The 72,089-nt window shown below is 36.8% G+C and overlaps 3 protein-coding genes across 3 annotated transcripts; all 3 read left to right on the forward strand.

Annotated features, from left to right (window-relative positions):
* The first annotated feature begins 945 nt into the window (after window positions 1-945).
* ndufaf4 (NADH:ubiquinone oxidoreductase complex assembly factor 4) lies at window positions 946-6,673 on the forward strand. Its single transcript, XM_030127973.1, has 4 exons — window positions 946-1,113; window positions 1,246-1,358; window positions 4,921-5,676; window positions 6,228-6,673. Exons 1-3 carry the CDS (start codon window positions 975-977, stop codon window positions 5,224-5,226), a joined length of 558 nt encoding a protein of 185 aa, XP_029983833.1. The 5' UTR covers window positions 946-974; the 3' UTR covers window positions 5,227-5,676; window positions 6,228-6,673.
* Window positions 6,674-11,685: 5,012 nt separating this feature from the next.
* gpr63 (G protein-coupled receptor 63) lies at window positions 11,686-26,519 on the forward strand. The gene is made up of 2 exons (XM_030127964.1): window positions 11,686-12,156; window positions 21,116-26,519. The coding sequence occupies exon 2, from the start codon at window positions 21,230-21,232 to the stop codon at window positions 22,463-22,465; it is 1,236 nt and encodes a 411-aa protein (XP_029983824.1). The 5' UTR covers window positions 11,686-12,156; window positions 21,116-21,229; the 3' UTR covers window positions 22,466-26,519.
* A 17,474-nt stretch (window positions 26,520-43,993) lies between these two features.
* On the forward strand, window positions 43,994-65,390 carry ufl1 (UFM1-specific ligase 1). Its single transcript, XM_030127950.1, has 19 exons — window positions 43,994-44,212; window positions 44,888-45,033; window positions 45,155-45,183; window positions 46,115-46,212; window positions 46,297-46,411; window positions 46,493-46,623; window positions 46,708-46,766; window positions 46,859-47,005; window positions 49,215-49,390; window positions 50,006-50,185; window positions 50,275-50,401; window positions 54,831-54,953; window positions 56,681-56,801; window positions 57,188-57,354; window positions 60,146-60,276; window positions 60,369-60,449; window positions 60,548-60,633; window positions 61,582-61,762; window positions 64,954-65,390. The coding sequence occupies exons 1-19, from the start codon at window positions 44,136-44,138 to the stop codon at window positions 65,161-65,163; spliced, it is 2,385 nt and encodes a 794-aa protein (XP_029983810.1). The 5' UTR covers window positions 43,994-44,135; the 3' UTR covers window positions 65,164-65,390.
* The last annotated feature ends 6,699 nt before the right edge of the window (window positions 65,391-72,089 follow it).

The raw sequence follows: 72,089 nt of genomic DNA on the forward strand, positions 1-72,089 counted from the left end.
GACTTTATGACTGCATAAAATGCATTTTATTGGCTGTACAATAAAAATTAAAGTGCTCCAGAAGCGGAATGAAGAGCTATAGATATGTATCAAACAATATCATACAATAATAGATTGATAATGGCAATAACAATAGATAATAAGAGTAACAGACAGAGGCCTACATGCTAGGTAAAAGTTCTACTATGTTCCATCTCCATATAGCTTAGTCTACATTTTCGTAGCAAACCTCTACCATTGAGCTTATGACCCAAAGAAATCAACACCTACAAATATATGACTCCAAATCTATATGTAAGACATGATAAGATATGACTTTATGGATCCAGTCGTGTGGAAATTCCAGTGTTTGTAGCAGCCCCCCCCCCCCAAAACAAAACAAAACAAAAGCAAAAACAAAACCAAAATGTATAAAGACAATCAGAAACATTCAAAGAGTGAAACATGAACTATAAAAATCTACTACAAAGTTTTTTTGTTTTTTTTAAACAATATCTTTATTGAACTTTATATTACACAATGATTAACAATATACTCAACATAAAGCAAACAATAAGCAACATATTCCCCCCAAATAAATAAATGAATGAAAGCAAATAATAATAATAATAATAATAATAATAATAATAATAATAATAAATTAATGAATTAAATATAAAGGAAATAAGCATAAATAAACAGCATACAGCTCCATAAATCTGCTACAACGTTAACTTTTAATAATAATAATAATAATAATAATAATTATTATTATTATTATTATTATTATTATTATTATTATTATTATTATTATTATTACCTGTTAACTTTGTCATTTGGTCTTGCAATTAAATTTGAGTTTTAAGATGTAAAACTCTTTCCCGCCGCACCATGTCGCTGCCTGCACGTTCGCCTTTCGCCTTTTTGAACCTCGTCAGTCGCCGTCCACCGTTTGACTCAACTTTATTGCTACAGGTCACCGGTATCTGTCAGATATGGGGGCTCGCGTTGCGCGTATGTTCAGAAATTTCAACCTGGAAAACCGGGTCCACCGGGAAATCTCAAAGGAGAAGCCGAGGGCAGCACCCCGGTATGCGGCTCACAGTGACCCGGGCTCCGACGGCGGCCTCAGAGGTGAGCGGGTGTCCGTAACCGGTACCTTGTGTAACCGCGGATCCTCCTCTGGGCTCCGGTCAGATCACAGACACTGAACACAAACTCAGGAATGTGTTGGTACGATGTTGACGAGGATTTTGTGCGTTTCAGAGGCGAATACGGGCGTCCTCCACCAGAAGAACGACCCTTTGCTCAAACACCTGAAGTCCGTGTACGTGGATTCCACAGACCCGGCAGAGGTCAGACCGGGACCGGGGTCAGAGGTAAGAGGTCACACCGGGACATGGATCCACATGTCCTAAATCTGTTTATTCAGTTCAGTTCAGAGCCTTCAGAATAATGCACAGTCCACTGGCAAAACATCAGCAAATGTCACATAAATATAAAATAATAATAAATTCAAATACATCATTAAATGTCAAACTCATTTTAGTTCAGGGGCCACATTCAGCTAAATTTGATCTACAGTGTACCGAACCAGTAAAATAATAACATAATAAAATAGAAATAATGTCAACTCCAAACTTTTCTCTATGTTTTACAGCGAAAAAAGTAAAATTACATTATGAAAAAGTTTACATCTACAAACTATCCTTTCAGACAATGTGAATCACATGAACAAACTGAAAAAATATGTGTAATTTGAACAATATTCTGCCTCAGTTTATTATCTACACATGTACATTATAACTTTAAGATCACAGTGGATCTACAAATACACAAAAAACATTTAGTAACAGGCAGAAAATTATTAAAATTGCACTAACTTCTCTTAAGCCATTTCAGGTTGTTCATATTTGTTCATGTTATTCAGATTTTTTTTTGTGAAATTATACTTTATTTTAGTGTAAATACATGAAAATGTTTTCATTTACAAAGAGAACAATTTGGGGTTGTCATTATGTATATGTTATTATGATAGTATTTTACTGGTCCTGCCCACTTGAGACTGAATTGGTCTGAATTTGGAACCTGAACTAAAAGGATTGTTAATATCTTCAGTATAATTTTTGCATTTGACAAATTCATCCCTAGGGCCGGACTGGACCCTTTGGCGGGCTGGATTTGGCCCTCAGGCTGCATGTTTGACACTTGTGGTCTATATTATGGCAGAATATTTGCAAAGTCAGCTTTGTCGCTTTTGCCAAATGTTCAGCACATACAGAAGCCTGAAATTGTAACTCTAAAGCTCACAGTGCATCAAGGAACATAGTAAAAAAAAAAAAAAAAAGAAAAAGAAAGAATAGAACTGTAAACAACAAAGATCTGAAGAAACAAATACATAAAATTTAATTTAAGCCACCTAACAAACTAAAGTTACAGCATAAGGCATACGGCAGATTGAAGGTTAACGTGACAACAGTAAAGTCACAAGTGAATTAAAGTGACAGTGACAGTTGCTTGTTAAGTGTACACTATAATGTCTGAACGTAAGTATTTTTTTTATGTTATGGTAGAATATTTACAGTCAAACAGTAATCTTACACTTATAATGAACTCAAATTAAGAATTTATACAAATACATATTTATAAGAATATGTATCTTAAAGGCAGTATCTTTTAAAAGCATTAAAGAACATTTATCAAACCTATGGATCAAACTTTCATTGGCGTCACAAAGATTTGTACAACATGCTCAATTTTTAATTATGTAACCTGTTTCTCATACAGACAGCACCTTAAATGAACAAATTTTACTTTAAGGAAGTGTTTCCACCCATGGTTTTAAATAGCAAAGTAATGCATAGATTTTTTTATTTTTTTTTAAATTTTAATAAAGGTTCTAATTTAGAATTAAGGGAGGTATTTTTTGATAAAATATTCTTAGATATAAATCCATCAGGTCATGTCATTGTCCCATCTGCTCATAAATACAGTGAAGGTTTGGGAGAAAATCAGTGTAAAAACATTGGTCTTTAAATTCCTTAGAAGCAGCATTCCTACATAATTTACCTGTCTCACTTTGTATTCTTACCTGATAAAGTTTGTACAGAAGTACAAACTGTAGGAACAACAAACTCAGAGTGAATGGCACCACCTGGTGGTGTTGGAGTTTACACCCACTGAAGATCTTTTCATTTCTCTAATACTTTGGCTGAATGGTGGTGTTGTTTCCAAAGGCAGCCTCCGGTCTATACAGGGTGTCCCATAAGTCTCCATACATAGGAGACATAATACATATGGTTCTAACATGTATTTCTTTATATTTCTTCTTTATAGTTCTTCAGCAGTGGAGGACACGCATTGAAATGTGTTCCCGACAAAATGGCAGTCATATAGAGCATATTATATAAATAAAAATGGTTTATGTCAAGAAACGTTTATTTTTCCTATGTATGGAGACTTATGGGACACCCTGTAGAATAGGATAGAATAGTCTGTGTGTGTACTCCCCTCAGATCAGCAGCATCTGGAGTTAAACTGATTTATCTACAACTCTTGGTATCCACACCAGTTCTGTGTTGTAGTTTTTCATCACTTTCTCAACATTTTACTATTTAAGCAGTGACATTTATAAGTACAAACCAAATACAAACTCTTTTTTTTTTTTTTTTTTTTTTCATTGAGTGATGCAAAACAGAGCATGACAAGGGAAGGACGACATACTAGCATTACATACAAAGAATGAAGACAAGATAGAGACGAGCAGGGACTCATAACATTGGGCATGTTTTGATTATGTCTCCCTCAAAACAAATACATGGACTCACATATGTATGTAGATACTCACACACACACACACACACACACACACACACACACACACACACACACACACACACTTTCAACACTTTTAAACTGTTAAAATGCCAAATACAGACTCTTATCAACAGAATATTTTACAGTTCTCAAAAACGTAAGTGCATTTGGTGAAATGTCTGAAGCACAGATTGCTAACATAGGACATATGCTCCTCCTCTTTCACTTAATTGGATTTATTCCGTATATATGAATTCCACTTCTGTAATGTTTGACTAAAGGATCCCAGATGGACGATACATGCTGATGACATTTTATTCTTGCAAACTGATTATTATTGTATCATATAATTCAGTAAGTGTTACAAATATACATCGGCTTGATATTGTTCACATGTTCCCCATATTCATATCTCCATGTTCATTAAACTACATTTTATTTTGAGGTATCGGGTAAACTTGGATTTACAAAACAGAGATTACTTAAATTATGTAACGGAGCTTTCTGTAATTGTAACTTTGTATTCAATCATTTAATCCTACTTTGTTTAAATCTGATTAGTCCCAAACATATTTTTACATAGTCTTTGTTGGTGTAAATCTGTCTTTTTGTGTTAGTTTTTGCTTTTATTCTGTACCTGGTGAATATTTCTAACCAGTTGTGCTGTATGGATGAACTAATATGACATTATCCCCCACTGTGTTTTATATTATTCCATTCATAAATCATTTGTTACATATCCACAAACACAGTAACAGAAGTGTTACTGGTGCTGCTGTGATGGATTTACCATAAGCTTCTAAAAATAAGCAATGCCTGGTTTTCTTGTATACTTGTTAGGGAGCCAGTAAAAAACCTTTTTGCATTAAATTAATTTAATTAGTCAGCCTGAGGATGACGTGTCTGCTGTGAATTTGGGTCACTGGGTTTTTTTCTCAGTCATTTTCACTGCAGTGCTAAATAAATCTTGCTGTGAAAAAGGATCAGTTGGCCATGAAAGTATCTCCTGTAAAGACAGCTGTTGGTGAAGTAAACGCAAGTGGGAGACATTCTTTAAAGTCTTTTCATGGTGCAGTGTGTACACGGTGTAAGAGACTCTGTTTTCTGTCTTTGATCTCCACACAGATATCAAAGAGCGCATCGGAGGGTGAGGAAGCAGAGCGGCGGCCCCTGAGGTTCAGTTTACCAGGGCCCAGTTTAGGCCTTGTGGAGCTGACAGACGTCCCTAAAGGCAAACTGACCATCGCTGAGGCCCTGAAGGCTCTGAACAGCCACCGGCAGCACCCGCAGACGTGGACGCCACAGAAGATCGCTCAGGAATACGCTCTGGACTTAAAAGACACAAAGGCTCTTCTAGAGTTCTTCATCCCCTTCCAGGTTCATATCTTACCACCTACGAGTGGAAAAACCAAGCAGATAAAGGCTTCTTAGCACCGGTTTGATTGTGTAAGGGTGTTTATTTATGCATGTTTAGAAACTGCAAGAGGAGAGAAAACTCAGTAAACTGTTAACTATAAAAACTGTTTTTAGGCTGATATTTATCTTTACTAGATTCCAAAGAAGTACAAACTCTTATGAAAACCAGAATCTAGGAGATATTTCAGGTCTTGAAGTTTCACAGGAATTCCAAAACATTGCAAGAAATAGGTAGTTGCAGATTTTTGGAATTACAAAATTTGTTGCTGAACATGACATGAGAGACTGACCTAAAGTTGGGGAGTAGGTATCCTAGCCTAGCCTAGCCTAGCTTAGCTTAGCATAATGATTCCGAACCAGAGGAAAGCTAGCATCACTCTGACAATAGTTTAAAGTAAAAGAAGTGAATCACATGATTAGTTTAGTATAAAAACTGGAACCAGTGAAAGCCTGACCTGTTCAGAAGTTTAACCCTTTCATGTGTGAATTATGAGAACCTTAATCAAGATTTTTTTTTTTTCCTGAGTGTTTTTATCCCTCTTTAGGCATGAAAAACCCCCCAATGTGATTTTTTTTTTTTTTTTTTTTTTTTTTAAATCAACCTGTTTTTCATGGAGTTACAAAAATGTCCACTCAGCTACACCATGAATTTTATTCTTGAAGCAAAGAAACATGTATTTAAAACCCAATATCATAAAGTGATATGAAAACAGTGAAATGAAACCATGTTTAATGCAGCTAATCTGATGTTTTCTCACATTTTAACATATTCTAATACTAGTTATTACTCACTTCATGGAGATAATATGCAAAAACTAAATATTAACATTTGATTTCCACTCAAGAACCAATCAAGAACAGCAAAGTTACAATAATGGTATGAATTGCAGTTTATGAGATGATGCATAAGTGTCCACTGTGTTGGTTGATATGGAACTAAAACAACAAAACCCATGAATATACAAGAGAACATCTGTAGAATAACTGTCCACTGTAGTGACCACTATGCATGAAAGGGTTAATATACACCTTACTGCCTTTAGTAAATTAGGTCAAAAATATTAAAGTCAGGTAAAAATAGCCCCATTTGTCAAAACTTAAAGTTCACCTACTAGCTGAGTTAATGAGAACTCTTAGCTTAGCATTAAGACAATTGCCTCAATCAGTCAAAAGTTTAAACTGCACCTATTAGACAAATTTCTGGTTTAACATAAAATCTGACAGCAGGAGGAAATGGTTTACGTGGTTCCACCTAAGGGTAAAAAACACAACTAGCTATTGTGATGCTGACCAATTTATTTACAAGTCGTGTCCTGTTAAATGTGTCAGCAGAAAGGTATTTATTGACGACAGCTGGGTGCTGATATTTTCTCTCCCTCTATTTTTACTGGTGCCAGGGTTTTACCTCAGTCAAGTTAGAGACACTGACGTTGAAGGGGTGAATAAGAAAGTGTCAGAACTTCAAAATTTGAATATTATCAGAGGACTGAGGTGAATGAACCAAAGAAGGGGCTTAAATGTGCTGAGTATGTGCTAAATATGCTAATATATGCAAACCACGTCTTAAGTCAACGTTATTCTTAACACATAACTTTTGGTTGAATGTTGCAAAAGGAGACAAAACCAGTAAGTCCTAAAATAAGGACATGTTGAAGGTGGATAGCTGTTATATATTCAGTACAAGCATTAGCATCTTATTTCACACAACCGTTTCCCTTGTATGCTAATATTAGCATGTTATTCAATAATCATCCCCAGACTAGCACCATGTTTGTAACTTGTCTTTGAATTGATGCATTTTCCACAGATCTGTGTACACTGTCCATGAGCTGGAGTTAAAGCATCTGATGTCTTTTCATTTAATGCTACTTTGTAATATAATTTGTCAGTGTTGTTCACAGTTTGTGCAGAAAATGCACAAAAAATGCAAAATTAGCCAGTACAGATGATTACAGATGATGTTATTGTCTGGACAAATGAGTACAACAATTCAGAAATGTTGAGGTAAACAATAACAATGATAAAATAAGTTAAACAACAAAATTTGGAAACATTTGAGGTTTTTTTTACCTGACAATGTAAGAAAATAAAAACACAATGCTCTCAGTGTCAGAATAAACTGAAGAGAAATGAAAAATTATTATCTGGGAGCTAATTATTGTGATAATTATTTCTGATTTATTGCCCTGCCATAGGTTTCAGGTAGCCTTAATAGACTGTATGAAAACCTTTAAATGCAGGTGTATGAGAAGAAAACCTCAGTATCTTCCCTCAGTTCAGTTTTTTACATATTTGCACAAACAACTGGCTTTAAAACTCATAGTTACCTCCGCCAAGGAGGTTATGTTTTTGCCAGGGTTTGTTTGTTTGTTTGTCTGTCTGTTTGTTTGTTTGTCTGTCTGTTAGTGTGCAACATAACTCAAAAAGTTATGGACAGATTTGGATGAAATTTTCAGGGTTTGTTGGAAATGGGATAAGGAAGAAATGATTAAATTTTGGTGGTGATCGGGGGTGGGGGGGCCCACGGGGGGGCCACTGATCGTTAGTGTGCAACATAACTCAAAAAGTTATGGACAGATTTGGATGAAATTTTCAGGGTTTGTTGGAAATGGGATGAGGAAGAAATTATTAAATTTTGGTGGTGATTGGGGGTGGGGGGGCCCACGGGGGGGGCCACTGATCAGCCTTGACAGAGGTCTGCGCTCTCCGAGTGCAAAACCTTCAAAACCTGAAAATTTCATCCAAATCTGTCCATAACTTTTTGAGTTATGTTGCACACTAACGATCAGTGCCCCCCCCCCCGTGGGCCCCCCCACCCCCGATCACCACCAAAATTTAATCATTTCTTCCTTATCCCATTTCCAACAAACCCTGAAAATTTCATCCAAATCTGTCCATAACTTTTTGAGTTATGTTGCACACTAACGGACAGACAAACAAACAAACAAACAAACCCTGGCAAAAACATAACCTCCTTGGCGGAGGTAATTAAGTTCACAAAAATAAATCTGCTCAGACTGAAGACTAGTAAAGAACGGATGACTCTCATACATTATATAAATTATGTGTAATTACTACAGAAAAGCATATTACACGCCTTTAAAGTGAACTGTCTTTTTCTTTGTTATATATAATGTTTTGATTGTACAAATGTTGCTGTTTCTGATCTGTTATCTGAAAAAGGAAGACATGTCTCCTTATCATGTACACCTTTCTGGATGAGAAAATGGATCACGAGGCAACATATCGCTGCATAAACGCACACTTTTGGAAAATAAAAGCTGAGTTTTCTTGTTTTTGATGTTATTCCAGCTGTTGCTCACTTTAATAACGCACTCATCGGTACTTAACCATATAAGAACTTCCTACAGCTAAACCACGCCTCCTTTTTATATATTGTCCTTCCCATTGGACCATGGTGTTCATGGAGCGTGTTCTTTGTGAAGTACGCGCCTGCCCATACAACTGATTTGTGGAGGTGTCAGGTGTCAGTTATCGGTGAATACAGAGCTGCGTAAAGTCGGACACGTTAAGGACGGACGCAGCCGGAAACGCATCTGTTCCTTCAAAATAATGGCACCAAGCGAGACTTGAAACTCGAATTATCATTAACAAGGTTTTAACCGCGATAATATCGTTTAAGAACAAATTCTAATCTGTGTTTTTATTCTATGGAAAAATGTCCCAAAAAATCTTTCCTGCATGGTATTATTCATACTTATATGTGCATTAATGAATCCTATTTAGATGTTTTTGGCCTAGTTGTAGCATGACAACACCAACATTTCTGCATGGGTTTGTCTGATTAATTAATATTTTTTCTACATTATCATCTTATCACATAATTGATATCATCACTAAAGTGTACCATCCACTACAATTATCTTTTAGATTCACTTTTCCTAAATCCCTCATATGTGATCTTTATGGAAAGAAGCTTTTGGACAATATGTTAAAAATATATATTAATGATTATGGATGGGTTTAGCTGTTATAAGTGATTAACTGCAGTACATGTATTCCACTAAGAATCCTACTATAATGGACGTTCTGTGTCCAGCGTATGTTTGTCTGACGTGTGTCCCAATGTTGCAGCACGGGAGGGCAAACGGGTGCAATGTCGCTGTTGCACCATGGGAGGGTGCTATCGTACAACCACAGGTACAATGCTGCTAGTATAATCCAATTAAACATATTTCAATCTTGTTTGGTCATAATAATTCCACTCAGTTTTACAGTAATTAATGCATGAAATGGTTTGGGACCAGTGTTGTGCACGTTACTTCCAAACTCTAATGCATTACAGATTACTTGTTACTGTTATTTAAAAGTAATTCCCTACATTATGAACCAGTCAATCAAATTTTATTTATATAGTGCCAAATCATAACAAAAGTTGTCTCATGACCCCGGGTCGTAATTGGCCCCGAGCCGGACTTGCGATATTAGTGATGGGCGGATCGATCCAAATATCAATAGTATCCATACCAAGTCGGTATCGGTATCAGATCGATACTAGCATGGTAAGATCGATACTTTAGTTTCAGTTTTTCTCTTGACCACATTGCTGCAGTTTCGTCAAAGAGGTGACAGCCAGGTCGCTGGACTCACCACTTCTGTCTTAGCACGGAGCAGGTGCACTTTGCTTCTCCACCCCCCTCTTGTGTTTCGACGTTGTGTTGTCACGTGACTCAGAAGCGCAAAACAAACAAGCACGCCGGCTCAGGTGTGCCCGCCCACCAGCCCACGCACAACACATGCATAAACTTAAACACAAAGCACAAGAATGGCATGGAAGAGGAGTGCCATGTGGTTATATTTTCAGGCTGAAAATGAGACAACGGCAAGCTGGATAATTTGTAAAAAGGCTATAAGGTACAGATTATTTTGATTAAACTTTTGTATTGCAGTTTCTGAGCACTACCGCAATTTTTTTTTTGTTTTAATTTGTTTTTTGGTGATCATTTAGCGCACTTTGTTAATTTAAGAAAAAATTCCAGACATGACGATGTATGGGGAAAAATTATGTTTTTACTGTTCTATTTTTTCTGGAAAAAAAACTTATTTTGATTATAAAGTATTTTATATTTACTTATAAACTTTGCCCTAATTCTGTCCTGGTTTTTAGCTATTTAATAATAAAAGAGGAATCATCACAAAACACTTAAAGATCATGAAAATTAATTGAGATTTAGGAATTTGATGATGCATCCACCTTAATTATTGAAATGTATCGGTATCGATATCAGCGATACTAGCCCTGTATTTACTTGGTATCGGATCATTACCAGAATATGCAGTATTGCAACACCACTACTGGACATGCCTGGAGTGGCATGTTACCGTTGTTATAGATCGTATCTCAGACCTTTGTAACTTTTCTTGTTTTATTCCCATTTCATTTTTGTTGTTAGTTTCGGAAGCTGTGCCCTTGCGAAACATGCGTTTATTTTTAACATAAAACAAGCATTCAGAGAATGCAAACCTCCACTAAGCACCCCAAACAGTGTGCATGTGTGGATCAACTGTTTCTTTTTAAACTATGGATGTGCAAAACAAATTTCACAATGATATCTCACGAACTGCATTTTTACCTCCACCAGGAGGTATTGTGATCACTTTGCTTTGTGTGTTTACGTGCGTGCGTGCGTTTGCTCATTTGTTTGTTGGCAAGATAACTCAAAAAGTTATGGATGGATTTTCATGAAATTTTCAGGAAATGTTGATACTGGCACAAGGAAGAAATTATTAAATTTTGGTCGTGATCAGGGGGGAGGGGATCTGTCTTGGCGGAGGTCTGCACTCTCCCAGTGCTTTTTTTGTTTTTGATTTTTTTTTGAATTGGTGCATTAAAAATAACAAAAGTCAACAGAGTGTAACGGAAGAGAAATGGAGCTGAAAAATATTTCGTACAAAGTTGAAGCTTGGTACCAGTCATGTGTATGTCAAATTATATTAAATTCCAATCAATATTTGCTGAGTTATGATGAAAAATGTGTGGCAAATGGGATTTTCAATGTTAAATTGAAATGTCTACAGAGTCCACATTCCACAGTGGATGTGAGCAATTTTGCCCCAGATACAAGATATTGTTAGAAGCTACGGGTGTATGAAATTGGAGGCTAATCGGAGTTGTTTTGAATTTTTTAATGAATTTTTGAAAATTGCTCAGTGATGAGAGATAGGAAAATTGTAGATTTTGTGACCTTGCTGTGACCTTGAACTTTGGCCTACTTGGCCCAAAATTTAATGGGTTGGTCCCAGGGCCTAGGCCTATCTGTGGGTAAAATTTGGTAAAGATGGTTGTAATAGTTTTCCTGTAAAGTTGCTAACAAACAAACAAACAAACAAACACACAAACACACAAAGTGATCACAATACCTCCTGGCGGAGGTAATAAAAGCGTGCTTTTATTTTGAAATGATCTAGGGGAAGTGCGCGTTGTTCTTCCGGTGTTGACGCCAGAGCCGACGGCAGAGTTTGGAACAGTATTGATAATTGGGGTAGTTACGGTAGAACGACTGGAGGATGGATTGGCCGCATCACACAGCTGTACGAGGAGGAGGAAAAGCATCGTGAACCCTGGAGCCTCTGCCTACTTGTATGCGCACATTCACGCGGAGAAATCACTGCCGTTTGTCTCGCGCTCGACTGAAAACAAAGCGAGCCCACCTAAATGCGGATGGTGCGTTCATTGTCGGCTTCGGATGTGTAGGTGGAGACATCCCCGGCTGCCGCACTGATGTTAAAACACACACATACGGCAGCCCGATGTGAAAACTGCCCTCTGGCGCTCTAGTTTGGGTGGATAACTGTTTATCTTTCGACTGCACCGAGGGGGGAGACGATTTTTTTGGGGAAGGGGGGCGGCGAGATGCAGCATTTGGAGGACTGGGAGTGAACGCTTCACCGCTGCTGAGGCTCAACATGGGAGAGGAAAAGCAGGTAAAATAACCAAATACACCTCCGACAGCAAAATGACTGCTTAGTTCTCATATGTGTTCGCTAAATGACTATAAATGAGCTGCGAGTGGGGGCTGTCGTCGTCCACAGACATGGAAACTCTCCATGGACTTCGAATGAATCAGTTTGTCTTCTCAACCATTTTACAGCCATAACAATAGAAGAGTATAGAGAACAACACCGGTTCCAATGGGCTTTAAAACAAACCCTTCAGGAAATAAACGGCTCCATTGGCCTGAATTTCTCATTTAATCGGTGGTGAAGCAGAGGCCTTAAATGTCTTTTTTTATTCTTTGCTTTTTTATTATTGCCATTTTCAGTGCAGATTTGACCTCCAGTCTCGTCTAGAACTTTGTAAATGCCTGATTATTAATATTATATTAATTTGGAACACCACCCTCCACATGCTAGAGAACAGAAAACAGTACTGGATTAAAGAAACCAGAGCCAGAAAATTACAGTACATTGACATAGATTGTTTTCAAAACATAGACCCAGTGTTACTTCTGTCACCCAAATTAATTGTTCTCTCTATTTAACTTTTCTTAACACTTTATAGGGCACTCATAGAAATACTCTGAAATTCTAAATGTTAACCTTAGTGTGGTATTAGAAGACCTAACAACTTTATTACTTTTGTGATTTTTTTTTTTTTTTTTCCATTTATTAAATTGGTATATAGAAAACCAGGGTCAATCAAGTTACCATATTTGGTTCCTTACAGTAAGCGGTAAAAAATTCAACAAAAAACACACGTAAGGTGAAAGTAACATGTGTTTTAGAACATTAGAGCATCCTGTTAAGAGCATTAAAATAACATAAGTGCTGATAAAGACATCTGTTAACATACACATTATCCCTTTGAACATCATTAGGCCTACTCACATTAGTACCATTACTTCACGGTACCTAACAAAGCAGTTACACTCACTTTTCATGCAGAAGTGGACCTTGCAGAACACATTTTGACCTGAGATTGTTGACTCACTGTAACTAGTGCTGTCACTGTCTTGTAATGTGTTTGGAAATTACCAAAAATAGTCACTTGTCTAATAAAGGGTTAAGTGAGTTATCACGATTTATTGTAATATTAGCATCTGTATTTTGGGTTTTTTCAGTGAAAATCAGGTACTTTCCTATATTTAATTTACTGATCATGTAGATGTTCATGGAAAACTCAGATTGCAGTTGAGGGTTATTATATCAAACAGAGAAAACTGAAGGATAAGTGACTTTTTCAGCATAGATATCAATAACTGAATATAAAAACTAGTATCTCCATCCATTGTCATTCATCAATCTCCATGGGTTTTTACTGGCAAATCCATGTAGAAGATTTCCATTTTCACTACAGAGCCTCCAAATGGGTTATATCTGATGACCCTGAATTGATGACAAACTGCATTTTACACCAATTATTTACATGTATTAATAGGATTAGTGGATCAGCGGGCCTCATCAGACACTAGTACCTTTGTTAGTCTGTGTCTACTAATGTAATAAGAAACAGTATAATATTATATTCATCATATTGCTTATTACTGGTCCAAAATTTGTTGGATGCAGTACACTTTTTTGTTGATCCAACCTGGTTTAAAAACCAATGTTGGTTCAGCAGTTTGAAAAGACCAACCAAGTTTAATCTTCTACTAAGAATGTCCCAATCTGATCTATGAATTTGGAAAGTGTAAATAATGACTCCAAATTGAGATAAAAATTTCATAATAAAAAGTCTTAATCGGATCAGTATCGGCAAAACTAATCATATAAAAAAAAATCGGATCGGAAGCAAAAAAGTCCAGACTGGGATATCACTATCTTCTACACCAGACCAGAATGGTGAAGTGGTAAAAATTAAAACTTTCCCAGTCATCAAACTTGAATTATCTGTTCAAACATTTAATCCAAAACCATTACAATTTTTGGGGGAAATGTCACAATATAATCTAATGGTTAAACTGTGGGATAACTTTTTCTAAAATTTTACAGGAGTTTGGAGAGTGTGGGGGTTCATCTCTTGAAGTAAATCTATGTCATCACAGTATACGGACATTCACAAGACGGCAAGATGTTCTGAACTTGGCAGCAAAATGTATTACATCCTTTCCCATGCTAAACTGCACAACAGTCTAAACAGATACAGACTAAATCTATACAGGGACTTTTGTGTGTAGTGTTTAGTGACATCTAGCAGTGAAATTGCAAATTGCAACCAAATGAATACCCCCCTCTCCCCAACAACGTAAAAGGTTTAATGGTTAAATGTTAACTTTATGGTTAACTCGCTTTGTTATCCCCATAGGGAAATTAAACCTTTGCAGTTTACCGATACTAGCTAATACAGAGTGCCTAGCATTAGTATTAGCATTAGCACATAGCACCACTGAAGATGTTGCCATTGAATTAGAACCAGTGCTTGTTTTGTCTGTTCTTGGCTTTTTTGTAAGGGGGTTATTAACTCACTCAGACATTAATGCAGCTGAATGCTAGGTTCCACTATCTATAAAAAGGGCTCATCACAGTAACATATACTCTGAAAGAAAGAAAGAAGGATCCACCGTACATTCTCTCTTTAGAGTGTTGTTGAAATGTTAACGTTATTAGTTTCATAATAGTTAAAACCCTGACATTGCCTTTCACACCATTTTCTGTTTCCCGACTCATACAAAATACTTCCATACATTACAACACTTAGGTAGCTGGTGTTATATTATTTTCTTTTTAACAACAGTATTTGCTAGCTTTCTGTAGTTTGTGATGTTGAAGACCAACCATATCATGCAGCAGTAATATTTTTTCCATAGTAATTTGCCCGTTATTTATTTCAAAGGCCAAACTGACTTTCAAAGAGTGACCATGTTGTGGAGAATTGTTTCTATATTGGCTCAGAATGGATTAGCCTAATTTTTCTTTTCATCCCCCTTCATTTTTATAGCATGTAGCCTTGTGCATCAAGGTGCATTTCTTCCATCCCTTAATATGTTTAAATATGAAGTTAATATCCCCTTAACTAAAAGCCCAGAATGGACAAAACAAACACTGCGTTTAATTATAGTTTAGTTTGTACCAAAATTAAATGCCTTATTGCTTGTGCTTCAGCTCATAATAATCTTTACTGACCTATCATGAGGTTCCAATTTGTACTGCACTCATGAAACTGTCAATACAGATGAGAAGGAGGCAAGAAAACACACTTTTTCACTGCTTTTCCACTGCTGGCATCAGCCGGACTTAAACAGCTCAGTTTGGTGTGGTTGCCATATTTCAACTGCAGGCATGATACAACCTCAGTACTGATGATCATTATAGCAACACAGTGTAAATTATTGTGATGTCATCTTCCGCAGCTGCTAGCCAGGCAGCAATGGAGGGGGATGAACCTTAAAACTGGAAATGGTCATTTCCAATATAAAATGTTAGTATTAAGAGTTTTTTTCAAGACGGCAATATAGTTGTTTGGACTTAAAATCTGTGGTTAATTCCATGGTTAACCAGCACATGTTTAGTGTCACCCACATGGACCTCAGGAAAGGTGGGACTAGAAGCAGTATCTGATTGTCCCAGGTGGAAACATAAAAACAAAACTGTGCCTGGTTAAGTTGGGTAGAGCTAACACCATTGGTGGAAAAGGGACATTTATTTACTTCCATCATTAAATCATTTATAATTATTACCACTAGACCAATCAGGCAAGTGAGATTCTAGTTTTCTATACATGACAGTGGCAGCTAGCCACTATTTTTGTAACTGATTATTCTGTTGGTTATTTTCTTGGATTCAATTACATGATTATTTGAATAGGTGAAAAAAATGGTATAGATGTGGAAAAAAAAAAAAAAGACGTCTGAAAATCACAGACAACTTGTCCTTCACTCCAGAACCAGCTGGAACAACCACATAAACAAAAATAAAAGGATATTTAAAATATCTGTACAGAAATAACAGTATAACATAAGGTATAAAAGTAAGTATAGATATAAACAGCAAGTCCAATCCTATTTACAAACAATATGCGGACTGCAGTTTTTGTGTCTAACAACGAAAGATTGTACTAACATGGAACTTTGTCTTGATCCTAGTGTTATGTGCATCACAAGTGTCCGTGTGAAAAACAACAGTGGAACCAATGTTTAGTAGCAGCGAAATTAAGGAAACAAAGCTTTGATTCAGGAAAATTGTAATCGAATATTGATTAATCTATTGATTAATCGTTTCAGCTCTACTTAAACATTTTACCCACTACGAGAAGGTGTAAGTTCTTACTCGGGCACAAAAAAATTATTTATTTAGGTTTTGACCTGTATTGTTAGTTGACTGACTGGTTGACAGCGTCATTCTTGTCCACATTTCACAGCCTGTCTTGACTTCCATTTTACTCTCAGATTATACACATGCTACAGCTGTTATGCTGGATTTTATACGTTTCCTAACACATGCTGTAACGTAGATACTAGGGGTGCAACGGTACATGTACTGAATGGTATGCCCCTCACGGTTCGATACGAGCCTGTACGTAGTATGGCTCATTTGTCATTTTCAAATGACATTACCAGACAACTCGCATTTATATTAGCGCTTTGCAAGATGACTGATTTATGGAATTAAGGAATCCGGCTCGAGCAGAGCGCGGAGCACAAATCTTCTACTTCCAACTAGGGATGTGACGATATGAAAGTTTCATATCACGGTTATTGTGACCAAAATTATCACGGTTATCATTATTATCGCGGTATTGTTGAAATTGTGCTCAAAATGTTCAAAAAGTACTTATACACACTGAAATAATTTAACCAAGTAGTATTTTGGAAAAAGAAAAAAAACAAATAATATAATTGGCACAATGCACTTTCTCTTGGCAGAAACATTCAAGTGTTAACCCGTAGGGGTCTGAGCCTATTTTGGCCGTTTTTCAATCCTTTTGATTTTGCCTTTATATACTACATAAAGAAATGTTTACTATACCCATGTTTGGTATCTTTTTTTTTTCCAGCACAACTTCATTTGTATCATCTGCCTATTATTTTTTCACTTTAACCTACTATATCAACATAAAAGGCTAGAAAACACCAAAAAATATATAAAATTTGATTTGAAAAATGTATATAATTTATTGCATAAATAACACACAGATGCTTAACGAACCTTTTCAAAGACTTTAAAAGTGAATATTGGTTCCAAATATTAGGTATATAAAATTAAAATTGTAATAAATTAAAACTATACTCAAATATTTGACATAAAAACATCTCTTGACATAGGTGTTTTTTCTGGAAAAGTGTGGTAATCAAACACGGTTATCATGATAAATAGAATTTAAACGGTAATACTGACTGTTGGCAAATTTTACCGCGGTTTATCGTTATACCAGTAATCACTATATCCCTACTTCCAACTACCCTTCTCAATATTAACACTAGTATCCACATTAGTAAAACCTCCTCTGTCATCGCTATGTTTGTTATTATTATTATTATTATTATGGACTTTCTTCTTCTCAAAAAACTTTACTCTTCTTCATGGTATTCAGCCAGCATGATAAGTAAGAAAAGCGCCCTCTGGTGGATTGATTGAGAAATGTTCATTCCCACGTACATGACACATGGAAGTATTAAGGCAGTGATGCATGACAACATTTGAAACGGACGTACCTATTTACCTACGTAAAGTGAACAAAAATTAGCCTTAAAGATCAGCTCCCAGTTACATTTTGGCACACAGTCAGGCTCCAGCCGGCCTCTGCGTCCGAACTGTACCATACCGTGAACCGTTACTCAAGAACCGCAATACGTACCGAACTGTGGCTAACACCATAAGCTAAGTCCTACACCATTTACTAAGCAAAAAGTCTACCCACTGGCAGATCTGAGCACAGAATCTACCAGATGCATTTTCAGTTTTTTATCACCTTTGGTACATCACATAGTGGTGGTGGTTGTTGTTGTTGTTCTTGCAATGACCTAGTAAATCTTTTAGCCTTCACACAGACGTTGGCTGCTTGCCGTCTGTGAGCATTTCATCTTCTAAGTATGTTTAGTTCTTCAAGGTTAGAAAATGTGTCCGAAAAGCTCTCATCGTCCTCCCCCTGCAGTCCTCCATTGCATAATTGCGTTGCTACATATCTGAACAATTTCAAACCTTGAAGTGCTCGATCGTCCATGTTTTTTTTTGTTTTTTTACTGCAGGTTTACTTGATTGCTCGGAGGCTGAAGTGGCTATTTTAACATTTTAGGTCATTGTGCTCCTGAAGCAAAGCAAAGAGACAGTTGTACTTCTTTCCTCTCTGTCGAGGTTAGACCGCTGCACAGAACATCCAGTATTGTGTGATGCGAATGAGGCAGGAAGTAGGCCAAAATTCAGCCACTTTCCTATTTGCTCTAATTCACCAGGTTTTCATAGTGGCAAAGCAGCAGGTAATTGCGCAGACAATGCATTGGCATTACTGTATGAATAAAGCAGCGTGTTCCCAGGCTGCCGGCCTCTTTATCTCCTTACCACAGCATTTTCTCATTTGGCTGTCTTGGTGACATGTGATAACAATATGTTGAAAGACTGTATATCCACGAGTCAAAGCAGTAGCTGTGTGTGTCTTGGCATGGGCAGATATAAAGGCTGACATACATTTTAACAACCTACATTGTGCATGCTGTTGCCTGTAATTGTATTGTACTGATTCGAACGCCCACACAAGAATACAAATTATTGGAAAAAGCTCAGCTTGCGTTTAATGTATCATTTTTAAGTACTATAATTGTTCTCTTTCAAAGCCACCATCATTTTCTAATCTGGCATTTGTGTCTGAGCCACTGTAAATGATATCATGCAGTCTGAAATAACAGTGTCTGATGTTTATACAAGTGATAAGGGCTTTTATTGCACTATTTGACTTGTCCCCAGATGAACATTGGCTGTTGGTTACTGGCAACAGTTGACAAAAGGGTAAACACTTTAGCTTTGTTATTACATTGCAAGAGAAGAAAACAGAAGAGCAGAGATTTTTTTTTGTATGTTTTTTTTAGCAATACTTCCCATTTTCTAAAGGACAAAATCATAATATACACTACACCTTTACCAATCTTAAATGTAAGAGATCTAACTTAATTTGTGTTTGCTGTTATATTATTTTTAAGCGTCTCATAACAGGATGGGAAGAACAACAGGTGCAGCATCTGAATCTTTATCATTCATCTTAGACTGGTTTTAAAGAAGCAAAACTAAAGGGAAGACTTAAATGGGCAGGGTTCACACTCACACATTTATTGTCAACTAACAATGCTCTAATTGAATCTGTCAGGCAATAACGCATCTGAAATCACGGCACAAAGTTGATCGAATTGTGATTAATGTAGGTGAAGGACAGCTAATGATTTGCGTGTTAATTGGATATGACTGCAGCACAAATTTACACTGACGACTTATGTTCTAAACATTCTTCACGTGTCAAAATACCAATAATTCCTCAGAGACAGTTGTTATGTAATTATTGCTTATTCTAGTTCAACCTTTAGAGATGACAGACTGACATTTAATTTATCATGACAGTGCGGTGTTAATTAGAGGAATGTACAATGTACAGCTGAGTGGATTACAGGATCATCTGTAAGATGATATCTTTAATTAGGTTTAGTGTGTTTTAATGAGGCTTTAACTCGTATGCATGGGTTAGCAACCTTTAGGAAAAAAACTGTCTAGAGCTAAAAGATATCTTGATATGCTTTACCTCAAAGTAACGACTGCTTAAGAAGCTCTTTAGGATTAGTTTGTACAGAATATGTCGTGAATAAATCAGAGTTTCTGTGCATTTACAGAACCACAAAGAAATTACAGAACTGTACTAAAGAAAACGGTGTCATTTGTTATTGTGATGTGCTGCAAAAATTGACTGGTAGGCTATATGAAGGCTTTCTTTACAATGGCAAATACAGATGAAATTGAATACCTTCAGTCTCAAAATAAAAGTAGTCTAATTTTACTACTATTCTATTTTTTTATTTTTTTATTTTGATTCATTTGGTGTTTAGTAGGGGTGTGTATTGACAAGAATCTGGCGATTTGTTTCTTCTTCTAAGAGAATATTTTGTGTAAAAATTTAATTATACCAGAAATATGCACAAATACTAAACACATTTTTATCTGTTCAGAACAGGATTTAATACTATATCAAAAAACTTCCCTCTGTAAAAACTAACAATTTTTACAGATAAATAAAAATAAAATTACAAACACAGAACACACACAAATAAATAAATAAAATTATGTTTTACAGACTTTACAGTTTAAGATCCTGTTCAAATGTTTATATTCTATTAGTTGGGAAAAGAATGCACAGTGGATAGTCCCTGAATCGTCCAACATCAGAACATTATTTTAATGCAAGGCACTAACATGTGCATCTCTCAGACAGTAAAAGGTGCTTTTAGGATGATTGAAAAAACCATTATTTAAAAAAAAAACAGTGTTAAATAATAATAAATAAAATATAAACAATAAAGAAAAACAAAAATGAACCTCCGCCATATCTGCATTTGAATAAATACCTAAAAATATTGATACAGTACTTTTTAATATCGATACAGTATTGTAAAATGAAATATCGCGATATATTGCAGAACCGATATTTTCTAACACCCCTACAGTGTAGTCTACTTTTTTACAACTGCATAACATCAGAATGGCTTTGTGACAATAATAGCAAACATAATAGTGTGATTTGTGTGTGTATGTGTGTATATATGTATATGTGTGTGTATATATATATATATATATATATATATATGTATGTATATGTATATGTATATATGTATATATATGTATATATATGTATATATATATATATATATATATCCTTGCATATCACAGTAATGACTTTGCAGTATTTTTTTCATTAGTGTCTTATATTATGTAATACTTGATAATTCACTCTGTTTTTGTGTCCATTCTGCAGCCATAAAGATGCCTTGGTGTTGTGTTGCGCTGGGAAGCCCCACCCCCTCTGCGGCATCATGTTTGGCGTGAGCTCACCTGTGATGATGATGATGCTTGTTCACCCTGGGGAGGAATGGTTCACTCCACTGTTGTTCCCCATCCAGAGGCAGGGGACGTTAACGCCAGTCTCTGCTGCCTGGTTACAGGGCTGCTGAACCTTTCCACAAGGCCACCGATGGAGAGCGTATCCATGGCGAACGCTTCACTCGCCTTCTCCCCGTCGCCCTCGGAGACAAACACACCAACGACGGAGGCACCGCAGGGCACACAAGGGGTGGGCCTGCCTCTGCAGATCTTCTTCTGTTTGGTCATGGTCACCATCCTGCTGGTGGCCCTTCTGGGGAACGTGGTGGTGTGCCTAATGGTTTACCAGAGATCTGCCATGCGCTCCGCTATCAACATCCTCTTAGCGAGCCTGGCGTTTGCAGACATGATGCTGGCCATCCTTAACATGCCCTTCGCTCTGGTGACCGTTGTGACCACCAAATGGATTTTCGGAGACGCATTCTGCCGAGTTTCGGCAATGCTCTTTTGGTTCTTTGTCATGGAGGGTGTGGCTATACTGCTTATAATAAGCATAGATCGTTTTCTTATTATTGTTCAGAAGCAAGATAAGCTGAGTCCACAGAGGGCCAAAGTGCTCATCGTGGTCACATGGGGACTGTCGTTTATTTTCTCATTTCCTTTGGCCGTTGGATCCCCTCTCCTTCAGATCCCCCCCAGAGCCCCCCAGTGTGTGTTTGGCTATAGCATCGAGCCTGGATACCATGCTTACGTACTGATCCTAATGCTAGTTTTCTTCTTCATACCCTTCATGGTCATGTTGTACACGTTCATGGGAATCCTGAATACCATCCGCCACAACGCCATTCGCATCCACAGCCACACAGACAGCATCTGTCTGAGCCAGGCCAGCAAGCTGGGGCTGCTGAGCCTCCAGAGGCCCTTTCAAATGAATATAGACATGAGCTTCAAGACCCGTGCCTTCGCCACCATCCTCATCCTCTTCTCGGTGTTTACAGTGTGCTGGGCGCCCTTCACCGCCTACAGTTTGGTGTCTACCTTTAGCGAAGGATTCTACCACAAAGACAGCTTTTTTCAGATCAGCACATGGGTCCTGTGGTTGTCCTACCTCAAGTCGGCCCTCAACCCGCTCATTTACTACTGGCGGATCAAGAAGTTCCGTGATGCCTGCCTTGATCTGATGCCCAAGTACTTCAAGTTTCTTCCTCAGCTGCCAGGCAACACGAAGAGGCGCATTCAGCCGAGCGCTGTGTATGTGTGTGGAGAGCATCGCTCTGTGGTTTAACCTTTTAACATCCACCAGGTCACTGGCAACTCCTCTAAGATTTAGGGTTAGATTTGAGGTGTGTTTGAAAGCCTCTGGAAATTTGGCCTGAAATAGCGAAAATACACTCATGCAGGGTTTCTATGGTCATGGAAGAAGGCCTGAAAGTGTCACGAAATTAAGCAAAATCCCAGATAAAATTTATAGAATCTCATTTTTAGGCACACCAAGTCATCGACTGTTAGTGAAATTAGCCATTTTGGGATCAAAACAGGACCTATTACCAATAGTGTATAGCTGAAGCTACAGACCATCTTTAAGAAAACAATGTGAAATTCAGACTCCATACTGTACATTCATGAAGGCAGTATTCAAAGTCAAACATCTCAGTGAAATAAATTGAAGTAGTCTAATTTTACTACTATTACTTGTATTATTTATTTTTTATTTTGATTCATTTGGAGTGTAGTCTACTTTTTTACAACTGCATAACATCAGAATGGCTTTGTGACAATTATCTGCACTGATGAGTTTGCATTTTCTCTTTACAAAAAATTCACAAAACAGAAGAGGCCTGTCTGATTTAGAAAAAACACTAAATACATTTTAAAAATTGAACAAATTAGAGGTTGAAGACTTGCTATTTCATTGGTATAAAATGATTAACTAGAAAAACACTCGGAGAGCGCAGACCTCCGCCAAGGCAGATCAGTGCCGCCCCCCCCAATCACCACCAAAATTTAATCATTTGTTCCTTGTGCCAGTATCAACATTTCCTGAAATTTACATCCAAATCCATCCATAACTTTTTGAGTTATCTTGCACACGGACAGACAGACAAACCAACGACGGCAAAAGCATAACCTCCTTGGCGGCGGTAACTACTGAAATCTACCTCTGTTGGGAAAGGTCATAGGAATTGCTTCAGTCCATTGAAAAGCAACTGAAAAGTGGAAATTCTGCAAAGAAAAAATTTGTTATCCCGGTATATGATATACAAATCAAGTGTTATCAAACATCCACAAAAATGACCATTCATAACTACTACAAAATGTATTCTAAAAATAAGTAATTCTGCTAAGTTGATTTCTCAGACTGTGTACTTGTGGTTGGTAATGTTAGCTACATCACCACAGAGGCGACGTGTTAGAAAAATGCCAAAATTACAGAATCTTCACCCTTGTGTCCTCCTCAAATTTGCTACTCTCTGGACACCTTTTGACAAAAATGTACATGTACAAAAACTGCTATGAAATGATCATAAATCAATATTTCTTTTTTTTCCCTTTTTCCATAAATCAACTTTAGCCCTGCTCAAAACTTCCAAATATTCAATCATTTTCAGGATTTTAAATGCCAGTTGCCAGGGGGGTGAGGCATTGATGGTGAATAGTCTTGGATATGTCGAAGATTAGCAAAAAACTGATTAAATTGCATTAGTATTATTATATATTAAATTAAGTTAAATACTCCCTTTGGACACCCTCATGGACAAAAATGCCCCGTTGACTTCTGTTACTATTTATCATATGGAAAATATTTAATTTTGTAGGGTTTTTTTTTTGTAATAAATAGCCAATTATTTAGATAATTACTGATATTTAAAGGGTTAAAATCATACATCATCAGAGAATAAAAGACACACTGCCAAAATGATCACCAAATGAAAAAAAAGTTGAGAAAAATATACAAAACTGCCAGAGGAGGGAATAAAGGTTAAATATAGTGCAATGACAAAGTCTCTTACATATAAAGTGTAGTTTATTTCATTATAACTAGGCAGATAATCCAATAGCAGCTCTTAGGTAGTTAACATGGTTTTGACAATTGACAGGGATTTTAAAAAAATTAATTCTGTGATACATCTCTAGCCTAACCACACTCAATTCAAACCCAGGAGCAGAAAATTTAATAAAATATAAAATTTCCAATACTTTTTGATGTTTAGTATGCAGTGTACATATAGAAGACTATTATGCGTGATTTCCAGAGGCTTGAACTGATGTTAGCTTGTGTTTTAACCACATACTAAACATGTAAACTTGAAGATGTTTCCTTTCAGATGAAGTCTAATCCATGCCTTTCGGCCTCACACTTACTCTCTTCTAACCCTAACCTTAAGTCACAGTTCTATGTAAATGGTGGATGTTAAAACAAAGAACCTATTCTTTTACTCTCCAATACTGTTAAAACTGCATCTTTACAGGAATTACCCTTTTGTCTGGAATTTGTTTTGATGTTTGGTGGTATACTACTTTTTGTTCGAGCAGGTGTTACAGTACGACCAAAAGCTGCATTGCAATGAAAGAATTAAAGGGACACCTTCTGGCACCTGAGCGTAGAGGTTTATAATGTTATCAGGATTTTATTTGTCTAAATAGCGCTGGATATGGCTTGAAAGTTTCCAATACTGGATCAGAAATTGTACCAGTACAGAAACAGATACTTTACTTTTTTTGATACCTTACTCGGACTCCTATAAATATGTTTTCTACAATCTCTTTTTGTCCTTTACCAAAAAAAAAAAAAAAAAGATATGATTTGCATGTGACAGAGTATTCCTAAAGGTTGACCTCTTAGCTATTTCCAATGCTTTCGACTGTATTCCACAGAACTACTTCAACAAATGGATCTTGCTCAGGTATCAGTCCAAGTAAAGAACTTTGGTCTGGTGTTAAGATGTGGTTATGTATCTGCTAAAGCATTAACCCTGTCGCTTTTAAAGTTGTGGGACGCAATTGGAAGCCCAGAAAAAGCTAATATGTGAGCCGTGAGGACAAAATATTGTGTTCACAAGCTCAACAATGAACTCATTAATCAAGAAAATACTAAAATGAACATACTCTAGTGTCAGCTTTTGGCACTTTAGTTATTGCTGCTTTGGTGAAGTCATCAGAGTAGCAACTTTTTCTCTACACGTTTGCAAGATTAGAAGTATGGTGTGACCAATTTGGCCAATTTAAAGCTGTGAATTTTGGCAAAAGTTGAGCCAGGTTTGACCAGCAACAGCCTTTGCCAGCCAACACAGTTTTGTTTTTTTTTGTTTTTTTAAATCTGCTGTCTTTATCCAAATCCAAATATACCACTGCAGTGATCTTTAAAAAGAAGAAAGTACATCTTCCTAAGGTTCAGTCAGTCCAGGTGTCCCAGGAAGCTCCTCAGTCAGTCATGGGATGTCCATTCAGTCATTACATGGGCTGTTACTGGTCTTAAATCTTTAGTCTGACAGGAAAAAATGTGACTTGAAGAATCAGTCCTGACAGGTTTGCTTGATTGTTTCAATCTCAGAGTTCTCGGTATATTATGTCTCGTGGTTAAGTGCTGTAAGGACCAGTTGTCAAAAAGTTATCCATCAAATGGGTGGAAAATCAATCGGACAGTTCCTGGGACTTGATAATTTGGCTTAATTTTTACACAGTGGTGCAAAGTAGCATTGCATCTTCCACCTCCGTCTACAGTCTATAAAGAAACAGGGTGTTTTAAAGTGTTGCCCCTTTGGTTCAGTTTCTTGTGAGATTGTTCGGTTCACTTCTTGGTCAATTGTGTTTTTGGTGGGAATAAATAAAGTTGGTGAAGTGTTCTGAAATATTGCATATTAGCTCAAACATGCATCACACATCTGGTAGTTGGGTAACACCAAAGTCCAGATCCACATCCCTACTCCAAAAAACCTGAGTTTGTTTATGACTGGACTAAGTTGCTTCGGTGGGATTGTTGCTGTTACTGTGTTAACACCTGAACAAATGAACCACATCACAGAGCAGAACTATGGTTTGATTCACATGGATGGAAGTCCCAACACAAGCTACAAAAGGATCAGGAACTATCAAAACAGCCAAGTACACAAGAGTAAAACTGGTGACAAATCTGACCAGACGTCAGTGCCAGATTTTAGTGCTTATTGTATCAGGCACATTCCAGGTGCAGTACCTGGGCATACAGGGTAAACCCAAATGCAGAGCAGCTGCCAAGAGTTGCATTTTCACCTGTTTATGCACCTCCAGTTAATCTCTTGCTTTTTAACTTTATGTTAGAAATCTCATTCTCCGCCTCCATAGTCATTCTGGGCAATACAGAAAAAATGATGTATGAAGTAGTGGACTGAAGGAATCCATTCAAAGGCAGGTGCAGCTGAGTTTAACTGGAGCAGTCGTCTTTTTCTTGCTGCTGAATTGAAGAGTCATGGGGTATACAGCAGTGTGTTTTAGCTGCATAGAAGCTCTTGTACAAGGCATGTAAATTACAAGCTTAAATGAATTCTGAATGTGGTCAGAAAGTGGCCATAACACATTTGATGAACATGTGTATTTCTATTTAAATGTGTTGGATGTGCCTATTGATTAGTCCATTTGCCAGTCAGAATGCTGCTATATCTGGTGAAAATGTGCAATTTCAGTGTACTGTACTGTTGAATGTAATAAAGAAATAGACATTTCTTACCTTGGTAAAATGTCTAAAGTTTTTTTTTTTTTTTTTCTTTACATTTGAGGTTGAGATTATAATGTCCCTGAACATATATGTATGTATGTACCACTTTTGTCATGTTTGTCTCAATGGAGGCAACATCCAAAATAATTTGATGGTCAAGAATTTACAGTTCACATACATTCACATGAAAGTGCTTTGGTTGGGGTTAGGAAGACAAGTGATGGGGTCATTTCTCACCCAAAAAAAGTACTGCCACTGTGTAGAAAAGTTAAGTTGATGGCTGCTTCTATGAAACTGGGTACATTTTGATGACATTTTGGCGGCTGCTTCCTGGTGCGGATGGCTCCCTGAGACAGCGCCTCCTCTTTTACTTTTACTTTTTCGCTCTGGTCTACCCGTGCTCAGTCTTTTTAAGTATGTGTGAGCTTGCGGGTTTGCATATGTGTTTGTGGGTGGGTGGGTGGGTGGGGGGTGGTACTGATTTTTAAACTGATATGTAAAGCACTTTGTGCTACAGTCTCTATGTATGAAAAGTGCTATATAAATAAAGATTATTATTATTATTATTTATACTTACCACTTTGCCAGCTTTTTAGATCCAATAATAAAAAGAAATTTAAACATATTTCCCCCCAGGATGTACCTAATGTTGACCTCGGATACATGCAAAAAAAAAAAAAAAATTATACTCTTGCTCTGAGCCATCCCATAATTATGAATTTTTTTAATCAAATGTTTGGGCCAAAAACACAACCAAAACTGGGGCATGAAAAACTACCTTGGTGTCAGTGCATTTTATCTTGAAAACATGTATGTATGTATGTATGTATGTATGTATATATATATATATATATATATATATATATATATATATATATATATATATATATATATATATATAGTGTTATTATGTAGCGCTATAAATAAAGACACTGTTAAATTGGATGATACTAGTGGTTTTTCTAATCCAGACATGTGGGTTTTTCATGAACCGGCAGTTTCATTCCAGGTTTTGTATGTAACCCATTGTGTCCACTTAAGTTACACGCAGAACCTGCCCAGTTAAACACATATAAATCGCGAATGATCTTGCAACCGCGGCAATTTTTGTGAGACACTCTGCCTTGCATAATTTGTTCAATTCCCAAAATGAACCTGCGAGAGAATAAAGAGATATTCAAAAAATAGTAGCGCATAATTTTCATGTCCTTTTTACCGTGTTACATGCAGATTTTTGTATTAAATGTCATGTAAAATAATATAAAAATATGTTTTATCTGAAAAATAGTTTCTCTCTTATCTCAGTAAGTATTTATTTTTAAAATAAACCCAAAGTGCTTCCAAACTTGCTTCATAACATTAGTCTACATCTGGTTTGAATTTTGGCCCCTCTGTCCTGTTTTAGGGACCAGTTTCATAGAAGCACCCTGATACAAATGAGCATAATTTCCAAGGCCCACTTGGTAAAGCACTATTTTGTGTTCTGAAACATAAAAATTGTAGCTGTGGAGGCAAAAATACACTCACTTTCTAACAGTTGCTTGTCTATGTGGTGTCCATACAATAGTCAGTTTAGCCAAATTCCAAATGTCTATTCATTGCTTTTCCATTGACCTGTCTACATAGTTGATAGTTCAATTATTTAGATTTTTATTTATTTATTATTGTATTTATTATTATTGATTTATTTTAGCTTTAAAGTAACATTACTTGTATTTACTGTGTGAAGAGGTTATTTCTCTGTTATTAGACGATGGCGAATCCTTTAAGTATTTATTTCATTATGTGAGAAGCAGGTTTTGGATTGAACTCTTTCAAATCCCCATAAAACCACAAGCAGAATGTTCTTTGGGTTTGTTTATTTCCATGTTTACTGTAAAAACTTTAAATGTTTAGGCTGTTCTGATTGGTCAACACCACATCTGGAACAGACAGTGTCAGCTGGAAAGGTCTGCTGTTACATTGTTTGCTCTTAAAGCTATATACGACTCATTTCCTACCACACAACTGACTCATTAATTATCTCATAATTAAACCCTTAAAGAGTTGAACAGCAAGCAGTAGAACAAGCTGAAGTAGGTAAATGCCAATATGTGTTTTTGTGCTGTTTAATTAAGACACAGGTGTATTAAAGAGATATATTAATTGTATTAGCATGCTAGCAGTATTAACACACTTTATTATTTTACCCTGTTACATACAAAATAGGAATAATTGAGTTGTCAGACACATTTCTGTTTTCATTTCTATACATATCAGTCACCACCATTTCATGACAACACAGAAAATTACTTTATTCCAACTTTATGGGGAGCAGTGTATTAACAGTCACTGGATCACAGCAGAGTAAAGAATTTTTCTGACATAGTTGCTCAGTTGTTGTATAGGTCATGTGTCATGTGAGATCATACTGTCTTGGACAAAATGTTTGGCTGTGACAGATTTTATTTTTTGCAACATTGCTGCTTCTGTGTTTTTTTTTTTGTTGTTGTTGTTTTTTTGTTTTTTTTTCCTTTCCAGGTATTTTCGAGTTACACTGAGGAACAAGCATTTTATACAAATTTTTGTCATCAAATAAAACATATTTATACAAAGAATCAAAATTACATTTGGGATTTAAACATCAAATTTGATTTCATGGGATTTTTAAAAAGTATTTAAAAGACAAACGCTGTTGTATCACTTAATGGTGATATTCAACTTCATTTAAAGCAATTTGATGAAGTTGTAAAGTGTAAACAGAGCTGAAAGAGCATACCAAGGAAGGTAAGGATGTAGAGAGCAGGTAATATTGCAGCCATATATCTGTCTTGAAGGTTTGTATTACTGACGTGTTTATGGTCATGTGTGGATCACTGTTTAATTATGTTTCCATTTCAGACTGGATAAATATCTGAATATGAACTCCTTCAGTAAAAACTAGGACACAACAGCATGTAAGCACGTCATCCAGCAGTAGGGTGACAGTTTGTGCTGGATTCACATCTTTGTGTTGTTTTTACTGTTTTATTGTCTTTGATGGTGTAGATTTTTCCTTAGCGACCGCTTTCTTATCCGCACATTTCTGGTTTGCGATAGCATTATGGATGCTGTGGACTTAAATAGATCACGGTATGAGTGAGGCGTCACGTTTGATGCCTTGTGTTTATGCGATGCCTCCATGCAAGCTTTGTGTTAATTATTCCTCTGTGGTGCGTCACCTGTGTCTTCTCTTTCCACTCAGGGACTAAACTTCCTGTCATCGTCTCAGCTGAATGCTTTCTGCAAGGGCGACGCGCCCTATGTGCACTTTTGCATTAAACCTCTGTAAGATGATTTTTCTCCCCAGACTACTTTGATTTGATCAGAGCTGTCAGTCATGTGCTTCACACGTCAGCAGTGAGTTGTGCAATGCAGCTGATAATAGAAATGCCATGGAGCTCTGGTAGCTGCCATGCAACCAGTCTGTTGACAGTCTCACAGTTCAGTTTATTTAAAGCTCTGATTTCAGCTTGTACTGTCTGAATTATGTCTGTCCACACTGTTCAGAATATGGCAAACCAGTAATGGTCAGAACCCATTGTCTGACCCATATTTTAATTCATTGTGTTCATTGAATCAGTTTGCTGTAGTAAAACAAATATATATTTAGATTCATGATTGGGTTTTGATTTGAGCTGCAGCCATCGGTTATTTTTGTAATCGATTAATCTATTGATTATTTTCTTGGATTAGATTTAATTAAATGATTATTTGAATAGGCAAAAAAAAAAAATAGAACAAATATAAAACAGGCATGTCATACCAACTGGTCCTTTATTCCATAACTGGCTGAAACAATAAGCACAAAAAGTATAAAAGTAAAAGGATATATAAAACATATCTATATAGATAAATCAACAATAATAGCAGTATAAAACTATATAAAAATATTTATAGATATAAACAACAACAAACAAGTCAAATGACATCTCCAAATAATATGTGCACTGCAGCCTTCAACACTTTTGGATCCAACAAACTAACAACTTAAGATGGAACTAACATACATCTGAAAAAATAAAGACAAATATTTTTAATGGTTGTGTACAAAAAAAAAAAAAAAAAAAAAACTCTTAAAAGTTTATAGGAGTATGTGTGATGGTTCTAATGTAGAAAAGTGAGTGTAGACCATTTCTGCCTTTTTGTCCTGGTCTCCTCTGAGGTATGCTCCATGTTGATTGTGTTGGTCCTGGCGTCATGTTCACCACACTGAGCGTCCGTGTGAAACACAACAGCGGAACCAATGTTTAGATTCAGGAGAAATTGGAATCAAATTATTTTTTTTAAATTGATTTGAGCTAGTTAATCAATGAATAATTTCAACTCTAGTTTCAAACACTTCCTTGTCCAAAACCTTTGTTTATCTTTTCTGTTAACTGTTTCAACTCTAGTATAGAGTAGAACACCACTTTATTTGAACAAGCAAAATCATTGAATGCCTGTGTGTAGAATACATTTCAGGCCATTGCCTCTAATGTACCTGCTTGTAAAGATACAGTAAAATAATTCCCTAAAAGCAAAGGCAGCACTGTTGACACGGTACTTTAGAAAATGGTGCAAATTTTCTGGAGTTAAGTGTGATACCTACTGGCACAATTTCCTGTTATGACAACTTTGTGAGGAATATGAGATAGAACGCCTTTCAACGCTGCCCACCTTTAATGTCAGCCAAAAAAACATCAAAGCACAGTTAATCTGCGTGGACCGAGACACATGAAAGCCTCGTAAATGAGGCTGCGGGCTCCGAAGCCTCATGTGGAAACCTCCAATGGTCTAGAAAAGGTCAGGAGGTTATTTCTTTTTTTTTTTTTTTTTTTTTCTTCCCTTGAGCAGATATCAGACCAGTGAGATCCCTGGTGAACCTCCATGACCCCTGGTACAGATACTTCCAGTCTGTAACAGTGAGTCCAGTCCAGGTCTGATGCGCCTGAGACTAGTGATTATAAAGGATGGCGTTGTTAATCAGCGTCCTCCCTGGGATTCATTATGCAGCCAGCGGTGAGTAATGAGCGTGCCCAGAGCTTTGAAGCTCACTTTAATCATAGCACCGACGACTATTACTAAGCAACAGGAACTTGCAGATGTCTCAGGAGGATGCGAGGTGACGGTGGATCAAGTGATGTTTCGTTAAGGAGTTTTTTTGTTTTTTTTCTTTTATGAGTGCAAGAAAAGGCACATGATTTCCTGCTGTGTGCACCACTTTGTCAACATTTTTCATTTTGTTTTCTGTCTGACTTAATGGTAGCTGAACTCTAGATCAGAGTGCACATAGAATTTTATTTCTCCCTCTGAATCTTTTTGAGGTTATTTATCATATCTTCATCTACTTACCTGCGCCAGGAGGTATTGTGATCACTTTGCTTTGTGTGTTTGTTTGTTTGTTTGTTTGCTTGTTAGCAACTTGACGACCATTACAACCATCTTTACTAAATTGTACCCACAGATAGGCCTTGGCCCTGAGACCAGCCCATTAAATTTTGGGTCAAGTAGGCCAAAGTTCAAGGTCACAGCAAGGTCACAAAATCTACAATTTTCCTATCTCTCATCATTGACCAATTTTCGAAAATTCATAAAAAAATTCAAAACAACTCCAATTAGCCTCCAATTTGATACACCCATAGCTTATAATAATATCTTGTATCTGGCACAAAATTGTCCACATCTAATGTGGAATATGGACTCTGTGGACATTTCCATTTAACATTCAAAATCCCATTTGCCACACATTTTTGATTATAACTCAACAAATATTGATTGGAATTTAATATAATTTGACATACACATGACTGGTACCAAGCTTCAACTTTTTCTGCTGTACGGAATGACCTTGAAACCGTTTAATTTAAAAAGAAATAGTCGATCCACACATGTATACCGTTGCTACCGGGGTGCTTGGCGGAGGTTTGTGTTCTCTGAACACTTGTTTCATATAATTTCTGTGCAGCAGAAAAATCCACTTGCAGACATTTTAAAGTTGGTTTGAAGCAGATGAAATGCAAATATGAGATCGAAGTATGTCCACAAAGATCTGAGTGAAAACAAATGTCCATAACTACTGCAGATCTTGTCCAAAAACAGCACATTCCGCTGTTTCAATCATCCTTTAAGACGGTGTACACATGGTAGATCACACTTTGACACTGACATTAGTGACGTGTCATTAACTAAAAGCCAACGTCCGCAGCTCCAAAATGAAGCTATTGTGTAAGTATAAATACCACTGATGGCCACCAGACGATGCTTCAAAAAGCTTGGGCCTCCAGAGACTTACACTAAATCTTTACTGCTTTACTTGGTTTAGTACTAGCTCCTCCCTTGTGCCCCCCCCCCCCCCCACACACACACCTTTGCTCATACTTGTACTCGTCTTCATCTGCTTATCCATGTCCGGGTAGTGGGGGCAGCAGCCTCAGCAGAGAAGCCCAGACAGCCCTCTCCCCAGCCACTTCCACCAGCTCTTCCGGGGGAATCCCGAGGCATTCCCAGGCCAGCCCAGAGATATAATCCCTCCAGTGTGTCCTGGGTCGGCCCCAAGGTCTCCTCCTGGATGGACATGCCCGAAACACCTCCCCAGGGAGGCGTCCTGGAGGCATCTTCACTAGATGCCCGAACTAGGGATGGGAATCGAGAACCAGTTCTTTTTGAGAACCGGATCCCAGCAGCTCGATTCCTTGGAATCGTTTGCCTGCCTGCTTAACGATTCTGCTTATTGATTCCGCCTTCGTTGTGCATGATGATGTCACACGTACGCTGCATTCTTTTGGTCAGACGCCAAAGCGGTCTAAAAAGACGACACCAGGGACACTTGTAACACTGTCAAAGCCTCCATTTCTTTGAAAGGGTGAAATCCCTCCAATATTTTCAAACATTTGTCCACATAGCATGTGAGTCATTTACAGGAATGTCACATATTTGATACGCTACTTAGTGACGCTTGTGAATCTAGCAGCAGAGCGAACACCAGGCCGTCATCTGGGTCCAGTTCTGGTTCCGGTGCGAACAACAAACATCGTACCCCCTCAAATACAAGTTTCCAAAGGTAGAGGAAAGGAAATGAGGTGCACAACAACGGGAAACGGGCCGAGTCGAACAGGTTCCACGTAGTGGAAATGCGGTAATAGAGGAATTAGTAATGCATCTTTAGTTTCACTTTCACTGTACACCCCCCCCCCCCTCCCCAAACCAGGCCCGGCATCATCTGTTATTATTATCTGTACATATTGTATATGTTATATTTTCTGTGCAGAGATGGAAATATAAAAGACAGTTAATGCAAACACACCCGTTTGTACTCTTTTATTCCCTCACCCAATGAGAATCGATAAGGAATTGGATCGATAAGCAAAATCGGTTATGGAATCGGAATTGTCAAATTCTTATCGATTCCCATCTCTAGCCTGAACCACCTCAACTGACTCCTGTCAGCATGGAGGAGCAGCAGCTCTACTCCGAGTCCCTCCCGGATAGCCGAACTTCTCACCCTATTTCTAAGGCAGAGCCCGGCCACCCTGCAAAGGAATCTAATTTCAGCCACTTGTACCCGCGACCTCGTTCTTTCGGTCATTACCCAGAGCTCATGACCACAGGTGAGGATCAGATCATAGACTGACCGGTAAATGGAAAGTTTCGCCTTTCGGCTTAGCTCCCTCTTCACCACAATGGACCAATTTAACGTCTGCATCGCTGCTGAGGCACCTTTGCCTCTTGTACAAATATGGTCACTTGTGGCTTCATAAAGACAACAGGGCAATGACTATAACTCAGACTCAAAAATATAGCTCATGAACTAATGGGTGGGGTCACAGTACCTCTGTCCATTCTTTCCATAGGCTAAACATAGTTGACCTTCAATGTAGTTTAATAATGCACTAATAAGTCAGATACTTAGATTATCAATCCCTGTTTGTGAATGGAAAGAGAGGTTGAAAATTTCTCATTTAGCAGCAAGCAGCCAACAATAGCAACTTAATTTAGATCAGTATTTCTCAACGGGGGCAGTACCACCTCCCAGGGGGTGTTGGGACACTGTCGGGGGGCATTTGGAATGAGAAAGCTGAGAGGGGGGTGCTAAGAATGAAATGGGGCGAAATGGGAATATATAAGTATCACTATCAAGCAGCATGTTATGTCAGTGGTGAATTTCCACTTCCTATTTCTTTAACAATCATCAGTTTGATAGTGAGCATAAAGATTGGACTGCTGCAATAGAAAAAGGTCATGTAGTCTGATTAGTCCAGACTGATGGAAACATCAGGGTGAATATTAATTAACTAACTGAATGACATATAATGTAAACATGTGGGACACTTGTAGCTACATTGATATTGAATGTTTTGCACGCCTGACGTCTCTGCAGCTGACAGATAAGAAAATACCTGAAAACCAAACACAATAATCAACGTTGCAGAAAGAAAAAAGCAAAAAATTCCCCTGAGACACATGAGTTAAATCTTTATCAATATAGTTTCTAATAAAATTTCAAGTAATCAACCAGGCATTCCAGCTCCGCATTTAAATCTATAACAAAGCATCACACAATATTTCAGGCACTTCATATATTTTACATCTCACTAATCTAAATTAAAAAAATAACCTGTAAATCTATCAGATAGAGGTGATGAAATAGGTTACAAGATTCAGTACTGGATCCCTCTCATTCCCCAACAGCCATCACAACAGACAGTTCCTCTGGTCAGTTCATTCTAGTACCAATTAAGTACATCTATTTTTGGTACTATAGTCAAATTAACAATCTCCTCTTAATTTAGGATCTGCTTGAAAGCAAAAACACAAATGATTAATTTTTTAATATATTAATTTATATGTATATAAATTCTCATCTAAAGGGGAAAATCTGTGTTCACTTCAGGCATTAAAATTTCCATCCGTAATTTACACATTAAACCTTTAAAACTTGCACAGATCTGCAGTGTCACATGGAGAATGTGATCATCTGCCGAAATAATTCTGGCTCTATCTGCATATGTTAATTACAACTACATAGCACTAGGGTTTCTAAAATGTGTCACTTTTTTGTTGTAATTGTGAAGTTTTCAAAGTGGGTCCATGACACTGAAATTAAACTCGAAGTGCCGAACACTGGGATTTCTCCTTGGCCTCATTTCACAGCCGGATGAACCACTTTAACGTACAGTAACTACATTTGTCTGAGGCTGTGATGTTTCACAAAACACTGCTTTCACACCTGCTGCTCTGGACAATCCTAATGGCAATGGCAACAGGATTTACAGGTGACCACAAGCCTGTCTTCTGAGAATCTGAAATCTTCTATTAGTTTGTGTAAATTAAAATGTTTCTGGCCTACAGTAATAGACATGATTGAAAGGTCAGGAAAATGTCAGCGTACTGCTCCGACAATGGTCAATCAGCTCCCACATCAATAAACGCACGTCTGATGCTTTGTTGCAATGCACTGCCTGTCTGCCGTCACCTACTGTAATATAATCATCATTCCACAGTAAACTCACTTTGTGGGAGCTTTTAGTGTTTAACTGACTGTACAAGCACTGAGGGCAACTCTGGAAATGTGATGAAAATGGACATACTTATCAGCGATTAGGGGCGTGCTAAATGAATCTCAAATGCATATGTGAAGAAATGTAAATGTAATCACAATATCTAAGCAGATCATTATGATCCTTAGAAAAGAACCTATTCTGTGACATTCTGCATCCATGATAAGAGCCTTAAGGCTCATTTCTGTGTAGGACTCAGCTTGGTGGGATATTTATGGTGCATTTTAAGTGATAATAACCCATAAAGACCCAGTGCTACTTTTGTGGCAGTTGCCAGATGAATTATTCTCTTTTTGTGTCATTTCTTCAGTGATTTATTATCATTTTAAAAAAATAATATTATCTTCTGTATTTTGCATTTTTCAGTGAAAATCAGGTATTTTGCTATAATTAACTCACTCATAATTCATGACTCATAACTGTTTTTAACTCACTTCATGAAAGCTCAGATTAAAGTTGAGGGTTATTATATCAAAAACAGAGAAACGTGAAGAAAAAGTCACTTTTTCAGCAAAATTTGCCATTACATGAACATAAATTAACTGTCTCCATCCACTCTCACTGATTAAACTCCATTGGTTTTACTGGTTAATCAATGTTGTAGAAGATGACAGTGTTTCCACATTTACTATGGAGCCTCCGAACATCCAAATGGTTTGATGACCATGAAAAAAATGACAAACCATTTTACAACCAATTATTTACATGTAATGAAAGGATTAATGGATCAACAGGTATTCAACAGTTTGCATCAGTTAATACAGTGTTTTTCAACCTCGGGGTCGGTACCCCACATGGGGTCACCTTGAATTCAAATGGGGTCGCCTGAAATGTCTAGTAATTGATAAAATTTGAAAAAATAAAAACAAAAAAAACCCCTTACAAATAAAAAATATATGGTGAGTTGAGAAAGACAATCCCAATCCATAAAAGACATGACAAACTGTGAAACTGAAACTGAAGCACTGTGGTACTGTTTATCTTTCAAATGTTCATTGTGGTCAGTTTCAGATGCTGCAGCTCTTTAATAATTCATAGTTTGAGTTCTTGTTTGTGCAGTATAACTTGTCAGCCTTATGAATCCAAGCTGGACTGACTGTACATATCCTGACCAAGGAAAATAAAATTCTCCCTTTGTGCAGTAATCTACACCTGGCTTTTCTGTCTCTGTCCAGAATAATATACATTATATAGAATAAATGCCCTCTAAAATTAACCTTTATTTGCAACATAGTATAGCAGACTATTACATGATCAAAAACAAATGAATTTTTTTGCAAAAAAAAAAGTCTCTGTTTTGAATGTCTTGGGTTGCCAGAAATTTGTGATGTTAAAATGGGGTCACGAGACAAAAAAAAGGTTGGGAACCACTGGGTTAATGCTTTCAGTCGACCTTGGTTCTTTGAAGGTTAACTCAGCTTACTCTGACCTGGCTGGAGTTTGCATTTCCTCTATAGGTATAGTACCCCTCAGTGTGTCTGGTCCTCATAGTGACATCAGCTTCATGATGATTCCTCTGCTTACTCTGCACCTGTACCTCTGCATTGAACTTATGAGGTTGACTTCCGCTGTAGTAGCCTGCATGTTAGCACACAAATTTGACGTATCTACAAATAACTACTCAGTTTCATGATACTTTTTAGCAGCTGATCAGATTTTGTGGAACTTAATCAGATGTGGTACTAAAAATAGTACCTGATGGCATCTGCTGTTGAAGAAATGAAAAGTTGAGCTGAGAATGTCAGTGAAATTACATTCTTTACAGTCTCTCCTACAATCCATGTTCCACAAAATATTGAGTATATTTAAAGTTGTTTTTTTTTAAGCTGCACAAAAGAAAATATGATTCAACTGTGTTTCCATGAACTAGTTTGAAATGAAAAAAATAAACAAAATAAGACGATGTTGCTTTTTTAAATTCAGAAAATCAATTTACCAGTCACAAGTGATAATTTATTCAAAAAGGTGTAAATCACCTAAAGAGTAACTTTTCAGTGAGAAGTATGAACTTATTTTTAGACAATAGTTCTTATTTCAAGAAATCTTACCAAGATAATTTTCACTTGTTCCATTGGCAGATTTTTTTTGCTTGAATTAAGCAAAAAAAAAAAAAAAAAAAAAAGCCAATGGAACAAGTGAAAATTATCTTGGGAAGATTTCTTGAAAAAAGATTTTCAAGAGCTATTGTCTGAAAATAAGTTCTTATCTCACTGAAAAGTTACTCTTTAGGTGATTATGTCTTATTTTAAGTGTGATGAGATATTTTGACTAGAAATGAGAAAAACACACTTGGTAAGATTTTGATTTTTGCAGTGTTGTCAGACAGAGTCTAACACCTGTTACTGTCTCTTAGATTTAAACATTTAGTCACCATTAGACATGATTATTGCAATGTTGAAGAAAAATGGAAATGCTATGTTATCCATGCATCTCTTCCTCTTTATTGTGAAGAGGTTTGTGCAGTGTTTTTTGTATCAGGTTTGGTCTCAGTGTGAATCATGCTCTTAGAGTAGGAGGCTCTGTTTTTGAATCTCTCATTTTAGAATGAAATTCCACATTTGACATCTCTCACTGCCAAATCCCTGAGGCCTCAGCAGAGAAGCAGAAAGAGAAAAAAGAAAGAGAAAGAATCTGGCCTCAGTGAGGAGATGCTTGTTTCCATGGCGATGTGGAGCATGTGCTTGTGTGTATGATGACCTCACACATGCATATCCTCCTCAGTAGCCTCTTCTGCCAGGATGCAGACAGCGTCGGCCTCCACACAGCACATGGTGCAGTCACATGTCACTGCTGCCTTAAACCAGGACTATTCTGAAGGAGGAATCCACCTGAGGCCAGATATCCTGCAGAGACCAGTTGAAGTCCCCTTTGCCCAGTATAAGGATCATTATGACATTTAATGGTGCTGATGAATTGTAATCAAAATATTTTAATAATTAATTGTTGTTACTGTAGTGCACTGTTGCACACTGCCCAGTTTCAGATATTTTCATATATTTCAGTCATTAGAAAATACGAAGGCCATTGTAAAAAGTAACACTCTCAGATAAATGCATGACTTTGCACCAAGGACATTTGGGAACTACAAGTGCAATTGAACTGTATGTACCTCCACTGAGCCTCCATAGTTTTGTAATTTGACCAAATCCCCCCATTTGGCTCATTTTAAAAACTGATGTAACACTCCAGGTCCCTTTTTCTGAATCTGCTTCCGAAAATCCTACCACCCAACATGTCATAATAAGCAGAGATTTAAGGGAATTTTACAATTTCATGGCCATAAATTATTTATTTCACAGTTTTTATTTTAACAGAAACACTTGGTGTTCAATAGAACATTTCTAAACCACTAATTCTTTAGGGATTTAAGATCTTCCATAACTCTTATGTCCGTTCATCCCTCATATATTAATTTTGGTGATTATTTTTTTGGTTGGTTATTTTTGCTGTTTAATCATTTAACCATTGAACATTTACTGTAACCTGGTATTCCAGAGCTTTTGTTAGTTCATACTATTAGTAACTAGTGTTAGTCATGTTAGCTTAATATTTCAACATGTCGAGTTAAGATTATCTCTAGTTGTACCTCAGATGTTCTTAACTATTAAGCTATTTTATTATTTATTTATTTATTTATTTATGTCAGCGTATTATTTCAATGATGCATTAAGGTAACCTTTTCAGTATTAATACTATAAGCTGTATTACTTTTAATGAGCGAATATGAAACATCAGGCCATTTATACTCAACTTATTTTAGGTATTTTTTTAAAACTCTTCAACCATATGTTAAGAAGTTATTTTATCATTTTTATTATTATTATCTTTTTTTTTCTTTTTTTTTTTTTTTTTACTCATGATGACTTATAATTTCACACACACACACACACACACACACACACACACACACACACACACACACACACACATATATATATATATATATATATATATATATATATATATATATATGTATATATGTATGTATGCTATTTAGGTCATTTATGTGAATTAATGTTAAACTTTTTCATTAATATACCTCAGGTGAGGAGTGTTAGCCATGATATCAGCTAATCTTTAAAACAAAAAAACACTGAAAAATTCTTTATTTTAGCTTTGTCGTTTGTTTTCCATTGTGTCCTACTTGAATACTAGTGGCCTGGTAGAAAGAGCTGCTTCTGGTTGTGATCCTGTTTAGGTTGTGATGCTAAACACATGCTGTTATAAAAATCTCAGCGTGATGCCAAGTTCCTGACTGTGCCTTTATTGTATATATATATTTATATATATTTATGTGACCTCTTTAATCTGAGACACTGTCAGATTGTGTTAGTGCTGGCTCTTAGTGTCCTCCAGTGTCAGAAAGAGGAATTGCACAGAGACGCTCACCTGTGGTTTACATGGTCACCTGCAGCTCTATATGTAACCACTGGAGGGAAACATAACCCAGGATTTTCTGCCTGTGCTTTCAACTCCCTCTTTCCTACAGCTGGAATTGCTGTTAAGAGGCATTTCCACAATTACTTGAACTATTCTATGACTTGTCTTCACAGTCAAACCATGACTTCCTGGAACAAGAGATCTTGTATCTTAACCTTCCTTGTTAAAAACAAATATGTTCAATTTCAACACCCCCCCAGACAGAATGTACAGCTGCTTGTTTTTTTTTTGTTTTGTTTTTTTTTTCTTTTTCTTAAATTAATAACATGTTCCATTTAAACCAAACATGAACCAAATACCTAATCCTGCAGTGCATGTGGTCATAAATGTTTTATAGCCTCTGGTTTTCCTCCAGTTTTTAAAAATTGAATTGTAGGTTATTTCTATTTCATGATTATTTTCTGTATATTACTTTTCAAACCTACTAATCTAACGGTTTATGTTAAAAATACCTACATTCTGCCCATAATTTTGCTTAGTTACATATTTAGAGTCTCACTGCCAGCTCTGGCTTCATTCTAATGTAGCTTTTGTAGCATCGACACCAGGGCTGTACAAAATTCAGGATTGAATTGAGAATGACCCCTAAATTCCAGTTCAATTCTTGAATTTGAATCTGAATTGAGATTGAAAACAGGACACAGAATTGCAATTCAAATTCAAACTGCAGAAAGTACAATTGGAATTCCATGAAATTCAAAGAAATTCACGATACATAATTAAGGTGTATTTAAGGATGAAGCTTTACAATATATATTACATGTGATTACAACATGAATTTCATACAGATATTATTGCATTGACTTTATGCACACAATACTTTATTACAGTAAATAGGCCTTTTTTTAACCACATTACAAACATACCCTGTAAAACAGATCATTAAAATTGTAATAACTTTCAAATTGTGGAAAATTATAGGACAGCACTTCATTTCCCAGAATACCTTGCTATATCCAAATCTTCAAAATGGTTGTCCAAACATTTAGGAAGTTTTGTTTGGAGTACACGCTTGTGAAATAAGCTTTAATAAATGATAATTGCATTTACCAAAACATTGTTTCATTTGATTACTTTGAAATGAAGATATTGCTAATTATTCAACATTAAGGAAAAGTATGCTTAAAGGGGTCATATTTTGCTAAATCTACTTTTATTAGTCTTTGGCACATTTATGTGTGTATTTGGACCCTAATAGTTCAAAAAGTTTGAATTTGAACCTTCCGGCTGCTGGACCTGTGGAGTTGAATTAATGAAGAAGTCAGACCCAAGCAGAGCATTTACAGTTTATGTAGACCACAGGGAAATGTTTTAAAATGCATAATTCCATTTAAAAAAAAAAAAAAAAAAAAAAAAGCAAAATATCACTCCTTTAACCCTTTCATTCATACTGGTCACTACAGTGGACAGTTGTTTTCCAGATGTTCTCTTATATATTCATGGGTTTTATTGTTTTAGTTCCATATCATCCGACACCATGGACGCTTATGCATCATCCCATAACACACTGATGTTCATACTGTTACTGTAACTTTATGTTCTTGATAAAACTCCTATCCTAGCACTTTCAAATATTCCATTTTAAATGTATTACCAGGTCTATTTTGTTGCTTTTACTTGGTATTTTTATTTCACTCTTTTAAGCGTACACCTGCTTTTATGTTTTTTTAATCTATTCTGCAGTGATGTGCTTGAGTATAATTTAACTGCTAATTGTTATTAGACTGTAATTAACACTTTTCTTACTCAAAAATGTCTTTTTTGTACATTATCTCCATGAAGTGAGTAATAACTAGTATTAGAGTATGATCAAATATGAGAAAACATCAGATTATCTGCATTAATAATGTTTTTATTTCATAGTTTTCACACAGTTTATCACTTATCTATATCCCATATTGTGTTTTAAATACATGTTTCCGTGCTTCAAAAATTAAACCCCTGGTGTCCAGCTGAGTGGACATTTTTGTAACGCCATGAAAAATAGGTTCATTTTTTTTTTTTTTTAACTCAATTGCATTGTTTTTTTCATGCCTCAAGTGGAAAAAAAAAACACTTAGGAAAAAATCTTCACCAAGGTTCTCATAATTCATGCAAGAAAGGGTTAATGTTAGTGTCTGTACTTCCATTTGGAAGAAAAATGTATGTTAAAAGTATCACATTCTCACTGATATGTGATAGGAATGAATTTCTCTGAATTGCAATGAATTCAATTCCACTTCCTGTAATTCCAATTCAAATTCAATTCAACATCCTATAAGGTGGAGTCAATTCAAAAGCAAATTCATTCATTGAATTGAATTAAATTCTGAAATTGTGAATTTTGTACAACCCTGACTGACACTAACACATTAATTATCTATTATTTCTTAATATCTATTATCCTTACATCTGGGGTGTAGTTCAGGGGCCACATTCACCCCAATATGATCTCAAGTGGGCCAGACCAGTAAAATAATACCAGCGAAAAAAGTAAAATTACATTATGATAATGTTTATATCTACATCGTTTCCTTAAAAATCTGAAAAACATGAACAACTTGAAGTGTCTTAAGAAAAACAAGTGCAGTTTTAACCATATTCTGCATCAGTTTATCAGTTTATCATTTATACATGTGCATTACAACTTACATTACAATTACAAATACACAAAACATTTAGTAACAGGTATAATATTGAAAAAAATGCATTTACTTTTCTCAAGACATTTCATATTCATATTTCTTCAGGTTTTTCACATTTTTTGCAAAAGGGTAGTTTGTTAATGTAAACATTTTCATGTAATTTTACTTTTTTTTTTTTTTTTTTACACTAAAAAAAACGATAAAATTTGCAGCTGTCATTATTTATAGGTTATTATGACAGTGTTTTTCTAGTCTGACCCAACTGAGATCTAATTGGTTTATATGTGTCAGAATGGAACCAGAAATAAAACGATTTTTGCACTATTGATTGTTAACATCTTCAGTGTAATTTTTGCATTTCACAAATTCATCCTAGGGGCCAGATTGGACTGGATTTGGCCCCCGGGCCGCATATTTGACACCTGTGCCTTACATCAACTCGAGGATTCATACCACCCGTGTGTGAGCTTTGGTCCATCTGGCTTTCCGTCCTACGTCACTGTATGTTGACGTGTGGCTCGGCAGTTCAGAGCTCCTGTCACGTTAGCTAAATTGCTCTTCACTTTCTTGTTTGTGGATGGTTTATAAAAGCACTGACTACGTAGCTTTTTTTGCATTTTGCAATTTCGTAAGTTTTCAGTAATGGCGGCAGACTGGGAGGAAATTCGGCGTCTTGCTGCGGACTTCCAGAGAGCACAGTTTGCAGATACAGTGCAAAGGTAAAGAACAGCAGCTGTTAGCAGGAGGCTAATGCTAACTAGCTTTCATGCAGTTGTAAAAGCTGTTAACTGTAAAAATGGTCCTTTTCCTGTTTTTACTGAATACGTTCATAGTTGTCAGTAGTATTCTAAAAAGCGTCTGTAACTTGAACTCTGAAAAACACGAAAGCATCTACTGATCTTAGATATGTAATAACTGTTTAGCCACTAATCCTATCAATAGCCTACATGTAAATAAATCAAGTGGAATGCAGTTTGTCATATTTTCAGCAGCACCAGATGTATTTTCCATATAGATCTATAGTCTCTGTAACGAGCGTAGGAAGTCATCTTCTGCAACAGTGATTCACCAGTAAAACCCATGGAGTTTCACAAATGACAGTGGTTGGAGACACCTAGATTTATGTACAATTAAAGATATACTTTACTCAGATAGTGATGGCTCGTTGAATTTACTTTACATATACGTGATCAGTTAATTTAATATAGGATAATAACTGATTCTTTACTGAAAAGATGCAAAATGCAGAGTACAACATTATAATAAATGATGATAAATCCCTTGGTAATGGTTAAATGCATGGAGAAATTCAATCGTCACCACAAAAATTTGTTCTGGTTCTTTATGGGGTAAATGAAACATTACTTCTGACATGGTTGTGCACCTTCCCACAGACTGTCTGAGAGGAACTGCATTGAAATTATTACCAAACTAGTCCAAGACAAGAAGCTGGATGTGGTGCACACGCTGGATGGGAAGGAGTACATCACCCCAGCACAGATCAGCAGAGAGATTCGAGATGAGCTTTACGTTCATGGAGGTGAGGCTGACAGATGGATAAACAGGCTGAAGAAACCGCTGTCACACCAAACACAAACAGTAGAGAAGAGTCGCATGTTCAGAGTTGGGCTGTGATTGAGACATGTCATTTTGTTTCACAGGGCGAGTGAACATTGTGGACCTCCAGCAGGTAAGCGCTGTCATTACTGTGATTACAACCTTGAGTCAACATTAAGAACCACATGTTTAGACCAGTCAGTTATGGGCTGGGTAATCCCAGAGACTTCAGACACTGTCTCTGAACGGTTTGCCTGTTTTTGGTTGTTTTTGTTTTTTTATCTATACCACATTGGATCAGGTTCAGGCCTAAACATGCGCAGTAAAATCCAAAGAAATTGTGGAAGAGATAATCACAGAGAGGCTTCAAAGTCAAAAGACAGTTTGTCATTATTCATATCTTTGTTTAAATAAACAGGATGATTTCACAGAGCAGAGTAGTTAAATCTTGAGTTGGTTATCCCAGAGATGTTTAAATTTCTTTAGAACACAATTTCTGATTGTGAGACCTAGTAGATCTGAATGTGGACTAAACTAATCTGTACCTGATCACTTTTTGTTTGCATTTTCAAAAACAGAATAAAGTTTAGTAAAGTATAGTGGTTTCAGATCCTATACCTGGACTGATGTGGTCTTGATGAGCAAAATCATTACATTTTCATAATAGAAAAAAGGTTTTACAAATTTCAAATTGGGTTTCAGACATCTAAGCTTTATGTAAAATATCTGTAAGTACCTTTACATTAGAGAAAAATCAGTCCGTCAGAACTGTAAGTTAAATCTCTCTTAAAGTTGCAGTAGGCATACATCAGGAAAAAATGTGTCTGGGTGCAAAAGTGAAAATACAGACCCTCTCCCTGCAGATTTGTCCACAGGTAACACAATGTCTTGTGCTGCTCTAGCTTTTGTATTCATTACCCTAAAAGGTCATCATTTTTCTTTGCCTGAAAATGCCAAAAAGTACTGCTGACAGCTTTAACTGTTGGATGCTGTGAATCACAAGCCAAACCCAGCGTTGTATCATTTTCATAATGACACTTGATTTACCTCTTCATCTGTTCCAGATCCTTAATGTGGACTGGGTCCATGTTGAAAGTAGAGCCAGTGACATTGCAAAATCTGATAAAGGAGTTCAGCTGATCCTGGGACAGCTTATTGATGAGTAAGTACTGTCAGACTCTAAGTAGGTGAGCAGTGGTGCAGAGGACATTTTCATCATCATACCTTTCTTTTGTGTTGTCTGTAGCACTTACCTGGACCGTTTAGCAGAGGAGGTGAATGACAAGTTGCAGGAGGCTGGTCTGATCAGTATCGCAGAGCTGTGTAAAAGCTATGACCTGCCCGGGGATTTCCTTACTGAGGTGAGTCACACTGCATGTGTTTATCTCAGACCACATGTGTCACCTGTGGATTTCCATGTGTGTATGTGGGTGTTTTCTCAGGAGTTATCGAAGCGCCTGGGGAGGCTCATCCAGGGAGAAATGGACCAGTACAACAGGGGCATCATCTTCACTCCAGCTTTTGTTGCTCGCCACAAAGCCAGAATACGAGGCCTCTTCAGTGCTGTTACACGGTTAGATTTTCAACCTTTTCTTTCGTAGTTCTGCTTTTTTTGTACTCTTCACTGAAAGCCGTTGTCTTTTTCTGTGTTCTGCAGACCAACAGCCGTTAGCAGCATGATCGGAACATATGGGTTTCAGGAACATCTTCTGTACTGTAAGAAGAGATTTGAAATGTTTAGTAAAAGTTGTGGCTTGGACTGGTCAGCACAGAGTGTGTTGTAACCCACTGGGTTTTGTGCTTGTCAGCTGTCCTGGAGGAGTTGGTGAATACTGGGCGTCTGAAGGGAACAGTTGTGGGAGGGCGGCAGGACAAAGCCGTGTACATCCCTGATATTTACTCCAAAACACAGAATGCATGGGTGGACTCTTTTCTGCAACAGAATGGATATTTAGGTATGGCAGCATTTTTTTTATTTGTTTTTTTTTGTCACTTCAGTGGGAACATGGAAGTAGGCTTGGGTGATACAATGATAGAAATATCTACAGTGATAAGAAAGAAAACTGTTTGATAGTTTTACAACTGAAAGCACACAACAAATGCATTAATTTGTCAGTTGAGTAGCATTAACAATCCCTAAGTATGCTCCCTTTTGCTTGTAAACACTTCACTTCCTTGTTAATGGAGTGTGTTACAAATGACCTGCAAACAGCTGGTCTTGATGATGTTGCATGCAGCTGTGATGTTTGGCTGCACCATCACTGTGCCAGTCAATATTCATGTCTGCTATTAAAACACAAATGACGACTATTTATGAATCACTCACAGCAGCAGTGTATGTAGTCGACACCGGAACATAATTGGACAGTAACATGACTCACTGTTTATAAGTGCCATATAGGCTGGCACAATTAATCAAACCATAATCATAATTGCAATATCAGCCTGTGTACTTCGAGTATCTAGGCTATTATATGTATGTGTATGGCTGTAATTTACAAGGTCTATCCATATACTATATGGAGAAAGATGTTGTAATGCATCACTTGCATCTTGTTGAACTTCCCATTGCAATACTGTATAAAACAATTCAGTACTGAATAATATCATGATAAAATGCTCATATCAGTTGTTATTAATTGTCATCGTAAATAGGGCTGAATGATATGGACAAAATTTCATATCTCGATATTCATGCCAGATATCTCAATATCGATACAATACGATATGACTACGGGTTCGATGAAAACCAAGCATTTTCCAGAAAAATACAAACATCATATTACAAAAGAATGTGGAAAGTGCAGTTTTATTTATAAGAACTCACTGCCAGTCATCAACATTAACATAAAGTATGAATAAATGAAATTTGTTATGACTTCTAGAGCTGTACATGCAGGGCAAGCGGGGGAAATCTATATAGTTTATATCGTTGCTTTTTTGATATTAATATCTTGAATGTTCATATCTAGATATTGATACGATAACGATATATCATTGAGCCCTAATCGTAAATGTCAAATAACTTAAACTGTATTCATATACATGGTTTTCCCCAGGTTTTCAGGGGGCATAGATACTTTGTGGGTTCTGTCATTATGTGGAAGAATAAGGAAAATATATATAAAAGGGGATATAGAAAAAGTTTACATCATTTTTGACCAGTATTATGACTGTTTGTAGTATGGAAAAGCCACAGAAGACTAAAAATAAATGCCGTCCTAAAAGTTATTGAAGAAAAATCAATGAAGGTGTGCACTGGAGAGCAGCTGCAACCACTACATCTGTCATTTAGCTTGGATGCCGTCCACAGTGATTTTACATAGACATGCTTTAGGTCAGGGGTGTCAAACATGCAGCCCGTGGGCCAAGCTTGGCCCATGGGATGAATTTGTGAAATGCAAAAAATACACTGACGATATTAACAATCATTGATGTCAAAATCATTTTAGCGCAGATTCGATATAATGTAATATAATATAATATAATATAATATAATATAGTAAAATCCTACTATAATACCCTATAAATAATGACAACTCCAAATTTTTCTCTTTGTTTTAGTGTAACGAAGTGAAGTTACATGAAAATGTTTACGTTTATAAAGTATCCTTTCACAAAAAATGTGAATAACCTGAACAAATATGAACAACCTGAAATGTCTTAAGAGAAGTAAATATAATTTTAACAATATTCTGCCGGTTACTAAATGCTTTGCAGGTTTGTAGATCCGCTGTGATCTGTAAGTTATAATGTATATGTGTAAATGATTGTTCATGGTTGTCCGTGTTATTGATTGATTGATTGATTGTTTATTTTATTTCGAATGTAACATTAAAACCAAAACAAGAACATTTAATACAAAAAGAAAAGAAAACATATTTGAAAGGAGACTTTATAGATGCAAACATTTTCATAATGTAATTTAACTTTTTTCACTGTCATTATTTTGCTGGTGAGAATATTGGGCTTAATGTGGCCCCTGAACTAAAATGAGGTTGACACCCCTGGTTTAGGCACTCCCGAAAGTGGCTTGAGGTCTGCACATACTCATTAACGTATGGAAAACTCTCAAACTTTTTTGACTTCAGTCAGTTTCTTATGCTGTAGAGTTGTCTTCTGTCTCATCGTCTAAATGTAACCGCTGCCGTCTCTGTGCTGCAGAGTTCGATGCTTTGGTCAGACTGGGCATCCCGGACCCCAGCAGCTACATTAAGAAACGCTACAAGTCCAACAAGCTGCTTTTCCTTAGAGCGGCCTGTGTGGGTCAGGCTCTGGTGGACCAGGTGGAGGCCTCTGTGGAGGAGGCAGTGACCTCAGCCACGTGGACAGACATCCAGGTGATCTGAACTAGAGCTGCAGCTATCCATAATATTCTTCTTTTGAGATATATGTGTGTGTGTGTGTGTATAACTCAAATATACATATTAAAAATACTCTATTAAACACAATTAGAACAGCAATTTGTACAGTATGTGCTAGACAAATATTATTAATATGAAAATTAAAAGAAACAAACATGAATAAGAGTGCAAAATATTGTGTGTAATTGTATTTATGTGTTTATGGGGTGGAATCATGCACAAAAAAATGAAAGTATAAAAATATGTATAGACATAAATAACAAACAAGTCAAATGACATCTACAAACGATATGTTCACTGCAGTCTTCAGCACATTTGGATCCAACTAACAACTTTGAATGGAACTAACACAACTTTGCGTTCATCCTGGCATCATGTGCGTCAAAATAAGTGTCTGAGTGAAACACAACATTGGAACCAATGTTCAGCAGTAGAGAAATTAAGCTTTGATTCAGGAAAAGTGAAACAGAATATTTTTTTAATAGATTCAAATCAACTAATCAAGTAATCGTTTCAGCTCTAGTCTTTACAGTGACGTACTAAAAGCCGCTCACACCTAAGAGTTCACGTGTCTGTTTTGATGCCGTTCAGCCAATTCTACCGAGCAGCCTGACCACGGAGGACGTCGGGATGTTGATAAACCACACCATGAGGAGCGCCAACGTCCAGTCGTCTGCTCGGGTGCTGGGGGGCACCGTGGTCATCAGCGAGAAGTTCATCAGCAGCTGCCTGACTTTGTTTGACGACGCCATGCAGCAGAAAGCTCAGAAGGTTCAAAGTGCTCTGGGATTCACACAGTGACACCTCTGCATGAAATATTAACACATCCAAACTGAATGTTTTTGTTGCATTATGTTTAGGAAGTGAAGAACAACCCGGTGTTTCTGATCACAGAGGAGGATCTGAAGCAGGCGTCCATGCTGACTGAAAGCTCTGCACCTTCCAAAAAGGAAAGGAGGGAGGCAGAACGCAAGAAGAAGGCCACAGGTCAGCAGTCAACTCATGGGCTATTCTATGGTGTCCTGGGATGAATTAGTGAAATGCAAAAATTACACTCAAGATATTAATAATCAAGGATGTTGAAGTTTAATTCAGGGGTCACATACAGACCAATTTGATCTAAAGTGGGTCAGACCAGTAAAATACTATTATAATAACATATAAATAATTCCAATTTTTTTTCTGTTTTAGTGTAAAAAAGTAAAATGACAAGAAAATGTTTACATTTACAAACATCCTTTCACAGAAAATGTGAATAACCTGAACAAATATGAACAGCCTGAAATGTGTTAAGAGAAGCAAGTGTAATTTTGAACAATATTCTGCCTATTATTAAATGTTTTATGTATTTGTAGATCCACTCTGATCTGTAAGTTGTCATACACATGTGTAAATGATAAACTGATGCAGAATATTGTTAAAATTGTGCTTATTTTTCTTAAGGAATTTGTTTGTTCATCGTTGTTCATGTTCACATTTTTTTTCAAAGGATAGTTTGTAGATGCAGACACTTTTTTTTCACTCTAAAACATAAAAGTTTGGAGTTAATATTATTTATAAGTTATCTATATAATAAAAGCCAAGTGGCCTCTGTGTGTGCCTGTGTGTGTGCGTGTGTGCGTGCGTGTGCGTGCGTGTGTGTGTGTGCGCGTGCATGCACGTGTGCAGAAGGACCAGACTGCTGCAGTTTGACTTTTGTATTTTTGGTCAAGGAAGACAGTAGCAAAAATGGCAAGTTGACCTACTGTACCCAAAATGTAATGAGATCTATTCTGGGTCACTGGCAATCTATAAACCCTTTTTGGTATGAATTCAACCAATAGTTTTGCTGCTAGAGTGTTAACAAACAAACACACAAAGAAACGAACCCAACCAAAAACCCTTGCCTCCCCTTGGAGGGGCTGGATAATAATAATAATACTAATACTACTACTACTACTACTACTACTACTACTACTAATAATAATAATAATAATAATAATAATACATTCTTTACAGAGTGTTCTTCCGTACAGTCAAAGGTACTTCACAGAAATGAAAAGATAGATAAATAAGAAAGAAAGATAGATAATAAAAGATAGACAACACAGAAATGTAATCGATAACACATAACAACATAATATAAAATGGCAACAGTAAGAATACCAATGCAGAACAAACCACATTAACCCTCAAAGACCCCAAACATCTACTGATCCAAAATGTTTCAGAACTTTTTAACCACAAATCCTGTCAATTAAGTGAAATAATTCTGGTAACATGCAGTTTGTCATATTTTCAGCAGCAACAGATGTCTTTTTCAGATGCATCCATAGTCTCTGTAGTGAACATGGAAACAGTCATCAGTAAAACCCATGGAGTTTGATAAATGACAGTGGTTGGAGACCAGGGCCGGGTATCATGGCCAATTTCCTTAATTGATTCGATTTTGATTCATACGGTTCTGAATCGATTAATTGTGATCCGATTCAATTCGATTCAGTATTAATTGATTGATTCAGATTCATTTAGCCATACCAAACTACAATTTTGAGTTGTAACTTGATTATTTGACTACCGCAGCCATGCAACACAGAATCAATACTGATATTAGAAAGGAAATAAATATGACATTTCAGCAGTAAACAGATGAATCTGCTCTGAAATAATGAACAGGACAGAAACATTGCCATGTTTCTACAGTGGCTCAGAACGGACTTCTTTGTCGTCTTTATTCGGTTTTATGGCTGGTGCTTCCAGGCTTAAGGCACATTACTATCACCCTGGGGCACTGCAACCAATTTGGCCCCCCTGAAACAGAATCATGTTGGGCCCTTGGTACAAGAAACTCACTGGAGGGGGAGGGTGGGCGCAGCTTCGTGATATCTGCTTTACTATTCCTCTAACTCCGCACTCAGCCACAGGTGATCGAAGTTAATAGTTCTAGAACGACCGGCTTCTGCGACCCGCCTCCACTGGCCAGTTCCTCCACGCTGCGGGTTTGAGTTTGAGGCCGGGAGGACCTCCCGCCGAGGGGTTTTCCTCACCCTTCCTCTGCGTTCCTCCTGCGCCAGAACCGACGCGAGCACAACCAAGATGTCCCGTCTCCGTGAGGGACTCACGAGACGGAGCCGGCCGTGCTTCCGCGTCGGCGGTTTCCAGGTCATTTACTCCTGGTCCTTCTCTGTAAAATTGATCTCATCCACCATCAATTGATTGCGCAAAATTAAAAAGAAATCGATCCAAAATTAATCAAATCGATTTTTTTTACCCAGCCCTATTGGAGACACTTACTTTTTATGTAGAGTCTTAAATTATGAAAGGGAAGTGGACTGTGTGTGTGTGTCTAAGGCATCACACAAAATCCGGAGACAGCTGACAGCTGCACATTAGCGTACTTATGTGTTTTTGGTCAAGGAAGAGACTAGCAAAAATGGTAAGTTGATAGGACCAGTATTATGGGAGATATTAGTAATTTTGGAATACAATAGCGTTACAATCACATTGCTATGCCCAGAACGCTTTGGTGGTCACTGCTGGACAAATGCAGCACTACATGCACAAATACACAACTGCATAAAATCTACCACATCTAGAACCTGTGGATCCCCATGGGTCAACGCACTAGTTATGTTATTATTTCACTTGTCCCGCCCACTTGAGGATGTAATAGTCTGTATGTGGCCCCCTAACTAAAATGAGTTTGACACTCCTGTTCTATACCAATTTACCAACAATTCAAAACTTTTCCTAGTTCATGTCATGCGAAAACATCCTGTTGAATTTATGGGACTTCACGAAATTCTCTGCTTGAAGCACTCTCTTACATTGTTCATTACAGTTACATGCGCATTTTCAATTATGCAAATTAGCTGATGATGTCATTTAGCAACTTTTAGGACAGTCCTGAGTTAGATGTCAGTGTCGTCTAAGTCTCACTAGATTATGTCAAAGTTGGTTCTAAACATTCATGGAAACATTAATAATTTTTCATTAATGAGCATAAATATATGGTACGTGCTGAAGAATCTTTATTAATTTTCTTAAATCACAGTCTGATAGTTTGGATTCTGTGTTATGTAACAGTTCGATCCTATCTGGAAGTAAAAAATGTCACAGATCTTTGAGACAGGAGAGATGTGAATTTGATGAAGTTAAACTGATATTCACAGATTTGTGTCAAAAAATAATCAATCTAAATGTTGCCAGAATGCAAATGCCTTTTTTTCAGCTAATGAACTACAGCTTAATTGTCATCCTCTATAAAATAAGCAGCCTCAAAAAAACAGTGATGCATGAGGTGATTTTTAGTGGTGCATGTCACAACACAGTTTGAAATAAAAGCTTTTGTAGGATTTTGGGGAATTCTTTATTGGGGAAAATGTTCAGTGAAATAACTCTCATGCTGCGTAGTTTCACAAATATCACTCCCCTGATCATCCATGATTGTTGAACTTTTTATACCATCCACTGCTCAGTAATGCATGCTCCAGCTTGTATGGATGAAAACCAGCATTTATATTCTAACAACATGTAGGTTCATGTTTTATCAGTGCTTAAAATCATCACATTGTTCCAACTTTACTGAAATTACAAAACCTGGGGCATGGAGTGTAAATGTCTGAGTACTGGGTTCATAAACTGAGAAAATGTATTTAATGCAGTTCTTTTTATTTTCACAGCTGAAAATAGCAGGGTTCAGTCCTAAATATGATATCAGGGTTTAAAACCCATTAATAAACTAGTGGTATTACTAACTTATCTTTTGACATATTTTATTTCTTTATCATAATACCCAGATATTCATTGTAGTGGATTCCATGCATCAACAGTTTAACATTTAATGGTATTAATTTTTAAGCATAAACACATCCACAATCCTCTTTCCACAAAAAGAATACTTCAGTGATTTAAGAAAACATATCATTTCAGTGTTAAATGTAACTGTCCAATGGCATGAATCATGTCATGATTATATTCTGGGAAACTTGTCACTGAAGCAAAATGACAGAAACCATAAGGATGAAACTGTGAACTATTTCATAAACTGATTATTATTAAAAATGTCTTTGTAACCGCATATTTTGAATTCATTAAACAATACATCAGGATGAGATAAGACTTTATTTATCCCACAGTGGGGAAATTCAAGTGTCACAGCATTGGAGTTGGAGTCATTACTGCAAATAATGTAGCTTTACTTAAAGATTGAATAACTGCCCACTGCAGTTATGAATACATGAAAGGGTTAAAGATGGTTTGTGTTTGTGGTGTTCCCATTCCGTTTGCCATTTGATAAGATTTTAGTCCATTCTCCATCCTTTGTTTCTATGTTTCTGGATAAAATATTCATCTTTCTGTCTGATATCATTCACTAGTTCCATCAGAAAAACAATAATTGCTGCATTGTTGTTAACTGTTTTTTCTTTTTTCCCAGAGGGCAGTGGGAGTGTGAAAGCAGGCGGAGGAGGAAACGCCAGAGAGATCCGCATCCGCAAAACCAAAAAGAAAGGCCGGAAAGATGAGGACAGCGATGAGGAAACCGGATCTTCTCAGCAGAGTATGAAATATAGATACATGTTCACTGAGCCTTTTCTTAAAAAATATATTTATTATTTTTTGATGCAGATGTAAGTTACATTGAACATTTGAAAATTCTGTTTCAGAGGCAATTAGCATGTCCCATTCTTCCCATCCCCTCACCCTGCCACCCCTGGTCCTACATGACATACTTGATAATAATAATAAAAATGGCAAAGTACTCATGGAACAAAAAAAGTAAAATAAAATAAAACAAAAAGAAAGAAAATAAAATAAAAAAAAAAGAAAAGAAAAGAATTTTTTTTTTACCCTAATAGTAGACAAATCTGCTTAAACCGGATCTTCACAGCAGAGTATGAGATACAGTTACATGTTCACTGAGCATTTTTTTGAAAAGCATATTTATTTATCATTTTGTGACGCAGATTTAAGTTACATTGAACATTTAAATATTCAGTTTCAGAGGCATTAAGTATGTCCCATTCTTCTCATCCCCTCACCCTCCCACCCCTGGTCCTACATGACATACTTGATGATAATAATAAAAATGGCAAAGTACTCATAGAACAAAAAAAGTAAAATAAAAAAAAGAGAATAAAACAAAAAATAAAGAGAAAATAAAATAACAAAAGCAAAGAAAAGAAATAAATTAGCCTAATAGTAGACGAATCTACTTAAACCGGATTTTCACTGCGGAGTATGAGATGTAGATACATGTTCACCGAGCCTTTTTAATGGAACACCAGTGGAATCAGTGAGCCCGTTTACATTCACACTAATACAGGGTTCCCGCGAGGTCTTAAAAGTCTTAAGTCTTGAATTTATAAATCTTTAATACCTTAAAAAAAGTCTTTAAAAAATATTAAATTTGATATGGTAGGTCTTAAGTTATGTTGCCATAAACTTGTTCACTGTACTGTGTTTAAATGTGTCTGTTAAATGTCCGAGCTGCAACAAAAGTCGCGTTAGTCTACCCAGTTCCACCCGTTTCAACCCGACAATTTATATTGAAATTAGGAACCAATTATCTCTAAGTTTGCAGCCCCCAGTGAGAAATGATCACAGAACATTCAGCCCAACACACATGCCGTCGTTAGTCATTCACACGTCACCCAAGAAAGCTGACTTTGGGAAGGATTTTTGAAATGGGCATTAAAGTCTGTTCCAAGTAGTCTTAAAAAGGTCTAAAAAAGTCTTAAATTTAATTTGAAGAAACCTGTAGGAACCCTGTAAAACTCTGATCATTATCCAATTTCTGGAGTTATCAGATTATTCAAATGTTCATGTAAACAGCAGTAATCTGATGATGAGAAATCAGATCAACACACCTGGATTTGTCCCCAATACTCCAATATCTTCATGCATGTATACAGGTTAATCTAATTTATTTCATTCTTTTACATCTAAAATTGTAGAAAACAGAAATGACGTAGTCAAACGTGAGATGGAGGACAGTAACGGGAGATTTGAGTCACCCTATGTATGTACGCACACCAAAAAAAATCTGATAATAGACAGGGTTAACCAGACTTAACCAGGGTTTTTAATTATCACATTTCTTAAATGCATGTAAACACATCAGATCTGATTATTACAGTTATCTCATTACTCCCAGTTATCAGATTTTTATGGTCATGTAAACAGGCTCAGTGATGCCCAAACAAAAAAATCTGGTTTTCCCATATAAGACAAAGGTTATTGTCACGTCCCTGTGAGACTTAATTAGGCTGTTTTCCTTTTGCTAAGATCGGAGCAAACAGGCTGAAGCCCCGTTTATGACACAAGAGGAGATCACAGCTGTTTTAGAGCAGAGGGTGACAGACTGTCCCGAAGAAATCCTGTCGGAGTTAGCAGAGCATTTAGTCCGGTAAGACCTTCATGGAGTCTGTCCTTTCAGTCCTCTACTGTTCTGTCCTATTCTGTCCCTCTCTGATATGTTCGGCCTTCTCCTGTCCTGTACTTTACTGTACTCACTGGTCCTGTACTGTCCTTAACTGTACTGTCCTCTGCTTTCCTGTCCTGTCCTGTTATTTACTGTCCTCTTCTGCTTTGCACCGTCCCATACTGTATTGTCATCTCCTGTCCCCTCCTGTGCTGTCCTGTCCTGACCTATACTGTAGTATAATGCACTGCCATCTCCTGTCCTCTTCTGTCCCATTCTTCTCTGTACTTTACTGTCCTACACTGTCCTGCCCTATACCGTGCATCATTGTTCTACCCTGTCCTATCTGACGGTGCTGTCCCACCCCTCAGGCCTCTGACTAAGAGCTATCAGGATGTCCTGCGTACGGTCTTCATGTCCTCCAGCAGTTCTCCATCAGGGGCCAACAAGAAGAAGAGCATGAAGGACCTGCAGGAGGAGATCACCAACCTGTACAACAACATCAGGCTGTTTGAGAAAAGCACCAAGATGTTCTCAGGTAAGGAAACACCAGCTAAAACAAATCTGACCCTAACGTCATCTCCTAATGAAGACCAGGCAGAGGCACCATTTGGAATGTTCCCATTCCCCATGCAGATCCATCACTTCCATTAATACCTTTCACAATAAAAACCCAAACACACACACTATGTGACTGAACTTTAATAAAATAGCTTTTGTAGTGACGTTCTGTCAATTCATTCTCATATTTTTTTAGTGATTATCGTTACCATTTCCAAATGACACTACTACTACTACCACCAACCAAATGAAATGGAATAAAAGTACCAGATTTCACTGAGCCTGAACATCGTTGGAAACATTTGCCATAATGTAAACACACAAGTCAAACAAATACAGATGAAAGGCAGAGTTTTAGATATTTCAATGCAGAAATTCTATCTCTGACATGCAGTGTTAACACATCTTGTTCTCAGAATGAAGAATGAAAAGTAACTGAGAAGAAAGTTTATCTGTTTGTTGTGCCTCTTAAAATCACTTTAATGTTTTGAAGTTTTCAGTTGCAGTTGTATGTGAAAATGCAAAACTGCAGTAAAGAGTTGATCTGTGCACAGTGCATGCTGAGACCTATCAGAGGGATTCTGTTAAGACTGAATGTTATGGCCGAAAGTTCTGACATATTTGACGGAGGACACAGGAGACAAAAGGGTTCAAATTTAAAATTCTTTATTTTTACTTCTTACTTTCAGTTGTTGATTTTACTTGTATTAAACCCTTCCCGTGCCCAAAACAAAAAAGAACCAAAGTTTCTAAGAGAAGGACCAAGGTAAGCCAGCTAACTTGACATAAGGACGGTATGTAGGCCAGGCCAACCCTGTCCAGGGCTGTAGAAGCTGACCACATACTGCTACCCCTACCCTACGGAACACAACCCACAACTAAATCCTAACAAAGAGAGAAGCCAAAAAACTAACCAAAAAGAGCTAAGGAGCAGCTGACATGGCTAACTCTAGGAAGCAACAGCGCAAAACCTGATGTGTGTGTCCTGATGTGTGTGCCCCGGAATCTGGCATCAGAGCTGGAGCAGGGGGCGAGGCAGAGAGTGCCTAATGCGCCAATGGCCAATTTATAACCTCTGGGAACTCGCTAGAACTAATTGGCTGCCACCCAAAAAAATACTGCATACGAATTATACTACAAAAATATTATAAAGGCAAAAATACCAATAAGGAGAGAGAAATATTTACTAATAAAATATATAAAGTATTGAAGAAAAAATAGGGGGCAAAGCTGCGCCAGAACATAACAGTGAAATTAAGTAAAGTAAATATAATAAATAAGTGAACATCTAATGCAAATGTTCTTACCCGTCTGTGCTGAGTGATGTTTATAAGTAAGTAAGTAAGTAAAGTTTATTTATAAAGCGCTTTTCACAGATAAAAATTACAATGTGCTGTACATAAAATAGATGTAATAAAACAAGATAAGAATAATTTCATAAAATAAATAGAAAGGATAAATCCATCAACGAAAAGCTCTCCTAAATAAAAACGTCTTGAGCTGCTTTTTAAGAGTCCATGGAGTCAACCACATGGAGGGACAGGGGCAGGTCATTCCAGAGTCTGGGGGCTACAGACTGAAAGAACAGGTCTCCCCGGGCTTTTTTTTTTTTTTTTTTTTTTTTTAGAACAGGGTAGAACTCATGAACACTAGAGGGACGGACAGGTGCAAATACTCACATGTTCAAGAAATGGAAAGATGCCTCAATAGAGAATCGGTTCTTTTTTTTTTTTTGTTCTTGAAATGTAAAAGTTGTGCTACAGATTCAGGTAAACTTTATTTATCACCTGTGGGAAATTCCGTTTTTCAGAGATCAGTAAACAGAGGTGACAAAAATACTCACATTCTGTACTTAAGTAGAAGTACAGCTACTTGTGTGAAAAAATACTCTTGTTGAAGTAGAAGTACTGATTCAACTCCTTTACTTAAGTAAAAGTAAAAAAGTACAACTTCTCAATTGGAATAAAGTACAGTAGTAAAAAGTAAAACTGCATTTTTGCCATGAATGAAACAATGTTCATTTAACCAGAAAAAATCATAAAAGTTTCCGTTTTTTAATCCCACAGTGAATGGTACTGACCAGAGTCCTGCACCAGGTCTGATACCCGACAGGTAACCTGCAAAAACATGCAGGGATGAAAAAAACAATTACAAGAATTTCTTGTTACTCAGCTTTGCAGGTACAGGCAGAAAAGTTTGGAAAAAGTGGACCCGTGCAGGACTCTGTTACTGACCCCTTCTCTCCGCCACTAATTTTCCCTCTGAAGCAACATATTTTATGTACTGTCACATCTGTTTAGTTTGAAAAAGTAACAAGCCTGTTCTGAGAATGTAAGGAGTATAAAGTACAGATATTTATGCAAAAATGTAGGGAATAAAAGGAAAAAGTTGCCATAAAAATAAATACTCAAATAAAATACAGGTACCTAAAAAATCTACTTAAGTACAGTAACAAAGTACTTATACTTTGTTACTTCCCACCTCTGTCAGTAAGTCAGAACATACCATGGATACAAACAAAAATAAATGAAAATTTGTTCATTTATTGGTTCCTGCATACAGCCCATTGACACTAAAACAGTACAGAAAACAAACATATATAGCGAGGGAAACTTGAACAGATATTTTTCTGACCTAATGCTCCTCTATGATGTGTTTAGAACTAGTCACAGTACATTCTGTGATCATCCCTGATTCAGCCTTTAAGTGAAGCAGACAGAGCTCAGTATATGACAGGTTAATGTAACGACGCTTCTTCGATGCTCTAGATGAGACCCAGGTCCACATCTCCAAGCACATCCTGAAGACGGTGTGCACAGACGTCACCAACATCCTGGTGAACTTCCTGGCTTCAGACCTGATGATGTCTGTGGAGAATCCCAGCTCCATCACCACCGAGGTCACAACACATCCAGTCAACTATCCAGTTAGTTTGGTTTGGAATGAACTGTGTTCGCTGGATGATGTTTTTATGTTTCTCTGCTGCATCAGGTCAGGCTGAAGATTTTGGGCAAACTCCCAGAGGACATGAAAGGACCCCTGATGAAGCTGCACAACTCACTGAACGGAAAAGTGAGTTAATGTTCAGTCTGTTAAATCACCTCCTGCTACATTTAGTGTTTTAGATAAAACCCTGTACAGACTGCGGTGTGTTCACTTTGTGTTTTCAGACTGTTGAGGACTTCCTCCTGAACATAGAGGCGTCTGCAGAGGTCTGTGGATTCATGCTGAAGAAGGGAGACAAGAGGAAGGAAAGGTAAAGACGCTGCCTTTTACCTTGTTTCCTTTTTGTTTTTTTTTCCTTGTCGGTGGAAATCCTGACCCGTGTTTAGAGCTGCAGCTATCGATTATTTTTGAAATGGATTAATCGATCAATTTTTTTCTTCAATTCGATTTAATTAATGTTTTGAATAGGCCAAAAAATTGTAAAAATGTGAAACAAACATGTCTGAAAATGACAAAAACTTGTCCTTTATTCCAGAATCAGCTGAAGCAACAAAGAAATGCAACAGAATTTAGTTTTGCTAAAGCTAATGACACTCCAGTCATTAGCTCGCACTGCTGTATGAATGTGTGTGAATGTTCGGTGGTGGTTGGAAGGGCCGTATGTGCGAATTGTTAGCCACGCTTCCGTCAGCCTGCCCCAGGGCAGTTGTGACTACATATGTAGTTTACCACCACCAGAGTGTAAATGTGTGAGTGAATGAATAATGGATCCACTGTACGCGCTTTGAGTATGCATTCATAGAAAAGCGCTTATATAAATCTAATCCATTATTATTATTACTACCAGCGACAGCTACATACGTTCTAAATGTTCATTAAGCTAACATTAGCATTAGCATCAACTTTAACATTATTTCCTTGTGTGGGCTCAGCTCTTAGCTTTAATGTAAACAGGGTGTTTCTGCTGCAAATGCTGCATCACCGAAGTCATGCTTTTGTAATAAATTAGCTCCATACCATAGTGGATACATCGGACTGTTTTTTTTTTTTTTTTTTTGAAAGTGTTTAGACACTAGACATTTTCTGCTGTTTTGTCCTCGTCTCTTCTTAGCTACACTCCATTGTGTTTGTGGTGATTCTGGCATCATGTGCGAACTTAGATTCAGGAAAATTGTAATTGAATATTTTTTGAATGGATTTGAGTTGATTAATGGATGAATGGTTTCAGCTGTACTGGTGTTTGTCTGTGCTCCCTCAGACAGGCCCTGTTTGTCCACCGCCAGGCTCTAACTGAGCAGCTGAAGGACACGGAGGACCCCGCCCTGGTCCTCCACCTGACCAGTGTCCTGCTGTTCCAGTCCAACACCAACCTCATGCTGCACGCCCCGGGGCGCTGCGTCCCCCAGATCATCTGCACCCTGACGGGACGCATCCCCACGGTACGTCACACACTCACACTGGGATCTGTATGGAAATAAGGCCGCTGTAATCCTTAATCACTGCTTCTGAAGTGTTTAGCACTTTCAATGATTAGATCCTGTGCCATTCATCAAGACAGATGAGGAGTTGGAGGAACTGATGGGATTACCTCAGATACTAAAGTCCTCCATCCAGACTCCACAAGGCTCCTCTTAAGAGCTGGTGTTTCTGTAAAATCCCACCGAGAGCAGCAGGAACCTGTGATGCTCCCACAGAGCTGTCAGTGCACATAAAGAGAACTGTCCACAGTGATACAGATCAGTGGACGAACTCAGTCACTTCACAAAAATGTGACATGGTGGATGAACTGAGCTGTGGATGAGGTGGACTGTGTGATGGAGAATGGGAGAGTTATTGATCATGGATGGTGGTGTTCATGGGAATAGACGAAGAAAAGTAAAAAAAAAAAATGCAAAATTGACTTGAAATATACTTCAGTAATAGATGTAGTGGATCGGCAGTGAATGACTGAGTATATATTTGAATATCGGCTAAAATTTACTTAGGGGATCAAATGAGTGGCCATTTTTGTCAAAAAAAAAAGTTGTAATAAATGCATAGAACTGTGTTGAAATAATGCTAATACATTTGTGCACAGACTACTGATATTATTTGACAGTGGAAGCTCTATTTTCAGAAATATTGGATTTTGAATAGCACGTGTATGTGAAAACTTTTGCTGGTGGATGGACGTGACATTACCCATGATGATCTGGTCAGTACCAGTACTTTATTAGTAATAAACTTATATACTTACTATTGCTAATTATCCTCTTATTCATAAATGTTAGTATTGTAGATCTAAAACAATAACAGCTTAACAAAAACACAAAATGTGGCAGTGGACAAATGTGACATGGTTGTTGTGGATCCCATCATACTGATGCTCGGCAGCCATGTCACCATTTCCAGAAATGGTCCCTGTGCAAAAACTAGTATCATAATTATTTATTGCATAGTTTATCATCATACTAAAGAGTAAATAACAATATAGAATCGTTATTTCTTCATAAAAATGCTCATTATGAGAAAACTGTCGATTAATGTATGTATTGGCGTAACATAAACAGGATGGATTAGCACCATACTCCACATTGCAACCTGTAAAAATAAAACATGTGATATGCAGTATATAATCTTGTAAGAAAAATTGGAGAATCTAAAAGAATAGAATATGTGTTTTTCAGGTAAATTCAGTTAAAATATAACTTGGCCATTTGTGACATGAAAATATAAATGTAAATTTGCATAACTTGCATTTACCAACACAAAGCTCCTTTTGGGATTCACTTATATTGATTTCTTATGCACAAAGACATAAATAAGACCTCTAAGCAGATTTTAGCCGATATACATTTAACACCAGTATTAGATCAGTAATTGGTATCAGTCTTGAATTGATTTTTAGTAACAGAGCTTTATTACCAACAGCAGAACCTGTTGAATTTGTAGACAAGAGAAATACAGCAGTCATGAGATCCTGGTATTACTAACGAAGCCAAAGCTTAAAAGATTCCAGTCTTCGACAAATGTAAACCAATGGGCAGATGTTAAAAAATGTATTTTAAATGATTTTGGTGAAGTGATGCTTTAACTCGTAAAGACCCAAACATCCACCGACGACCAAACCAAATACTGAATGGTTAATACCTGTTGATCCACCAATCCTATCAATACATGTGAATAACTGGTGTAAAATGCAGTTTGTCATCTTTTCATGGTCATCAGATATGACCCATTTGGATGTTCAGAGGCTCCATAGTGATCGTGGAAACACCATCATCATCAACACTGATTCACCAGTAAAACCCATAGAGTTGGATCAATGACAGTGGATGGACACACTTTTTTATGTTCAGTTATTGATATATTTCACTGAAAAAGTCACTTTTTCGTAAGTTTCAGTGATAAAATGACCTTTACATTTACTCTGAGCTTTAATGAACTTTTACATGAGTAAATTAAATATAGGAAAATACCTGATTTACAGTGGAAAAAATACAAAATACAGAGGATATTATTATAAATGGTGATACATCACTTAAGAAAGGTTTAGTAGAGAAACACTCATTTATTAGGAACTGACAAAAGTAGTGCTGTAACAGTGGATGGAGATGCTTGTTTTTATGTTCAGTTAATTATATATTTTGTTGAAAAAGTCACTTTTTCTTCAGTTTTCTGTGTTTTGATACAATAACCTTGAACATCTACATGATCCGTAAATTAAATATAGGAAAATACATGATTTTCACTGAAAAATGCAAATTGCAGAGGATAATATAATAATAAATGGTGATCAATCACTAAATAAAAACAAAAAAAAAATCATTTTGAAATTTGAGACAAAAAAATATTTGTGAGTCTTTAACTCTTTCAGTGCCATGGGCCAATTAAATCGGCTTTACGAATACAACCTTTAAAGTGCCACGGGCTGATCAGATCGGCTTTGGAGAACACGCCATATTTGTGTACAAACAAACCATCCACCCCCATTTCTTTCTCCCATTTCGATGACGTTCTTTCAAATCTTCTTGCAAATTACGATCAATAATGAATTGGCTGCGTCCGGTGCGTTTTGAATCTAAGTAGCAATTGGTCGGATGTTACCGAGCGTTTTTTGACCAAGGAAGAGCTTGCGTTTCGTTTTCTGCTTGGGAAATTTTATGAATGAATTTATGAATGAAATCATATGCAAATTAGATGGCCATTTTGTAGTAATATCGTAAACACAGCGATCTGTCAAAACAGTCCCATCTGCTAGAAAATGAGTTCTGATGACGATTCAGACTTCGATTATAAAAACGACGCGAAATACTGAAAAACGGCCAAATTCTGTGGCACTTTTAAGGCTTATTAGCCCCTTAACTGTCTGGCACCGAAAGAGTTAAGGGTTAATTGAGTTCACTGTGCAGGCTCTAGGCTGAGGTCAGAGGTGTGCAGTGACCTAAGCTCAGGTATATTAAAATAAAGCATCAGGTTACCAGTCATAAAAGGCATATTTGTGTGGTCTAAACGCTTCAGTGAATGTTCCCAACACACCAGTTTATCTCTGGATCCTTTCCATCTGACGTTCAGAGACTCAGCGTCAGTGTGTGATCTTCATCTGCTGGTCAGACCGCAGTGTGAGTGTGTGTTGGTCCATGTGTTGCAGGAACATCAGCAGCTGTTGTCGGCCTATCAGGGCCTGGTGGTGAAGCAGCTGGTGAACCAGAGCCAGGGCCGTAAACAGGAGGAGGCCGAGGGGGAGCGAGAGGCTGATGACGAGCAGGACAACGAGGCCAAGGCCATTCGGACTCAGATCATGACTCTGACGCCACAGGTGAAGGACCTGATTCTGTCCCAGAAGAAGACTGAGGAGTAACACGTTTAAAGAATGCAAACATATTTCAGACCTTTTATGGTCCAGTAGATCCTTTAAGTGCTGCCTCATCAGCTGTTCATACTGTATTTTTGTGATTTACCTGAGTGAACACAGTTCTAAATTATTGAATCCAAATCCCTGTGTGGGATGTCTCCCTGTTAACCCCAATAATTCCTCAATGAGGGTCTGATGTCAAAGCATTCAATAAAAGTTTACCTCTTCTTATCAACGGCTGCGAGTTCTGTTTATACCATCAGTAATATTTACACTGGACACCCCATGTCCACCCGCTGTCCACCGTGTTTTTATGTGTTTTATCAACTCTTTAGTTAAGCAACGAAGGATGGTTTTTATTCTCAACATTTTTTGTTTGACCTGATGTCCCAAGTTATCAAAACCAGATTAACTTCTTTATTGGCACTTTTTAAAAATAACTCATCATAATATGTGTTATGCATAAATCACAAGAAGTTCAATCACAAGTTTAGATGTAAAAAAAACCTTCCTGATCATTTTTACTGACATTTCCCATCATTGTATATGGAACAATGGATATGTTGTTTTTTGTTTGTTGTTTAACGTAATTAATGGCTGAATAAACTACTACTACTAACTACTAATTATCTAGAAGTGAACTGTTGTAAAGACACATACATGTTAGATACTTGAGAAATTAAACAAAATAAATGGATGTAGGTGGGGTAAAGGAACAATATATTATATGCTATATATATATATATATATATATATATATATATATATATATATATATATATATATATGCTGCAAGTGTCATCTTTGTCCGTCCGTCTATATCTATCTATCTATCTATCTATCTATCCATCCATCCATCCATCCATCCATCCATCCATCCATCCATCCATCCATCCATCCATCCATCTATCCATCTATCCATCTATCTATCTATCTATCTATCTATCTATCTATCTATCTCGCCAAAGGGTTTGTCTCCTTTCTGTCCCTACCTGTCCCACTCTCCTAGACTTACTCAGAAATAGTTGAATTTTTCTTTCCAAGAAGGATCCATCGTATGCCATATATTGATATTCTACAATTATCTAAAAATCCACATGCTGCTACAGCAGCAGCTGAACTCACCCCCATTTGACATCACCTTGCACCAGCAATATTTCCAAAAAATCACATCAAAGCTCTTACGTGATTATATCAACTTATATATCATTCATGCATATAATACTGACATAGTGCCTGTAATATGTATCCAGTTGTGGTGTAACGGTGCACTCGTTTGTACCGAACCATTTTGGTTTGGGGCCTTCGATACAATACGGAGGTGTACCGAATGAATAAATGTAGCCTGTGTGAAGAACGCAAACACTTGCCTTATGTTTCCACATGAACCTTGAACTACTGCTGAATTCTCAGTGAAAAGCAAAATTTTTACGACTGTACGGATTCCGTGTACGTGGACTCGGTGTCACACAATCTAGGGTGATGTAAATGCTGGAAATAGTCACGAGAAATGTAAGAAATTGGTACGAGCAACTATGAAACCACAAACGTCCCCTGTACCGAAAACGTACCGAACCAAATTTAATCTGTACTGTTACACCCCTAGTATCCAGCTCATATAATGACCAAACATGACCTTTGACCTGAATTAATTTGAATATCATGTTGGAAAATACAGTAAAATCATTAGGTTTGACTTTTAAAATCTAAAATAACAGTCTTTCCCACCTTATAGATTCTATTGCTTGAAATATGTTAAACACTATATTTATACATAATATATCAAGCTCTAGAATCTACGAGGAAGGCAAGATGTTCAATTTTAAGTCAAACTAAGAAGGTTTAAAATTATACATTACATGCAGAAGTGAATGGAACATCCCAACTAATCACCTAAACATGTCTTAAAGAAATATGATAAGAACATAGTTTTGTTACTTAATAAATGTGACATCTGCTTCTTGTTACCATACATAGTCTTATTTCTTAGTATTACAGACATTATCAGGCTAAAGGGATCCATTTTGCAGATGCTTGATATGACTGTTTTGCTTCAGTAACTGAGTCATGCATCACTGAACATGGTCCAAAATGATTTTCTAGACATAATTCTGCATTTTACTGAGTCAGACCCACCTATTTTTAAATAAATCCAAAGTGGGCAAAACAGATGGGATACCAGAACGTGTCTTTTACAACCCTGATGTCTGTCCTTTCACCTGTTGCTGTACACGTATAAAAGCACAGATAATAAGAATTTGGCCACCACTGCCACTTGGTCTTGATCATGTGTCTCACATACCTAATCAGAAAAGCAGAATTTATTCATTTATTTATTACCCACATGAAAGCATCTTTAACATCCCAGTGTGGGCTGCTTCCTGATGACATTCATGACACTTTTTAAAAAAAAAAAAAATTATTATTATTTAACTCTGCACCATAAATCAGGGTAGAATTGGAGTTTGCTTCACTCTGGATCCTCTGGACTTCTTTCTGTTTCAGGCTTATGTTTGTTTTTTTTTCCTGTTGCTCTGTGACTCCAGTCAAACCACCTCCGCATCAAGTGGCAGAAATTGACTGAAATTGTCAGTCTTTTGTCTCATTACCTTATATTTCTACTTCTACTTCCATCTGTGAGTTCAGTACAGGTCACTCAGCTTCAACGCTGTTTCCTCCACATTGACCTTTGGATAAGAAACACCATTTCAGTCCATGTTTTTCAGACAATGTCTCAGAGAACAATAGTCATTTTTTTAAAAACAATATTCCACCTGAGGTGACAGTCAATGGTCTGATACACAAAGTGTGATAATTATCCTGTGGTTTGGTTTTTGTCTCACTTACAGTATCAAGAGCTCGCAAGCACTGTGATGGTGCGTTCAAAAAAATGTTCCCATAATACAACAAATCAGAAACTATATATTTTCTTGAGTGAATGTATTATTATTAAAGACTGCTGACATTTTATAACCCCTTTTAATCCTGATTTGTGTGTCATATATGCATTCAAACCATTTTTCATTATAGTTTAGTTTTATTTAGTTTTGACTTTTTTTCTCTAATTCAGTTAGTTTTAATTAATTTTTAGAGCATGTTTGCTAGTTTTTATTATTATTTTATTATGTATCTTTTATCTTCGCTGTCGTATTCAAATAAATCCCATACAGGACTCTGCTGTCTCCCACCTTTAGTCTCCATGTTGCCAGGTAGAGTGGGGACGAGAAGACGACTAAACGACAAGTGACAAGAAGTGAAGGACCATGAAGTACCGTATGGTGCTGCCAGCTAAAACTGCTAGGGCAAAATAAATCACTTTCATATAAATCCAACGTTGACAAAGATGAAAATGAAGGGAATTTTATCCATAATTTTTTATATTTTTTAGTTTGTTTTGTAAGCAAACAATACAGTTTCAGTTAGTTATCGTTTTTTTCTTTTAATTACAGTTTTTATTTATTTCAGTTAACGAAAATGTTTTTTCAATTCTAGTTTTAGTCATTTCGTTAGTTTTTGTTAACGATAATAACCTTGATTCAGACTGACAGTCTTTCACACTAAACTAAATTTGACTAGATTGTGACAGGTCGACGTCTATCATTGCTGTTGTCAAATCACATGTGGTTCATACAAGTGATTTGGTTTATTTATGCTGTGAAAACCCAGAAAAATCCACCTAACTGCAACAAAAAAAGTCTTTTTTGCTGTGCAATATTGACATCCTGTATAACAGGACTCATGATATACACAGTAGTTGGAAAAAAAAAATTAATTGCACACGAAAAACATTGTGTAAAGTCTTAGAGACAGTTCTGAAACAATGTTCCCGTTATCCAACAAATCAGAAACTATATATCTGGTTTCGACTGGCTCTATATGTAAAGTGTCATGACATAACTTTTGTTTGGATTTGGTGCTATATAGATAAAATTTGATTGATTGATTGATTGATTGATTGATTGTTGTTGTCAAATCACATCTGGTTCACACAAGTTATTGGTTGATATGTTTATTTATGTTGCAAAAACCCAGAAAAATCCACCTAGTTGTGAAATATTGACATCCTGTGTGAAAGCACTCATAATGTACACAGCAGTTGTAAAAAAACATATTAACTGCACACACACAAAAAAAACCCTGTTGTATAAAGTCTTAGACAGTTCTAAAATAATGTTCCCATAATCCACCAAATCACAAACTGTATATTTACTTGAGTGGATGTACTGTTATTAAAGACTGCTGACATTTCATAACCCCTTTTAGCCCTGATTTGTGTGTCAAGTATACATTCAGACTGACAGTCTTTCACACTAGAAATGACAGATTAGAATGACAGACTAGATTTTGACAGGTTGAAGTCCATCATTATTATTGTCAAATCACATCGGGTTCACACAAGTGATTGGTTATGTTTATTTATGCTGTGAAAACCCAGAAAAATCCACATATCTACAAAAAAAAAGTGTTTTTTTGCTGCGAAATATTGACATCCTGTGTAAAAGCACTCATGATGTACACAGCAGTTGGAAAAAATATATTAATTGTGCACAAAACACTGTGTAAAGTCTTAGAGACAGTTTTGAAACAATGCTCCCATAATCCAACAAATCAGAAACTATATATCTGGTTTTGACCGGCTCTATATGTAAAGTGTCATGACATAACTTTTGTTATGATTTGTCACTATATAAATAAAATTTGAATGCTTGATTGATTGGTATATTTTCTTGAGTGAATGCATTATTATTAAAGACTGCTGACATTTTATAAGCCCTTTGAACCCTGATTTGCCTGTCATATATGCGTTCAGACTGACAGTTTTTCCACACTAAACTAAATCTGACTAGATTGTGACAGGTCGAGGTCGATCACTGTTGTCAAATCACATCTGGTTCACACAAGTGATTGGTTGATATCTTCATTTATGCTGCAAAAACCCAGAAAAAAAACACCTAACTGCAAAAAAAACAAAAAAAAAACAAAACTTTTTTGCTGTGAAATATTGACATCCTGTGTAAAAGCACTCAGCAGTTGGAAAAAATATATTAACTGTACACAAAAAACATTGTGTAAAGTCTTAGAGACAGTTTTGAAATAATGTTCCCGTAATCCAACGAATCAGAAACTATATATCTGGTTTTGACCGGCTCTGTATGTAAAGTGTCATGAGATAACTTTTGTTATGATTTGGTGCTATATAAATAAAATTTGATTGATTGATTGTTGTCAAATCACATCTGGTTCAAACAAATCAGTGGTTCAAACAATTGGTTGATATGTTTATTTATGTTGCGAAAACCCGGAAAAATCCACCTAGTTGTGAAATATTGACATCCTGTGTGAAAGCACTCATAATGTACACAGCAGTTGGAAAAAACATATTAACTGCACACACACAAAAAACCCTGTTGTGTAAAGTCTTAGAGACAGTTCTAAAATAATGTTCCCATAATCCACCAAATCACAAACTGTATATTTACTTGAGTGGATGTACTGTTATTAAAGACTGCTGACATTTTATAACCCCTTTTAACCCTGATTTGCATGTCAAATATACATTCAGACTGACAGTCTTTCACACTAGAAATGACAGATTAGAATGACAGACTAGATTTTGACAGGTTGAAGTCTATGATTGTTGTCAAATCACATCTGGTTCACTTAAGTGAGTAGTTGATATGTTTATTTATGCTGCAAAAACCTAGAAAAATCCACCTAATTGCAAAAAAAACCCCAAAAGAAGTTAGTTTTTGCTGTAAAATATTGACATCCTGTGTAAAAGCACTCATGATCTGCACAGCAGTTGAAAAAAATATATTCATCGCACACAAAAAATGTTGTGTAAAGTCTTAGAGACAGTTCTGGAATCATGTTCCCATAATCCAACAAATCAGAAACTATAGATTTTCTTGAATGAATGCATTATTATTAAAGACAGCTAATGTTTTATATCCCCTTTGAACCCTTACTTGCGTGTCGTATATGCCTTCAGACTGCAGTGCACAAACACAGACTCTAGGGAGCAGCAGATGACAAGGCATAAAACAGCTTCCACGGCGCTAAACAGATGGTGCCGTGTTGTATGAAGCACTCCATCATGCCAGCAAAGACCTGGTAGGAGTGAAATACTGTAATTATATGTCATATGCATATTCACTGCAGGCCTTTGTGTAATTAATTGCGAGTTAATTTTTAAAAAAGCACAATCTCAATGAGAAAACTGTCCCTCTGTGTCGTACAAAAAGTGAGCTATGTCTTACAGCGCTCTAATAGCCTGCTGTGGGGAGGAACATCTTGTAAATTTAAGTACTTGAATACCCTCTGCATAACCAGCTCCCATATCAGTACATAGTATAACGGCAGCCTGGTGCGCCAGTTTGATGAAATATACACTTTCATATCATAAGAGCAAAGAAGAAACTAATCAGCAGCCTCAAGCAAAGTTTTAGAATAAGGAGAAAGTTGTAAGTAGATTTGTTCAAACTTTAGGATATATTATACGACGATTCTCTCCATATAATTCCTGCCTTCCAGCTCTGATTTAAGTGACCAGTGAAGGTATAGGAAAATATCACTGAATTATAAGATTAGAATTATGTTATGGAGGGCAGTGGTTGGATGGTTTCAGGGGAGTGTGTGGGTGGGAAACACCTCCAGCGGCGGAAATGGAGCAGAGGAATGTCCTTCATCTGTCCTGTTTGAAGGTAACATGAGGAAAAAAGTAGAAAAGTGGAAAAATTCCAATCTGATAGTGGCCTACTGTGGCAACTTCAGAAAGTTAAGAGAGTTGGATCCCGTGCAGGTGGGTAATATTTAATAACCGAGCCTTGGGTATAAAATATTTACTAAAAAAAACAAAGAACAATGAAGTATGTGCATTAGAAGTCCAGTATAAGGAAATTAGTTTTTATCTGGTAATTACTTTCATCAAC

This window comes from Sphaeramia orbicularis, chromosome 24 (assembly GCF_902148855.1).
Source record: "Sphaeramia orbicularis chromosome 24, fSphaOr1.1, whole genome shotgun sequence".
NCBI lineage: Eukaryota > Metazoa > Chordata > Actinopteri > Kurtiformes > Apogonidae > Sphaeramia > Sphaeramia orbicularis.

Coding starts and splice junctions, on each gene's coding strand:
- ndufaf4 (XM_030127973.1), top strand. CDS start 975: ATGGGGGCTCGCGTTGCGCGTATGTTCAGAAATTTCAACCTGGAAAAC. Junction 1,114..1,245: donor CTCCGACGGCGGCCTCAGAG/GTGAGCGGGTGT, acceptor TGTGCGTTTCAG/AGGCGAATACGGGCGTCCTC. Junction 1,359..4,920: donor GACCGGGACCGGGGTCAGAG/GTAAGAGGTCAC, acceptor ATCTCCACACAG/ATATCAAAGAGCGCATCGGA.
- gpr63 (XM_030127964.1), top strand. CDS start 21,230: ATGGTTCACTCCACTGTTGTTCCCCATCCAGAGGCAGGGGACGTTAAC.
- ufl1 (XM_030127950.1), top strand. CDS start 44,136: ATGGCGGCAGACTGGGAGGAAATTCGGCGTCTTGCTGCGGACTTCCAG. Junction 46,213..46,296: donor CTGGGACAGCTTATTGATGA/GTAAGTACTGTC, acceptor TGTTGTCTGTAG/CACTTACCTGGACCGTTTAG. Junction 57,355..60,145: donor AAGCACCAAGATGTTCTCAG/GTAAGGAAACAC, acceptor TCGATGCTCTAG/ATGAGACCCAGGTCCACATC.